Below are 72,089 nucleotides of genomic sequence, written 5' to 3'. Positions count from 1 at the left end.
GTAAGGTGGGGGCTCTGTGGACAGTGGACTCTGGTGTAAGGGAGCTCTGCAAACTCTGATGTAACGGGGCTCGGCGGATTATGATGTAAAAGGGCTCTATGGACTCTGATGTAAAAGGGGTTTTGTGGACTCTGATGTAATGGGGCTCTGTGGAGTCTGATGTAAGGAGAGCTCTGTGGACTCTGGGGCTCTGGTTACCAGAGATCACCTTATATCACAGTTCTCCTTTACGCCAGAGTCTGCAGCGTTCCTTCTAACATCAGTGCTCCTGCCCTATATCAGAGTTCTCCCTTACATCAGAGACTGCAGAGTCACCTCTTACAGTGTAAGGGAACTCTGTAAGTTCAGATATAAGGGGAAATTCTGCAGATTCAGTTGTAAAGGGGAACTCTGCGGATTCAGATGTATGAGGAAAGTCTGTGGATTTCAGATGTAAAGGTGAACTCTCTGGATTCAGATGTACGGGGAAGGTTGGTGGATTCAGATTGTCATGCCTTCAGCCTATAAAGAAAATATAATATCTTCTAGACTTGCAATATCAACATTGCCCACTAGATAATATGCAAACACAGGGAAAATGGCGCTGTTCACAACAAATACACCTACACTCCATACACTCAGTACACACAAAAAATTTAACCAGCCCACAACTATGCATAAAGATAATATCTCTAAAACGAAAGTGCTATTGCGTAATCAAAAAGCAGATTAAGTGCAAAAAAGGACAACTTGTTCTCTTTTTATAAGTGGTTAAAGAGATGCGCTGCAAACGCATGTTACCTTTTGCTGCATGGTGAACATCGCAGAATGTGCAATGAAAAAAATGTGCCACTCTCTGGTAAAGAAAAAAAGTTGGAGCTTCTTTGGGGCATTTGTTCACTTGAATGGGCTGTCCTATGCGTGACAACGAGTGAAAACGCTCCAAAACGGCAAAAAAAAGTGCAGGAACGCTGCGCTCATATGTGAACGGGGCTTAAGGCCCCTTTGGCACTGGGGCAGGAGGTGCGTCGGCGGTAAAACACTGCTATTTTTAGCAGCGGTATCTTTAGCGGCTCTTTACTGTCGGATTAGCGGCATTATTCAGCCGCTAGTGGGGCGGTTTTAGCCCTGCTAGTGGCCAAGAAAGGGTTAAAAACCACAACAAAGCGCCTCTGCAGAGGCGCTTTGCCGGCGGTATAGCCACGGTGCCCCATTGATTTCAATGGATAAGAGCGGAGTATATACCACTCCAAAAATGGAGTCGCGCCGGCATCTGTAAATGACGTTCGCCGCAAATGTTAGAGCAAGAGAAATAATTGTAGAACAAGACCTCCTCTGTAACTCTAAATGGGTAACCTGTAAAAAAAATCTTATAGCTTAGTCTATGGGGATTTTTAAGTACCGAAGTTTGGCGCCATTCCACAACTGTGCACCATTTTAAAGTGTGAGAATAGGCAGCGCCAATCTAAGTGCAGCAGTATTTAAACACGTTTAATCAAATGGTAATGCACTTACTCAAAGTAAGATAAAAGCAGGCACATCTTGTAATATCAAATGGACGACAGGGATCCTGTTTTTATCTTACTTTGAGTAAGTGCATTACAATTTGATTAAATGTGTTTAAATGCTGCTGTACTTGGATTGGCGCAACTTGTTCTCTTTTTTATAAGTGGTTAAAGAGATGCGCTGCAAACGCATGTTAGGTTTTGCTGCATGGTGAACATCGCAGAACGTGCAATGAAAAAATGTGCCACTCTCTGGTACAGAAAAAAAGTTGGAGCTTCTTTGGGGCATTTGTTCACTTGAATGGGTTGTCCTATGCGTGACGACGAGTGGAAACGCTCCAAAACGCAAAAGAAAACAGTGCAGGAATGCTGCACTCAGATGTGAACGGGGCTTAAGGCCCCTTTCACGCCAGGGCGGGAGGTGCGTCGGCGGTAAAACGCCACTATTTATAGCGGCTCTTTACTGTCGGATTTGCGGCTCAGTTTTACCCCCGCTAGCGGCCGAGAAAGGGTTAAAAACCACTGCAAAGTGCCTCTGCAGAGGCGCTTTGCCGGCAGTATAGATTTCAGTGAGCAGGAGCAATGGAGGAGCGGTGTATAGATGCTTTTTCTACCTTCCTGCCAGCACACCGCTCCAGTGTGAAAGCCCTCAGGACTTTGACATTGGAGACAAAGCAGCGGTTGTTTCAGGGCACTTTGCACATGCTATTTTTAGTGCTGTAGTGCCTGCAAAGCGCCCCAGTTTGAAAGGGGTCTAAGTGGTTGACCATAAAAGCACCAATAATCTGCCAGTATTCAGCTGCTCAAACCAATATTAATTGTACTCATTGCTAAAATGGAAAGTGCTGTGATTGGACGTTCCTTTTTCTTCAATTTGGAATTTTTTTTTTCTTTTACTGTCTGTGTACCCAGACTCTGAATGAGTCCTTCTGAGTTCTTTGTACTCATTTAATACATGTAGATTACAAACACAGTTTGACACAAAAAAAAGTGTATGTGCAATAAATATTGTATCATCAGGTACAACCTGGCTCAACAAAACTTTTTGCCATAATAGCTCTTGTCAACTGACTAATATAGTGATACATTTTAAATATGTGCGGTGATTTTGTTTACACATTGCACTTAGATGGAGGTAATTAATGTAATATATACTTTAGTTTATTTTAACAACCCCCCACTTTCATCAGCGTGAGAAGACTGCTACAGGGTGGAGCCTACGTACAATAGGGCTGCATTAGTCTGCAAACAGGCACTGTGTATTCACATTGTGATTATTCGACATCGTGGGAACCTGAATAGTGCAGCATTACACCCACAACCTCACAAAATCTCTGAGTCCAGAGACGATAATGCTTTCACACACTCTGATAACCAGGCTCATTTCATTTATACTAATATTAGTAAGTAAATAAACCTTGTTAACTTTGCAATGGAGTAAAAGTATATTGTGTAAGAAAAAGTGTTCCTGGAGATTAGATATGGCATGAATGACAGAAATTTACAGAAAGCCATTTAATTCGTGAGACCATATACCATGCAACTTTCACAAGGGATATGAAAGTCTGGAGCAATTACTGGATAGTGTCTTTAAAGGAGACTTTTGGGGTATATAAAAAAAAAAAAAAACCTACAAGCTCACCCCTATGCTGCAGCTGTCCCGCATTGGCTCTAGGACGGGGAACTGAGTGATCCTTTGACGTCGGATCACTCTGCTCTCGCTCTGCTCATAACGGAGAGCAGTGACTGTCGGTGGACCGCTCTGTCCCTCCAGCGCTCACTGGAGCCCCAGGCTGGAGAGGAGGTGGCCACAGCTGGCTTCTGCTCTCAGGCGCACGATGATGGCTATAGCGAAGGCTCTGCCATGTCAGCTGATGGCAGGCAGTAGCCCACTGTTGGCCGATTCTAGGTCACAGGAGAGCAAAAGTAAAACCCCATACACACTATCGGATTTTCTGCAGATTTTTGTCTTTAGATTTACCAAAACCATGTAGTGCAAGGGCCTGCCTGATTACATACAAATTGAAACTCTTAAGGTTTGACTTCATATTATATGGTTTTGTTAAATCTGCAGAAAATTGAATAGTTTGTATGGGGTCTAAGCCTACTTCTTTGACTCACAAGAGAGGTATGGCCAAAAAAACCTTGGCCATACTTCTCTTTTAAAAAAATATTGTGATTTAGGCTGGATTCACACCTATGCGTTTTTAGTGCATTTTGCAGTATTGCACTACAGAACGTGTTCCATAGGAAACCATGTTAAATGGACTGTAGTGCAAAGCTACAAAATGCAAAAAGCACTAAAATTGCAAAGTTGTGAATCAGGCCCCATACATATTATTAAAAATCTGCAGAAAATCTGTCTTCAGATTTACCAAAACCATATAATATGAGTTCAAACCTTAGGGCTGGATTCACACCTATGCATTTTTTGTGCTTTTTGCATTTTGTAGATTTGCACTACCGTCCATTTAACATGGTTTCCTATGGAACACATTCTGTAGTACAAAACTGCAAATTGTAAAAATCACAAAAAATGCATAGGTGTGAATCAGGCCTAAGATCCCTTTCACACTGGAGCGTCGGGGGTAAGGCGGCTCTATTGTCTTTTTGCAGGGGTTTTCAGCCACTAGTAGGGCGGTTTTAATCCCCACTAGCGGCCACAAAAAGGTTAAAATGACCCACAAAGCGGCGCTTTGCTGGCGGTTTTGCAGCGGTGCCCATTTAGTTCAATGGGTAGGAGCGGTGTATACACCGCTCCTTCACCGCTCCAAAGATGCTGCTTGCAGTATTTTTTTTAGTGTCCTGCCAGCGCACTGCTCGAGTATTCACACTTGAGAGACATGAGAGGCGCTATTTTGTGTGAAAGGGGTCTGTTTCAATTTGTATGCAATCAGGCAGGCCCTTGCACTTCATGGTTTTGGTAAATCTAAAGAAAAAAATCTGCAGAAAATCTAATAGTGTGTATGGGGCCCAAAGGATGTGCAGACTATAACATTTTTGTCGGATGCGACTTCCACATCTGATTTTCATTTCATTAGTACGGTTTTCGCGCGAAAAAAAATTGTAAGAGCAAGACTACGCATGCTCAGAAATGAAAGAATACATACCAAACTATTAAACACGTTATGTCACTTCTGACATTGTATTCTGTCAAACGAAAATTCTCGTACCCCTCCAAGTTCAGCCTCTCCTGGAGTTGGAAGACCCAAAATAGTCTTCCCTTTCGACATGAGACTAGCATACCACAAAAATCAGATGTTCTGTTGTCCAAAAATCAAATCGTGTGTACGAGCCTTTAGGCCTGATTCACACCTATGCATTTTTAGTGCTTTTTGCATTTTGTAGATTTGCACTAAAGTCCAGTTAACATGGTTTCCTATGGAACACTTTCTGTAAGGCACTAAAAATGCATAGGTGTGAATCACACTATTCGATTTTCTTCAGATTTACTAAAAACATATAATATGAGGTCAAAGCTTTAGAGGGATTGTAAAGGTTTGTGTTTTTTCACCTTAATGCATCCTATGCATTAAGGTGAAAAAACACCTGTCAGTGACTGGCACCCAGCCTCCCCCCCCAGTTTACTTACCTGAACCCTCAAGCTTGTCCCACGGGGGCATGCCTTCTCTCTGCTAGGGGGTTCCTGGCTGTTGATTGGATAGATTTATAGCAGCGCAGCCATTGGCTACCACTGCTATCAATCAAATCAAATGAAGCGGGGGGCCACCTATGGGCGCCGAATGCTGAAGAACTCGGGAGCATGCTTGCAAGGTAACCCCCCCATGGGGTTATCTGATGCAGGGAGAAGCAGAGACAGCTGCCGAGGGACCCCAAAAGACCAGGATTGGGGCCACTCTGTGCAAAACTACCTTTAGTGTCACTTTAAGCCCTTGTACACACGGTCGGAGATTCCGACAACCAAATCCGTCGGAGTAATTCCGTCAGATTAATTCCGGAAGAGGTCCGGAAGTGATGTTGCATACACATGGTCGAACTAAGTTGTCGGAAAATCTGATTGTACATAACGTGATGACGTTATTTCGTTACGACGGGACTACGTTCAGGCTAGTAGCCAATAGCTTTGGTCTAGGAATTTGATCTGAGCATGCGTGGCACTTTGTCTGTCGGAGTAGGCTACACATGATTGGAGTATCGACAGTAATTTTACCTGCAAGTTGGAAAACTTGGTTCGTCGGATATTCCGACGGAAACAGTCCGATGCAGACCACACACAGTCGGAATATCCGACAAAACGATCCGATAGGAAACATTCCGTCTGAATCTCCGACCGTGTGTACAAGGTCTAAGAGTTTCAATTTGTATGCCATCAGGCAGGCCCTTGCACTACATGGTTTTGCTAAATCTGAAGACAAAAATCTGCAGAAAATCTAATACTGTGTATGGGGCCATAGACTGTGCATTGAAAAGTGATGAGAATCCCTAGTATTGGTCTAAGTTGTTAAGGGATAACATTAAAGCTAAATATACTGTATGTGTGCAAAGACAGGATCGATGGATTTATGTAGAATTTCAGTCCAGTCACGGCACCAGTGGCCACTGGAATTGGTTGCTGACTTTAAATATAAAAAGTTAAACAAACTTAGGTAATGGTTGTACTTGCTTGGGGTACCCATATGCAAAGCTTCTGATTGTTCCATAAGGAGCATCGTGACCCTTGAAGAATTATTGTTCTGGCTAACATGCTTGTAATCGGGACAGTGCACATGGGACAAACTCTTCTTAGGGATACATGCACAACACCAGTTTATTTGTGCTTTGCAATCAGAGAAACTGCTGTCAGTAGTCATGTATTGGGATCATCTTCTTGGTATTTTTCTAAATTTCAAAAGACATTAAGATTCATTTAATAGGTGAACTATTATGCATTTATTAAACATTAATTTTGCATCATGTTTAAAATATACTCCTTTTTTTGGAGATTACCAACAAATTTAGTTTTTTAGCTTACAGTTTTTATTTGGGTGGCAGCTACTTCTGAAGAAATGAAGGTCATTCACAAAACTTGTTGAGTTTATGATGCACTCCTTTGTTTAGCAATGTGACTGTGGAAATATATGTACTCTAGGCTGCTGTATATTGAATATAATTACCAGCTTGTTGCTTTAATCTGTGAGCTGTGTATGTAATGTTCAAAAAAATGTATGTTTTACATATAATCTTGTTTTTGTTTTGGTGGAGAATGCGGGCAACGACATATAATCTTTTCAATGTTATGACTCATTTAACCACTTCAGCTCCGGACCAATAAACACCTTAAGGACCAGAGGTCTTTTTGCAATTTCGCACTGCGCTGCTTTAACTGGTAATTGCGCGATCATGCAATATTGCACCCAAACGAAATTTGCGTCCTTTTCTTCCCACAAATAGAGCTTTCTTTTGATGGTATTTGATTGCCTCTGCGATTTTTTTTTTTTGCGATATAAATGGAAAAAGAGCGAAAATTTTGAAAAAAAAAGATATTTTCTTCTTTTTGTTATAAGAAAAATCGAATAAACTAAATTTTAGTCATACATTGAGGGCAAAATTTAGTTAGCCACATGTCTTTAGTAAAAAAAATGTCAATAAGCGTATATTTTTTGGTTTGCGCAAAAGTTATAGCGTCTACAAACTAGAGTACATTTTCTGGAATTTACACAGCTTTTAATTTATGACTGCCGATCTCATTTCTTGAGGTGCTAAAATGGCAGGGCAGTACAAATCCCCCCCAAATGACCCCATTTTGGAAAGTAGACACCCCAAGGAAATTGCTGATGGGTATGTTGAGCCCATTGAATATTTATTTTTTTTGTCCTAAGGGATTGAATAATGACAAAAAAAAAAAAAAAAAATTTTTTTTACAAAAAGTTGTCACTAAATGATATATTGCTCACACATGCCATGGTTATATGTGGAATTGCACCCCAAAATATATTCCGCTACTTCTCCCGAGTATGGCGATACCACGTGTGTGGGACTTTTTGGGAGTCTAGTCGCGCACGGCACCCCGAAAACCAATCACCACCTTCAGGATTTCTAAGGGTGCAAATTTTTGATTTAACTCCTCACTACCTATCACAGTTTCGAAGGCCATAAAATGCCAAAATAGCACAAAACCCCCCAAAATGACCCCATTTTGGAAAGTAGACACCCCAAGCTATTTACTGAGAGGCATGTTGAGTCCATGGAATATTTTATATTTTGCCACAAGTTGCGGGAATATTACAAACTTTTTTTTTTTTGCACCAAGTTGTCACTAAATGATATATTGCTCACACATGCTATGGGCATATGTGAAATGACACCCCAAAATACATTCTGCTGCTTCTCCCGAGTACGGGGATACCACATGTGTGGGACTTTTTGGGAGTCTAGTCGCGCACGGCACCCCGAAAACCAATCACCACCTTCAGGATTTCTAAGGGTGCAAATTTTTGATTTAACTCCTCACTACCTATCACAGTTTCGAAGGCCATAAAATGCCAAAATAGCACAAAACCCCCCCAAATGACCCCATTTTGGAAAGTAGACACCCCAAGCTATTTACTGAGAGGCATGTTGAGTCCATGGAATATTTTATATTTTGCCAAAAGTTGCGGGAATATTACAAACTTTTTTTTTTTTTGCACAAAGTTGTCACTAAATGATATATTGCTCACACATGCTATGTGCAGAAGTCAAATTACACCCCAAAATAAATTCTGCTGCTTCTCCCGAGTACGGGGATACCACATGTGGGGGACTTTTTGGGAGCCTAGCCACGTACGGGACCCCGAAAACCAAGCACTGCCTTCCGGATTTGAATATAAAATGCTATAAAAAACAAACTAACCAGAGTCACCCGTAACACTTATACGGTGATCAGTGGTGAAAGGGTTAACTAGGGGCAATCAGGGGGTTCAAATTTTTATTAGGTAGTATATGGGGGTCCCTGGCGCTATATAAAAACCTGACGGGGAACCTAAATAACTAACTGGCTAACCAGCGTCACCAGTGACACTTATACTGTGATCGCTGGTGAAAGGGGGTGAAAGGGTTAACTAGCAGCAATCAGGGGGTTAAAACCATTATTGGGTAGTATATCGGGGTACCTAGCGCTATAAAAACCTGGCGGTGAACCTAAAAAAATAACTAGCTACCTAGCGACACTAGCGACACTGATGCAGCGTTCAGAAAAATTATCGCTTAGTGACACTGGCAAAAGGGGGTGAAAGGGTTAACTAGCGGAAATCAGGGGGTTAAAACCATTATTGGGTAGTATATCGGGGTACCTAGCGCTATAAAAACCTGGCGGTGAACCTAAAAAAATAACTAGCTACCTAGCGACTGTAGCGACACTAATGCAGCGATCAGAAAAACGATCGCTTAGTGACACTGGCAAAAGGGGGTGAAAGGGTTAACTAGCGGCAATCAGGGGGTTAAAACCATTATTGGGTAGTATATCGGGGTACCTAGCGATATAAAAACCTGGCGGTGAACCTAAAAAAATAACTAGCTACCTAGCGACACATGCAGCGATCAGAAAAATGATCGCTTAGTGACACTGGCAAAAGGGGGTGAAAGGGTTAACTAGCGGCAATCAGGGGGTTAAAAACATTATTGGGTAGTATATCGGGGTACCTAGCGCTATAAAAACCTGGCGGTGAACCTAAAAAAATAACTAGCTACCTAGCGACTGTAGCGACACTAATGCAGCGATCAGAAAAACGATCGCTTAGTGACACTGGCAAAAGGGGGTGAAAGGGTTAACTAGCGGCAATCAGGGGGTTAAAAACATTATTGGGTAGTATATCGGGGTACCTAGCGCTATAAAAACCTGGCGGTGAACCTAAAAAAATAACTAGCGACACTAGCGACACATGCAGCGATCAGAAAAATGATCGCTTAGTGACACTGGCAAAAGGGGGTGAAAGGGTTAACTCTAGGGGCAATCAGGGGGTTAAATCTTTATTGGGGGGTGATAGGGGGCTACCCTGGACCTAACACTAACTGTCCTGACAGTTTTTACTGTCACAACTGACACTGAATGCATTGATCAGTAAAGAAATGATCAATGCAATCAGTGACACTGTGACTGGGGGGGGGGGGGATCGGGGGGGGGATCGGGGGGGGTTTGTGTGCCTGTGTGTACCTACATGTCAGTGTAGTGTTGGTGCACACTTACTTTTACTGTTCTCCTCGTAGTCCGGTCAAAAAGACCGCCCCGAGGAGAATGACATCACTTCCTCCTTCCTGTGTAAACAATACACAGGGGAGGAAGCTTCTCATTGGCCAGGAGCGATCCAGAGGGGGTGGCCGAAAACCAACGGCCATCCCCTCATCACGGAGCGCTCCTGGACCGAATCGGACCGCCGTAACCAGCGGGAGGGGGTCCGATCGGACCCCCCACCCGCTGGAAGGCAATCACGTGGATGTACGTGATTATGCCTGCCTGTGCCATTGTGCTGACGTACAATGGCAATACGGCGGTCCTCAAGTGGTTAAAGTTCCATGGGCATTTCACTTGGCTCATGTGTACAGATATAAGGGATGGAGGCTTAGCATTTTGGGCATCGGATCACAACCTTTTACTACACAAACTTTTTCTGGCCCTACATTATGTCAGCACACTATGGGTTAATGCCTCCTCTGGAACCAACAGGACCACCTCTTCCTAGCTAAATAAGACAGTCCCTCCCCAACTAAAGTGTTCTTGTTTTGGTCATGCTCCAGGCCACTTGTTGATTGCAGATGCTAAGTACTTTGGTTGCTGCAATTATATCTTCCCCCCCCCTCGCCACGATTACCCCTCCAGGTTCAGAATCTCCTGGAGTTGGAAGACCCAAAATGTTGAATGTAAACCCTCCGGAAACTGGGTACGGGTGTGGTATTAATTAGCAGGGCTTTTTTTTCTCAGAGAATAGGTGCAGGAACTCAACCATGCCCTACACACACACACACACACACACACACACACCTGCCAAATGGCATCAAATAGTACCTTGTTCCTTTGCATACAACCCCCTCCCTCCACTGCCCTCATCTTTCCCCCCCTCCTTAAAAGCTCCACCATCTGTCATATGTCTTACCTTTGTTGCAATATTAAGCTGAAACACCTATCCGACTGTAGTACCTCCCAGTATACTATACTAGGGTCACTTGCAAGGGAGATCATGCAGTAGGAGCAACAACTGGTCACCAGGGAAAAAAATGGAGACCACAGAGGGTGCAGCCTACCATGCACCCTATCCTGCCCGTGACTGCACTGAACCCTGGGCACCTGTTCTGTATCTCCCTTGTCCCTGTCCGACACTCAGTGGGATCGGCGCAGGGTTCTGACTTGTGGGAGATAAGCTATCACTTGTAAATGCAGAAGCTGGACTTCAGTGTTATCAAGTGATAGTGGTGAGCAGGGAGCAGAAGACCTGAGCCAGAGTTGGTGAAATGGAGTTCCCCCTAGTTCCTGCTGAAAAAAAGCCCTGGATATTAGTGAGCTTTGTAATGTCACCATTTGCCACTCCCTTGGGAAAGATATATATATATATGTGTGTGTGTGTGTGTGTGTGTGTGTGTGTGTGTGTGTGTGTGTGTGTGTGTGTGTGTGTGTATGTATGTATATATATATATATATATATATATATATATATATATGACAGCTAGCTTAAGTTCTTGTGCAGCCTTCATTCGACAAGCTAGACATGTGGTCAGCAAGTTCTGCAAAGTTTGGGACAAGAGATATCAATTCTTTGTCCTTAGCAGCTTTTCTTTGATTGTCAGTGTTTCTTTTCATCCTTTTTTTCAGCTAGTTATATCCCATTGTGTGCTGATGTGAGGTAGGGCCAGGAAAACTGATAATTGCTGATACTTACCGTAATTTTCCTTTCCAGGCCTATCTTCACATCAGCACAGGATTCCCCCCCTAATGCCCTGTCGCAGGCTAGATTATCGAACACTTCAGTTGGGGAGGGGCTGTCTTTTATTTACCTAGGAGGTGGTCCTGTGGGTTCCAGAGGAGGCGTTAAAACATTGTGTGCTGACGAGAGGATAGGCCTGGAAAAGAAAATTATAGTAAGTATCTCATTTCCATTTTAAAATGGAAGGTGCACCATATTTCCCTTTTTTTTTTTAACACAAGTGTTTTTTGTATCTGCTGACTTTAAAGTGGTTCTTCAGTTACCTGTTGAAAAATTTAGAGTAAAGATGTGCAGGGTAAGGGAGGTATATTGATCTCATAGAGAAAGCCAGGCTGGAAACCAGTAGTATAAGAGAGGAAGAGGGAGCCAAAAGAGTTAAACTTTATTTGAGGCTGCTACTGCTGTGATGACTGACCTCTATGACTAAGTCCCAGTGGGCGGGGCGAAATACATCAGAGAGGTGTGACTTAGGCCCCTTTCATACTTGTGCGACTTGGGACTGCAAAGTTGCATGACGAGTCTTTCCCCATGATTTACAGTGATAACCATTCATACATGTGCGACTTCAAGTCATGCCGTCTTCAAAGTAGTCCTTGTACTACTAAATCGCTTCAAAATCGCGCAACTTCTAAGTCGTAGTAGTGTGAAAGGGGCCTTAGGAGGAGTTTAAAGGTGGTGACCCATTCACATTCCTCACCAACTGTTGAGCTAGTGGTGAGAGGTGTCTCTCATTCCCACTACGCTGTCATTGGTCCCACAGTGATCCCAATGTACAGAGCCACTTGCACTGGAATATGTTTAAAAAAAAAAAGTCTTGGTTCTAGATATGCTTGAAAAGTGCTGGTAGTTTGTGGTATAGGACTAGGATGCTGTGTTGGAGTGCGCAAACTGTACAGGTAATCTTGGATCAAATGCTTGTAAGCTCCTTGGGGGCAGGGACTGATGTGAATGTACAATGTATATGTAAAAGTGCTGTGTAAGTTGACGGTGCTATATAAGTACCTGAAATAAAATAAATATATATATATATATACACACACTCTATTGTCAAAAGTATTGTGACACCTGCCTTAACAATTTCACATGAACTTTAATGCAAACCCAGTCTTAGCCCCTGTACACACGGTCGGAGATTTCCACAACCAAATCCGTCGGATTTTGTCCGTCGGATCTTGTCCGAAACTGTTGCATACACACGGTCGGACAAAGTTGGCGAAAAATCCAATCTTTCAGAACGTGATGACGTAATTTTGTTACGATGGGACTTTTTTCAGGCTAGTAGCCAATAGCTTTGATGTAGGAATTTGATCTGAGCATGCGTGGCACTTGGTCCGATCAAAATTCTCTACACATGATCGGAGTATGTCCGATCGGCCTAGTTGGTCGGGAAATATTTCCAACATGTTGAAAAATTGGGTCCGACGGAATCAGTCCGATGCATACCACACACAGTCGGATTATCCAACAACACGGTCCGATAGGACACATTCCGACGGATTCTCCGACCGTGTGTACAAGGGCTTAGTCCATAGGGTTCAAGATTGAAGCTCACCCTTTGCAGCCATAACAGCCTCAGCTCTTCTGAGAAGGCTGCCCACAGGGTTTAGGAGTGTGTCTATGGGAATGTTTGACCATTCTTACAGAAGTGCATTTGTGAGGTCAGGCATTGATGTTGGATGTGAAGGCCTGGCTCACAGTCTGTTCTTTATTTCATCCCAAAGGTGTTCTATCAGATTGAAGTCAAGATTGTGTAGGCCAGTCAAGTTCCTCCACCCCAAACTCACTCATCCATGTCTTTATGGACCTTGCATTGTGCACTGGTCCAAATAATTTGGTGGAGGGGGGATTATGTTGTGGGGTTATCTTTCAGGGGTTGGGTTTGGCCCCTTAGTTCTAGTGAAGGGAACTCTTAAGGGTTCAGCATACCAAGATATTTTGAACAATTTCATGCTCCCAACTTTGCGGGAATGGTTTGGGGATGGTCCCTTCATGTTCCAACATGGCTGAGCACCAGTGCACAAAACAAGGTCCATATAACACGGATGAGCGAGTTTGGGGTGGAGGAATTGGACTGGCCTGCATGGAGTCCTGACCTCAACCCGATAGAATAACTTTGGGATGAATTAGAGCAGGGATTGGAAGCCAGGCCTTCTTCTCCAACATCAGTGCCTGACCTCACAAATGCACTTCTGGAAGAATGGTAAAACACTCCCATAGACATATTCCTAAACCTTGTGGACAGCCTTCCCAGAAAAGCTGATATAGTGCATAGGGTGGACCAACTCAATATTGAACCCTATGGGAACTAAGACTGGGATGCCATTAAAGTTTGTGTGCGTGTAAAGGCAGGCATCCCAATACTTTTGACCATATTGTGTGTGTGTATATATGTGTATATGTGTATTTATATATATATATATATATATATATATATATATATATATATATATATATATATATATATATATATATATATATATATATAAAATATAGTGTGCAGTAGTAAAATTGGCCAGTATGTCAAATTATGTTTTTGCCTAATAGTGACAACATGGTGGCAAAGGAAACAAATCAGTCCACCCTGAGTAGATGTTTAATTTAATGGTAGGTACTAGTCATCACTAGTTTCTTTAATCTCTTGTGAACATTGTCAGATTACCTACCTAAACCATTGTGAGGGGCCTCACTCTCCCTTTTGGATTTTTTATTTAGTGTATATTATGAAAAATACAACGGGAACAGGAGAAGCTATAAAGATTCCCTGACTATAACTAACTGTAACTAAACTCTACCAGTTATCTCCTGCGAAGTTGGTTGGCAGTCAGCTCAAGGAAAACAGTATGGTTTTTGGTAATTCTACAGAGTTTAAAAGCACATCACAGGTACCATGGATCTTGATATTATCCCACTGTTCCACACACCAACCTTACAATAACTTAAAAAAAATTCTTATGCTAAAGGATGAAGGGCTGTAGAAATTATAAATTAATTAATTTTTTGCAGTTCATCTCATCTCTCCTTAGTGCCTAATTTGCTTAACATATATGTTGCAAAGTGGTGGTTATGGCACAATTCTGTTGTTTTAAGGAACGGCTTGATATCAGCTGCAATTATTCCTAAACTGTAATGTTATTCATTGGAGTTATTAGACAAAAAGTCAAGTATAATAAAAAAATAACATACCTCAGGGTAATCTAAAGGGTAATGGGTAATTATGGGTAAGCACACTGATGGCATCTTCACAGGCAAAACGTTAATTAGCCAACAAGCTTCAGCAGATGGTCTTGTCCCCAGGATCACCCCTTAACATGTTTCGCCCAATGGGCTTAAAGAGGAACTGCAGTCTGAAGCTTCCCTCCAACTACTTTGCATATTATTATAATATAATAATATATATATATATATATACTGTGATTCTGTACTTGCCAAATATGCTGCAGAAATCTCCCTGCGCTAGTCTGGCTGCATCCATTTTAATTGTGGGAAGCTAAAGCTGCTGCCTGTTCACTTCCTGGATTTACACAGAGGCACGCCTCCAGCTCTGCAGCTCTCGTTGGCCCTTTTATGATTCATCTCCTCTCCCTTCCTTGCAAACTGTCAAGAGAGTGAGAGAGAGCTATGCATGATGTCATAAGTCTAGGCTAATGACCAGACAAGAAAGAGGAAGTGTAAGCTGTATAAGGTGTTTACTGGCAGCATTTTTTTTTTTTTTTTTTTTTACTATCCAGGCAGAAGAAATAATAGATGGAAAGTTGAAAAAAAATTACTGAAGGTCCACTTTAATCATAGAAGATCCTCACTCTGGATAACAAGGCCCTTGTAAATAAACCTAAACATTATGCTTTTTAAATTCTGCTTTTCAGTATCTGGAGTGAGAAATTGGAAGGTTTCCGCTCCACATATTTTTTTATTTTAATGTTTCATAAATGATGACTGCTGTGCTGCAATGCACACATGTAACCATTGGAGATTACAAACTGCTAGAAGCAGGAAGTCTTTTCAGAAGTTTAGTAATGACAAAGAAAGCACATCTTTAGAGTAAAGTACTGTGTGCTTGTCTGGAATTTGGTCTGGTCTTAGCTAAACTCAAGCAGGCACTGTCTGCGTCTAGTATTTTGTTACCACTAAATACAAGTGCATTGCACAATAGAAATCTACATTTATGACCCCTCACAGTAAAGATAATTCCTTTTTTAAAACCAATTGGAGGCTCAGCAGTAATGACCTTTTAGGCCTTTGACTAATGTGCAATATGTACTAACATTAGCATGCTGCGTGATGACCTTGTACTTTTATGTGATGATATTGTGCTCTGTCACATCACAGGTGATTCCCATAGGATTCGCACCACATTCCTGTGCAAATCACATGCAATTCTGTGCAATGCGAATTGAACCCACCATTTTGTATGGATTGAATCACACTGCTACGGAGCGCATGAACAAAGTGCAATTGCTTTCCGGTGAGATACGATGCGGGAAACAGCGATTCCTGTGTGTTTTCCACATCGCATCGGTGTTAACCGGGGCTAAGCCTCTCTGTAACAATCCTTTCTGCATGTGCTGTAGATAGAGCTAGCCACAACATACAAGGCATTTTATCCAGCAAATATTGCTCACAAAAATATTAACAGCAAATAATCAGAAATGTTATATATTGGCCGTCTGTTTTATGATCATTACTCAAATTTATTTTGCCATATAGAAGAGGGGCCTGCTTGTCAAACAGGCTAGGTATACCACTGGGCACAAGGCCACTGATAACGAGGTGAACACTATGGGGGTTATTTACGTTATTTACGAAAGGCAAATCCACTTTGCACTTGAAATTGCACTGAAAGTGCACTTGGAAGTAAAGTCGCTGTAGATCTGAGGGGGACATGCAAGGAAAATAAAAAACAGCATTTTAGCTTGCAGATGATTGGATGATAAAATCAGCAGAGGTTCCCCTCATTTCAGATCTCCCCCTCAGATTTACAGCGACTGCACTTCCAAGTGCACTTTCAGTGCAATTTCAAGTGCACTTTGCAATTGTAGTGCAAAGTGGATTTGCCTTTTGTAAATAAGCCCCTAATATTGCACTTTGACATACTGTGAGCTTTAGCTGTAATCATTTATATAATGCCCTGTATGCAATTTATGAGATGCCGTAATCACTACATCTGGCACTTTGTTGTAATAAGTATTCCATAAAAAGTGGCCACTGAGTTTGCATTTACTGGTAATACTTTACATATCCAGTATTTATTTCACAGGTAATAGAAATGTATCTGGCAAAAATACAGCTCCAACTTCCACCATACCAGTGCAGCTTTGAAATTGTGCACAATTTCAAAGCTGCAAATCGGAGAAATTTGGACCTCTGATTTCATTTAACAGAACTTAGTTACATAGTAGGTGAGGTTGAAAAAAGACACGAGTCCATCAAGTCCAACCTATGTGTGTGATTAGATGTCAGTATTAAATTGTATATTCCTGTATGTTGCGGTCAAGTTACATAGTAGGTGAGGTTGAAAAAAGACACAACTCAATGCAAGTTGCAATGAAATCGCAAAAAAGTAGCGCAGGAACCTTTTCCAAAGTTGCTGCAACTTGAGTCGCAATAATTTGAACATCTCTATTGCCGGTGTCCTATCACATTGTGTCCCCCATCGGATAGTGTCCGCTGTGTACTGCGCATGTGCAGTACACAGGACACACAGATTCCGAAAATAGCCAAAGATGAACGGTGCCTGCGCCGTGAGTCCAGGTTCTAGCCCCACCATCTAACTGGACATAGAGTTGGAATAAAAAGAGCCGAGCACAGCGAGGCCATGCCCGAAGAATGGCAAGCCCGCAAGGGGCCCTCTAATATTGGCAGCCCTATGTCCTCTTGGATGGTGGGGCTAGCACCTCGACTCATGGCGCAGGCGCCGTTCATCCTCTGAGATTTTCCGAATCTCCTTCTGCTCCGTACTGCGCAAGCACTGTGCCTGAGCAGTATGGGGTGGACACTATCCGATGGACGGACGCTATATGCCAGAACACCAGCAATGGGGTGCGACGTGTCATTCGATTTTGAACTGTCAAGTTGCATGACGAATCACACTGGCGTGAACCAGGGCTAAAAAAAACATTCTCAACAACAGAAGAAGCACATAACGTAATTTTTTCACCAGTTAAATACAAATATTATTTAATGTGTCACTTGTAAATAAACTGTGGAAGGCACAAAAAAAAAAGCACTAAAAGAAAGCAAAAAGAAAAATGTGTACAAATATACATTTTTCTATGAATGGTAAAATTTATCTATAAAAAATCGGTTTATTTGGCAGTATTGTGCGCTAGGCTGAAATGTAAAATAAAAAGTGATCACGTGAATAATCCAGCAAAACAGTCTATCAACATATAACTAAGTTTTACCTAACAGTGATGTATACATACAATGTATATTCACGTACTTTTACACCCATAATGGCACTATGAGTTCCGAGTTTCATTCAGTATGTTGTACAATTTATGCGTTATGCTGCTACAATAAATAATTAATCTAAAAAAAAATTACCACTTCATGTAGTAGAGATTCAAAGCATACATTCATGTCATGTTTTGCTCTAATGTATTTGATATTGTATTATTTTTACAGTGCTTTGTGGTCACTCTGTCCTACTCTACCCACCTCCTATTGTCCTATAAGGTCACTGAGTCCAGCAGGTCTCACATCAGTGAGTATCTCTAAGAAAGCACGCAGTGATGATAACTGAGTAAATGGAAAATGTACTGGATTCTACGTCTCTTGTGCTGGTTTAAGTCTCTTGGAGCATAACATTCAGCAAATATTGAGTTTTTACTGATCTAAAAGCCTTGATCAGCTTGTTAGAGAAATTTATTCTGTAATAAATATAAAACTGAAACAATGGGACTGCTGTATTCCAGTGAGTGGATCATCCAGTGTTTTGGGCCTCATTTCCTCTTTCTGTTTTTTTCACTTGCAACACTTTCGTTTGTTTTGGATCCATGTAGATTGACATCTTCTATAATGGCTGCACAAATTGGTAGACAAGACGCTGTGATACATCTGGCTTACGGATAATTCCCTTTTTGTAATATTGTCGAATTGAGCGACTCAGTTTATCATAGTTCATTGCTGGGCGGTTTTTGCGAATACCCCAGAGGCGTGCAACTTGAGCAGAGTCTTCAATCTTAAATATACCTGTAAAAATAGTACACAATATGGGTAAAGTAGCATAAAAATTAACATAGGAGGATCAATGATTACTAAGCATAAAATTATAGATTTATTTTGTGTAAAAGCCGCCAGTAACATTCACAAATGTGTAAAGCCCCATACACACTATCAGATTTTCTGCTGATTTTTTCCTTCAGATTTACCAAAACCATATAATATGAGGTCAAACCTTAGGAGTTTCAATATGTATGTAATCAGGCAGGCCCTTCCACTACATGGTTTTGGTAAATCTGAAGACAAAAATCAGCAGAAAATCTGATAGTGTGTATGGGGCTTAAGTCTCTACAACCTGCACAGGAACAGAGATAATTGAAAGCAGATCTTAACCCTATTACTAAAGTCTCAAATAATTTTAAGAATTTTTATTTTATTTTTTTAAACAATCATACTTACCTAGGTGGATGCAGCATCAGTCCAAAGCTGCATCTGTCCTCTGCCAGCTCTAAGACTGAGAAGGGAGCGATCAAACACCACTGACCGCTTGGCTCTCAGAGCTCCATAAGAAGAGAGTTGGTAACTGACACCGCTGTCTGCTCTGCCACCCCTCTGGACTGTGAAGGGGGCGGAGCAGTTGGCCAAGTCTCTCAGCGGTTGTTCACTGATAAACTAAGCCAGGTGCCGGTCCAGGGTTCCGGGCTGATCCGGACCAGCTGATGCTCAGGGCATCAGCCAAAAGCAATCTTCAGCCCGCTGTCTGCTGAAAACGAGTAATAATAGTGCAGAACAAACTGCACTCCTGTGATCCTCAGGAGAAGTGCAGCCACACAAGCTTTGGATGTACTTCCCCTTTAAAGCAGACGTTTTGGTATAATTTGTAAAGCATAGTTGCATTGGTCCAGCTTGGACCAAATGAGGTATGCATATCTCATACCTAACCCTAATCCCTGTGTATGCTGCAAATCACTGCAGTAGTCACCTAACATGATTTGCAGCACCTAGAGTTGCTACTACAGTGAAAGCAGCAGTCTCCTGGGTCCATTTGGAGAAAGCCTTGTATTTTTTCAGTTAATACAAGTTGTGACATCACCATCCCCTCTCCACCTCGTCTAATTAGAAAACTGCTTTTATTCATTAAATAATATCCAAAGCTTTCTCCAAATGGGGTTAGTGCCGAGTGCTGGATCGGTAAGGCTGCTATAAAATCGTGCCTAAACTTCCATTTTAAATATGTTAATGCAATTTCAAATGTTGTTTTTAGTCTTTTTAAATCTGCAGTTTTTATTATAATAATACATAGTGATCCTATCATGAAGGTTCTTATTCTGGCACTTTCTGTAATGATTTGACAAATGTCTCCCAATTGTGTCACATTGTTACATGTGCCACTAATGGAGACTACATGTAGGCATGCTAACGCGCATTGCATAGGCAAGTTCCACCATTTTCAAAGTGGTACAGAGACAATACCTTGAAAATTCACACTGCATGCCTGCCATCTCCCCCACCAACTGATCGCCAATGCCCCTGTATGACCTGTAATATTTCCAGCTACCCGGGACCCGTTATTTCAAGTTACACAATTTCATTTCACCAAAATTGCTCACCTGGGACATGGTTTTATTTCATATAATTGAAAACTAAACTTATTTTAACAGGATCTTCTCATTTTATAGTTGCTAGTTTAGAACTGACACTTTACCATATTGTAGGAGCTCTCTTTGGATACTGGCAGTTAGTTTGCATTCTGTATTAAACATTTAGTAGCCCAACGGGTTTGTGTTCTATATTGCCTATTAAATTGTTACCCCTTTACCTCACAACCTAATTAATCTTTTTACTGTCATCCTCAAACTAAGTTATTTTTTCGCTTTGTGTTTCTTTTTAATTCTAGCAAGATTTGCATATGTTAAGCTGCAGAATAAAACTGGTATTTCCACTGTACTCTAACCACATATTTTTCTGTTGCAGAGCACTTTGTTTTGACGTAACAGTCAAATTTGCTATTAGCTATCAAGAATTCTGGTTCTGTTATACCATGATAAAAAGCCATTAGAAAGCCAAGCCACTAATTTCAATGGCACCGGTTATTTCTCAATATATTCCTACAGAGAATCCACTAGAGCAGTGGTTCCCAACTTCGGTCCCCAAGTACCCCAACAGCCTATGTTTTAGGATTTTCCCAAAATAAAATAGCTGTCATAAATACTAAGTGGTTGACATTAATTAAAAACATCTGAAAAAGATGAAGGAAATCCTGAAAACATAACCTGATGGGGGTTCTTGAGGACCAAGGTTGAGAACCACTGCACTAGAGAATGCAGGGCACCTAAATTCTTTATCATGCCCCACAGGAATACACTAAATCTCACAGGCTAGTGACCCAAACAGCTTTTGCCACAAAGCTGAATTCTCACTATGCTATGATCATAATAGGGTTGGGGTAGATTTTTACCACTGGGGCTCTGCATAGCAGGGGAGGGAGGTTCAATTCTACTACATTTGAATAACACAGATAATTCAACTTTGAAAGAATTGTATTTGAAGATTATTTCTATGATGATGATGGATCTTGGGAATAAAACACGCACTAAGGGCACAGCTTTTCTCAGGAGTAAAGCCAATGCTGGCAAGTGCCTCTGAATGCAAAGTTTAATAAATACTCCAACACTTACATAAAGGTAAGGAATGATGTTCTCACATGGAACAAGTTCATCCAGGATTGTCTCCAGTATCTCCTTGTGAGCAGAAAACCGAACCGTGGGGACTGCGGTAACCCAGGAAGGAAGCCAGCTAATCCTGTAGGTCAGTGGCCATCAACCCTGTCCTCAAGGCCCACTAACAAGATAGGTTTTATGTATTACCTTGGTGAGATGCAGACTAGAATACTGCAATCACTGAGCAGCAAATTATATCACCTGGGATGTATTTCAGTAATCTTGCAAACCTGGCCTGTTAGCGGGCCCTGAGGACAGGGTTGATGACCACAGCTGTTGGTGGCTAGGTAAGGCTGGTGTGATTGGCTCAGAGAACAACACCTCTTGGTGTGTGACGCCACCGGGATATGGGAAAACCACAACGAGTTTCAGAGCATGCGTGAAGCTCGTACGGAGCATGCACGCTCCTTTCTCATATGAGCACAACATTCCTTACCTTTTATGTAAGTGTTGGAATATTTATGCTACTGTACATTAAACTTTGCACTCAGAGGCATTTTTCTGTTTTTTTCTTATGTTTCTTTATTTTTTTAGGTCACTTATCCATACAGTTCATTCGCTAAATTTGCCCTTAAATGTACAGATGTGTCCATAATGGTAATTCAATCCCTGTCTATTGGGACTTCTTGCAGACACTGGTAAAACGAATGTGCATGAAATTACTTATTTCCTTGAAACATCGAAGGCAACAAGATGTCTTACCCTTTTCTTTGTTAAGCCAGCGTATAGAACTTCCATAGCTGTGTGGCTTTAGCAAAAGCTCTTTCAAAAATTGCCATAAATGAATGGGCTGTCCAGAGCTGGAGGAATCTACTTCTGTGTCTGGCCAGCATTCACCAACAGATCCATTTCCGCCTGAGAAGATACAAAACACACAGTTATTGGGTTTGCAGCAACAAAGTTGTTCAAGAAGTATACATAATACTTGATGTTATTTAGTATAATAAAAAAACAGCAGGTGATTGGGTGTTCGAATGTGATAACAGTATAATAACTGGATTGTTTTAACATACATTGGCAAAAAAAAAAAAAGCCATACACTTGGTATTTTAAAGTAGGGATACAGTTAAATAACATGAAATATGATAGCTGCAATAATATATGAGGCTTTGCAAAGCTTAGTTACAGTTGCAGGGGCAGCTTCATCAGGCAGACTGGTATATCTAGAATGATATATGACAAGCTTTTGTTGTGTACCCCCTTCTTCAAGTTCCAAGCAGTTGCACCCTTGGAGAAGGGGGTACCCCTCGAAAGCTTGTCTTAAAAATGTGATGTTAGTGCAAATATAAGTATCATGGACAGTACTCAATTGTGTTTTTTTTTTTATTGCAATCACCTATAGAATCATTAGCACTTGCTTGCAAAAGATGCTGCAGGCATTAAATGACATTCAACAAAATGCGTTCCTCCATTTTTAGATGTGATTCACTACTGAATTTTCCAGATCCTATGGTCCAGGCAAACTTAATGTGACCATATAGTATTTTACCATATGTATGTAAAACTGAGCAGCTACAGAAAAGCAAAGACCTTCTTTTCTAAATATATTTTCTTTGTACTTGATTGGCAGTGGAAACATGTAAAATAGTTCTTTGTTTAGTTTACCTATCTTGTGGACTTTTCCACAGGCACAAAGCAAGTCAAATGTGCATGAAGACTGTCCCATGGGCTGATGCACTTTCTGTGTAATCAAATCAGTCAGCACTTTTTCAATGCAATGATTCTTGGGGTTTACCGTATTTACCAAGGCTGGAGATGGCAAAATCAGGCTCACTTCATGCATAGAAACCAATCAGCTTCTAACCTCAGCTTGTTCAATTAAAGTGTTTGTTAACCCCCTCCCCAAAAAATAGATATCCTGGTCCCTTAAAGCAGATTAAAAAGCACTGTGCTTGTGCTGTGTAATCTGCCCCCCCTCTAAACTAAAAAAAACCTGCCTGAACCTGTCACTTCCTGTATCCCCCCCTCTCTGTGCTGATAATCACCACGATGGTCAGTGTATGTCCCTCCGTAATCCGCAGCCTGCTCTCAGCTCTCCTCTCTCCCCCCTCCTCTCTGCCTGTCAGCTCCTTGTTCTGTGTCTCTGTCTCCGCCCCCCACCCCCCGTCGCTATTAGTAAAAATCCAAAACTTTTAAATGGTCACTGCCAGTCCCTCTATTATACCCATGCCTACCACACTGTATATGTCTTTTCTAAAAACGAGGCTTGTAAATAACTATTTAAAGCTATCTTCAGGCCAGTCATGTGACTCGTGGAAGCTTTACAGCTCCGAGACACAGCTTCTGCAGGAGGAGCTGACGTCAGAGGGAGATCTCGACTCCTCCTGCAGAAGCCATGTATCAGAGCTGAAAAGCAGCCACGAGTCACGTGACTGGCCTGAAGATAGCTCTAAATAGGTATTTACATGTCTCATTTTTAGAAAAGACATATACAGTATGGTATGCCTGAGTATAATAGAGGGGCTGCCAGTGATTTCTATGTGTGCCTTAACAAACAATTTAAGCTTTGGCAATAAAACCCGGAAGCAAATTGGTTTCTATGCAGAAGTGAGCCTGATTTTGCACTTAGTGTCAAGCACAATGTGTCCAAACAAAAGAGAATCTGTCACAATGCAAATTACTTATTTTCTTGAATTATAAAATAATGAAAATTCCTTAGCATTACCTAAATTGTCCTTGTATCTCTTACTGTTTTATGAAATATCAAGTATATTCAAAACCCATTTTATTTATAAAAAAGTCTTATGGGGCAATTCCCTGTGGGATAGCAGTGATAGCAGTACAACCCAACAGCAGATGACTTCCAGTGTCTCTCAACAGACCAGAAAGAAATGTATTTCCATGTGTCACTTCTATCACAGATTCAGGAAAAAAAAGGGATCCAATTCTCATTTTAGGATTGTGGATGGAGCTCATTAAGAACTGTTGATATACAGTATAGTGCAAATATGGTAAAAAATTATAGACCCTTTTATTACAAACTGCATACAATTGTTTCAGGCTAGTTAGCTGTATGTAGTTTGTAATAAATGACTCTATGATATTATAACATTAGATATAAAAGTAGGATTATAATATTGAAGATATGTTCGTAATTCATCTAAGAGAACAAATGTTCTTAGTTTGGTACCTGAATAAGTCTGCAGACCTGAATTAAAGCGGAACTTAAGTTATGACAACAGTCATGCACCAACATATTCTGAGTGCCAATTTCAGGGCCTCTTCATTGGCAGGAGGCTGTCAACCTGGCACTTGAGAGAACAACCCAACACTGTAAGCTGAGCTGCTCCTGCGCATGTGCAGCTTAGTTTACATTATTTCAGACGAGCAGTGCATGTCACTTCTGCAATGAAAGCCTGCCTTCTCACAGATTTTTACAGGAGGAGTTTAGTTCCACTTTAACACCTAGGTGTTTACCTGTCTCTAACAGGAACCCTCCCTCAGGCTCCCTGACAAGATTGTATAGGCTTGTGCCACAAGGCAACTGTCACCTTGCTAGGGGGAGGACAAACCATCAAAGAATACACACAGTTTTTGCCACATGGAGATATGAAAATTATTCTTTCTGATATTATAAGCTATGAGCTGCATGCTTATACAAAATGGCATGTCCTGGTCTTGTAGAACCTCCAAAACAATTACATGGACCCTGCTCTCACTGGCCATGTGATGATTGAACTTGTTGTGATTGGGACGCTGCACCCTTTTCAGACATTCTAACTCAGACCCAGCCATCAGAACCAGCTGGTTCATATACTGTAACCCAGTGGCGGAATTACCAGGGTCGCACCAGTCGCATTGGCGACTGGGCCCTCTGGTTCCACCACTGTAGGGGGGCCCGCCGCCGCCTGGGACAAAGTACAGTCATTCACGGGGACACTGCATTCACGGGGAGCTCCGCCCATCCTCTCCTGCCGATCCGCCCATCCTTACTGATCGCATTCACGGGCACACTGCAAGGCTCCGCCCATCCTCTCCAGCCATCCTCTCATCCCACACTTAGGGGCAAAGTCCCCGCCCACTTCGCCCATCCTCTCCACCCATACTCGCTGCCTGAACTCACAGGCACAGTCTCCGCCCATCTTCTTTGGCCCTGCCTGCACTCACAGGCCCCGCCCATCCCCTCTGCTCAGTGCTACTGCTCATCCAAGCAAGACCCAGCAAGGAAGGAGAACAGAGTGATCTGCAAGTGAGTGGCACCCATCCCTCAATATCAACACTGCCACTGATCCCCACACCACCACCATTGCCACTGATACCCCCATACCACCACCACTACTGCACTGATCCCCCCACACCACCGCCACTACTGCACTGATACCCCCACACCACCGCCACTACTGCACTGATACCCCCACACCACCGCCACTACTGCACTGATACCCCCACACCAACGCCACTACTGCACTGATACCCCCACACCACCACCACTACTGCACTGATACCCCCACACCACCGCCACTACTGCACTGATACCCCCACACCACCGCCACTACTGCACTGATACCCCCACACCACCGCCACTACTGCACTGATACCCCCACACCACCGCCACTACTGCACTGATACCCCCACACCACCGCCACTACTGCACTGATACCCCCACACCACCGCCACTACTGCACTGATCACACCACCGCCACTACTGCACTGATACCCCCACTACTGCCACTGATACCCCCCACACCACCCCCACTACTGCCACTGATACCCCCCACACCACCCCCACTACTGCCACTGATCCCCCCCCGCACCACCACTACTGCCACGGATACCACCACCACTACTGTCGCCACTACTGCCACTGATCCACCATGACCACTACTGCCACTGACCCCATCCTTGCCACTGATACCATTCCCCTCCCCACCGCCCCCAACCACCATCCTTGCCATGGATTCCATCCTCCCACCACCGCTGCCACTCATCCCATCCAATCCCCCCCTTCCACTACCACCCATCCCACCCTCCCCCAACCATCACCCTTGGCACTGATCCCATTCCCCCACCACCTCTGCCACTCATCCCATTCAATCCCCCCCACCACAACCCTTGCCACGGATCCCATCCCCCTCACCGCTGCCACTTATCCCATCCCCCCACCACCACCGTTGTCACTGATCCCATCCCTACCCAACCACCACTGATCCCATCCCCCCCACCGCTGCCACTCATCCCATCTCTCCCTCGCCGCTGCCACGCATCCCACCCCCCACCACCGATGACACTGATCCTATCCCTCCCCAACCGCCACTGATCCCATCCCCCACCAACACCGCTGCCACCCACTCATCCCAGGGGCGCAACTACAGGGGTTACAATTGCAATAGCACACATGTTGCCCCTGACCACCTGGATGGGGGGGGGGGGCATTTAGAGAAACAAATCCCCCTCCATTTTTCTCCTGCAGCCACTAAATTTCTGCTTCTCCTCCTCTCCCTCTGATAGGCATTCAGTGGCTGCATGAGGAAAATGGAGGGGATTTGTTCCCCCTTCTATCCAGGTCCTGCTGCCCCTGAGATCAGTGGGAAGGGCCCTGGCCCGGAGGTCAGGGGGGCCCTCCATCATTTTTTGCACCGGGGCCCTGAAGGTTCTAGTTACGCCACTGCTGTAACCTATGGCCACTTCAGAGGCAAAAAGCTTTCCTGACTCACCTCATGTCAGCAACAGTGGGGTTGCGGCATCATGGGCAGCTCATGCAAAGGTTTTGGCATTTGATATCTGCAAGGCAGGCAGCTGGAGTTCTGAGTCCAGCATTGTGCAACACTACAAACTGAATGTAGCCTCAGCTAGTTTATATAATTTTGGTTCCTCTGTTGTATCTGGGGCCCTAAAAAGAAATTAAAACTCTTTTTGGCAAGCACGGGGGGGGGGGGGTTAAGTTGTCTCTTGTTTTTTTATTCCCACCCTAGATTGGCTAGTTAAGTCCCACTGTTGCTGACATGACATGAGCCAAGAGTACGGAAAATTGTTACCTGATATTTACCGTAATTTTCCTTTCTTGGCTTATCCTAATGTCAGACTCAGAAGCATCTTATGACAATAAAACAGCATAAATTTAGACAAAATTTGGATAACTTTGAAAAAGGTGAGGTCAATGATCTCACAGTACCCAGGGAACGGAGCCAGAGTAGGCATAATAGACATAGATCTACCACCCGCTCCAGAAATAAACAGCATTCCTCAGCTAGTGAAAACGGTGACAATATCTAAACTGTTAGTTTTGAACATGTGGAGGAGGCTGAAGTCACGGACCTGGGCCCTTTGAGGGATTTTCTCAAAGATGAGGGAAGATAATATTTTCCAAAACTCAAAAGCACATAAGGACACACAGTATAAAGCATTAGAGGGGTGTGAAACCCTGGCTCCATTAGTGGCCCCTACAAACGATATGAGGGTTATTAATCTATCAAACTTCCCACTCGACGAAAGACACATTAACCTTTTAAGCAAGGGGCTGTCCTTCTCTCCATCAGGGTCTATGGATGAGTTCACAGTATATAAAGATATCAACCTATTTTTGGGCAAGGCGATTTTTCGCATCTGTCATACTGGCCACAAGGACAGTACTCAAACGGGTGATTCGTTACCTGTGACCCTTGAAGATAAGGAAGAAAGAGCTGCCTTTGAGAAATTGGTAGCTCTCCTGGATGAACAGATTTGTTCCTCAGATGAACAGGTTCTGAGGACGAATCTTACTCTAATAAAATTAGGAGACCCAGTAGCCTTTATATTAAATCCACTAAAATGCCTCCTTTGTACAAACATCACTGAATGAAGGTCTTTCTTGAGCCTGTTAAAAATGATCTTAATAAAATTGACTGGTCATGACATGGCCTTAACAATTTGTCCGGTGAAGTGAAGAAAGGAAGGCAATGTATGAGCTGGAGCCAGCAATGTGGTCTTAATGTCTAGTGACCTATATGAAAGGGAAATTTTCAGGCAGCTGGGCGATACCTCCATCTACTTGAAACCGATGTCCAACCTCTTCCCTACTCTAGTTGAAAACCTTAATCAGCAACTATTTTTGGCCCATGAGGCTAATCTCTTGACCAACAAGGAGTGGGACTACCTGAGGGTGGGGGAATATAATAACCCCACCTTCTATGTAATCCCGAAACTACACAAATCTCTCACCAATCAACCTGGTAGGCATATCGTCTGGGCAATAGGGGGGCCCGATGGAGAGAGTAGACAGATATTTAGATGGATTCATTACAAATCATGGTGATGTCACTACCTTCCTATGTCCAGGACAGTTGTGATGTCCTGGCCAAGTTGCAGGACCTGGAGATTCCCCCTGGGGCCCTGCTGGTGGGGATCGATGTGGAGTCGCTTTACACATCGATACCCCATGAGTGGGGCCTCAGGGCGGTCTCCTTTTTCCTGGAGATGACCCATCATGAGTTTGGTGCTCAAAACGAGTTTATTCTGGAGCTTCTAGAACTCGCTTTGTTTAATAATTACTTCCAATTTCTCGATGGATACTATGAACAGACCAGGGGGACAGCTATGGGAGCACCTTGGGCTCCATCATATGCCTGCCTCCAGCCTCTGGGAGCTGGAGAAGGTCTGCTAGATGTTAATGTATCTCAGCGGGGTACTTACCTGGCTGAGATACAGTGATGATGTCTTTATGGTATTGATTGGTAATGAAGAGCAAATCCATGAGTTTCTATTGGCTCTAAATAATCATGAGAGAAACATCAGGTTAACCCATATAGTAGACCCCAGTACAATTTCCTTTCTTGACTTACAAATCTCCATAGCTGGCAACAGAATAACTACTTGTACCTTCAAAAAGCTGACCAGAGCAAACACGCTTTTGCAGGCTTCCAGCCATCACCCAAATAATCTGGTTAAGGGAATCCCTGTGGGTCAGTTCCTGCGGTTTCGCAGGAACTGCTCCAGGGATGTTGATTTTCAGAGGGTAGCAGGAGAGATGTTTGGTAGATTTAGAGACAGGGATTACTCTCATAAAGTCCTCAAAAAGGAGTGGAGAAAGACCTGGACAAAAGACAGGAGCGACCTCCATGTCAAAAAGCAGGAAACCCAAAAGACACCATGTAAGGATCTGAGGATAATCACTACCTATGGGGCACAATGGAAACACGTGAGAAATGTACTCCAAAAACATTGGGGAATTCTCACAATTCTCCTGCTTTAATTGACATTGTAGGTCCCCGTACCTGACTAGTCACCAGAAGGACCCGCAACCTTAAGGATACCTTACTTCATTCTGAATACACTAGGGGAAGGACCACAAACTGGCTGACTGATCTACCTTCTCTCAAAGGAATGTATGCATGTGGGCACTGTCAAATGTGTAGATCTGTTGAAAAAACTGCACGTTTCACCGATGCGAATTTCAGATTAAAAATGTCATCAACTGTGTGACCTCTAGAGTGATTTACATGTTGGAGTGTCCATGTAAAAAGATATATATAGGAAAAACCAAGAGACAACTCCAAATTTGCAAGTATCAAAAATTCAAACAAGGAGGAGAACAAAAAGAAAAGAGAAGACGTCCCCACTAGCATTACATTTTGCAGATTTCCATGGAGGCAGCACGGATGGTATCAGTATTAAGGGAATTTATACCCTGAATTTGCCATCACATAGAGGATTTTGATACCATCCTGCTGCAAAAAGAAAAAAATGTGGATATTCAGTTTTAAAATGCTTGCGCCACTGGGCCTGAATACAGAATGCAGTTCCCAGCCTTTTCTTGAACGCTAATTAGAGCTTTAACTTACTATCTGTGTAAGAGACATAAATTCCAGTTTGGTGGACAAATTTGTCCTCTCTGATCGTAGCTAGGGAATACCCGTAGAGCAGTCAGTCATAGACAGGTATATTATGTCACCTTATCGCCTCTACAGTATTTCCAACTGTCCCATTACCCTGGGAACCCTTGTACTCTGGCTCTGTTTTTCTGTCTGTGCCCTGATTCCCTTAGCACTGTCAAAGCTACTTTCTTGCTATGATATGCCTTATGTGAGCCCATCTGCCTAGCAGCGGAATGAATATGTGGTGTGTAATTGGTGTTTGTGGGCATTGCAGCCTTCAATTAACTTTGTGCTGTGTGAAAAAGTGTATAAATAGACTACTGCTTCTGATCCCTTCCATCCTTGATAAAACCCACGTGATGGATGAAACATGTCGGCAAAGACACCACGGCAGTGACGTGATATACGCCACGGATGACGCACCGCGTCAGTGCAAGCACACCACACACTATGCCCATAGTGGGAGCTATCTCCAGCTGCAATATCAGGACGGCGTGCCTAGATGGCTTCACAACCCTACAGCAGTATCAGCAGAAGTAACCTGTGGAACTTCCTGGACTTCAGTGTGGCAATGGAGCACCCTGCATTACAGGATCTGTGCAGTGCGAGATCCCCTTATAGACGGCATCCTATGGAGATACCTGGGACACCTGCCAGCTATTAGAGACTCTTGTCCACAATGGTCGGGTGAACAGAGCAGTGGTCCTATGATTGTCTATATCGTTGCACAATACTTCTGTCCTGACCTGCAGATGAGCTTTACCCACTATCCTAGTTAAATAAACTTTACGCTGGGTTACCCTTGCTTATACGGCTTGGCCCGAAGCTGAAAACCTAAACGAATTACTGACTACTTGTGGCTATATGCCATCCTTTATACAGTGTTTATCATCAGTGGAATAAGAGTCAACTAAGTTAACCCAGTGGTATCACTCTTTATAGGGTCTACTTTTCAAGTGTGTGAATTCCCAATAAATTACTCCCTTATCCCCTAGCTGGGTGCTTGATGGTAAATAGTGATGGGATATGCACGTTTAGTGATGGTGCTAGTCACCATGACTTACGTGCCTATCTAATCGCATATTTACTTGGGTGTATATGGGGTGTGTGTGTGCCTGATGTATATGTGACGCAGCTGCTTTTATATAGACAACATTGTCTTATTTAATATTAGTCTAGGTGTTGGCAGTGGGTATCTAGTTTTTGTATTTTTTTTCATTAATTGTGCAATAATAAAGTTCCCTTGATAAGCAGCCTGGCCCGCCCGTGACTTCCTTTCTCGGGGGGGGGTGGGGGGGTCTTCTTTGCCCCTGCTCTATTTTTTCTTATCCTAATGTCAGCAAACTTTTTTCCCTCTCATGTCCTGTTGAAGTCCAGTTATGGAATACCCGAGGGTAGGGTTCTCTGTCTTTTATTCTGAGGTAGAAGGTGGTCCTCAGGCATCAAGTGGGCAGAGTTGTTTAAGGCTGCAGATACAACAGCAGAGTTGAAATTAGATAAACTAGCTAAGGCTACATCCAGTTTGTAGTGTCGCCCAAAGGTAGACTCAGAACTCCAGCTGGCTGCCTTGCAGAAATCAAATGCCAAAACCTTTCCGTGGGTTACCCATGATGCCGCAACCCCACTGTTGCTGACATGAGGATAAGCCAGGAAGGGGAAATTATGGTAAATATCAGGTAACAATTTCCTTATTACTTACACCTAGCAGGGCACTACCTTCAAATGTGATTGACCAAGGGGAAAGTGTCTGTCCCCCCGTGCTACCACTATAAATTAGATAGCAACAAAATCAACAGTATTATTCACCTAGAGCTTGTTTTTAACAAGCTGGGTGCTGAATTTATAGCTTTGTCCCGCCAATGGGCTAAAACGATACTGCCTAAACAATAAAGTTTTTTTCTGTTTTCTCCCTTTCTATTTTTTTAGCAAATAGCCAAACCTTTTGTATGCCATTTTATTTCTTGTTTTTTTTTTTTGTAATTACTTTTGCATATATCTCTATGTACTGCCTACCTAGGGATATTGCATAAACAAATTACTAATTTGGCCTTTTGTGTGCTAAGCAAAGAATTCATCACTCCTAAAGAGACAGTATTATTGCATTACCAAGTACCTGTATGCTCTGTTGTGAATTCACTGCTAATTTGTGTGAGATTGAATCTTATGGCTGCACCCTCATGCTCTCTGTAATTGCAACAATTGGCTAACAGGAGATGGAAAATCTGATTGCATGCTGATTAGTGTATTTCTGTGGATGTTATCATTTCTGCCAAAGGCAAGAAGAGGTCTTTTTACCAGCAATAGGAATCTGTATCTATGTGAGTCTCCCTCTAGTGGTGGCTGATGAGAATGCAGGGTATGACAACCAGTGCCTGGGTGTGCTTGCTGTAGTTTTCAATCACTACATATTCTGGATCAGGGAACTGTGTGTTCTCATAATAATTTGCCAGGATGCTGGTTGATTTCCAAGACTGTGGGGAGCATGGTGAAACCATGTGCATCGTCTGACTTTCCTAATTTCTGTGCCCTGATTTATGAAAATTAAAAGGCTTTATCTGTACTATAAAGCAGGGCTTCTGGGTGTACATTTGGCCACCAGGGCATAAAAGGAATATTTGCATGACTCTGCCCACTAGCCTGAAAAGGGAATAAACTATTTTTTGGGGTTCTGCCATGGAAGTGAAACACTCACATACCTTCTGTTTTAGGAAGGTTCTACTATGTTTCTCATTAGTTAAAGCTTTTTTGGCTGTACTTCTCCTATGGATCACAGGAATGCAGTTTGTTCCTGTGACCTGTTTCCAGCCAACAACGTGCTAAAGCCCATTGTCGGCTGCTGTCACAAAGCCAGTCCAGCCTCTGAAACGATCCCGACCAACCAAAAGCCCGGCCCAGCACCTGGCTCAGCCTCTCCGTGATCCGAGAGCCCGAGCTAGCCCCTCCCACCCCCTCCACAGCCCATCACTCCAGTGAGTGCTGGAGGGGCAGAGAAGAGAGCCAAAGACTGACAGCCCCAGCTCCATGCTCGGCAGAGGGGTAGAACTGAGAAATCAAGGTGTTTGATCGCTCAGTTCTCTCTGCAGAGCCGGTAGCAGACAGATGCAGCATTGTTCCGATTCCATCTAGGTGAGTATAAGGTTTTGTATTTTTTTTTTTTCGGCAAAGCCCATACTTCTCTTTTAAATGTGTGTGTGAGGGTAGGCTTTTTGGTCTCTTTAGCCTACCTCACCATAACCAGTATGGTTGTTTAATTGCTTAAAAGAAAGAGACATTGCGCAGTATAGAATCACAAGACAAGTCTTTGGTCCAATCCATAATCACTTTGAAAACCCTGCTAAATCTCACTGTACTGTATTACATATACGCTAATTAATGAGAAAGGTAAATCAATTTACAAATTATCCTAACGGACACAGATGGTCAGATCTCTAGACATACATTTTCGGGTATGCACACCCGTCTGAGCAATTATGGTGGAATCACAAGCTCTCTGTTGAATTTTGAATGTATGTTATATTATGGGGAATGCAGTTAAGATGGGATGTACTGGAACCAAGAAAAATTAAGGAGAGCTCTCATCACTACTGAATTCAAAAAGACATGTAAGATGCTAGTAGGCTCAGCCCACTAGTTTTTTGACCTTGTAAACATCAGTGCTGCACATTAATGAATTATATTAGATGTGTCCACAACCCAAAAGGGTATAGAGAATTACTCAAAACAGTAATATCTGTTGCCATATGTGCAACATAGGTGGTATACTTTATCTCTTACCACAGTATCTCATATCACTAGATCCTGTCTTCTCTTTCATCCAAGCTGCTGCAGAGACAAAAGCAACATTAAAGCATAAGTCAGGACAAAGTAATTAAAATATATGCTGTATTTCTCTACAATATATGCGCATGCCCATATTTTATCCCTTTAAAGTGCATAAAATCTGTCGATCTTACAGAAATGCACTCAGCTCCTAATTCCTGTTGTAGGATAACAACACACAGAATTTTGAGTACCTAGTGGTATCAGCCCTGCCCAATTTTGGTTTGCTTAAAGTGATATCAGACCCTCATTTTTAAGCTCTTGCAACAGCTGATATAATCATTTATTTAGTGGGCTGCTTCTTTATCTTTCATTCCTTAAATACTTTCCTGTTTAAGCTGGTGCCATGACTGCTGCCCCATGTTTCCTATTTCAGGGTGGATTCTTTCTTTTGGAGTATCTTATGGAGCCTCCCTACATTTTGTGTATCAATAGAAACACACAGCCACATATGCTAGGATAGCAAATCACTCCTCCCCACCTCCTTCTCCAAGCTAACAAACAGCAGACTTGAGACTGTACTGTCCACTGTTAACTCTTTCCTTTGAAGACCAGAGGTTCAGGGAAGCAGCATTGAGAGAGAGCCAGCAGCATTGAAAAGCATCGTAAACTTCAAGTGCTAGGATAAGAATCTCAAAAAACCGTTTATTGAGAAATGTTTATTTTATTGTGCTCAATATGTTAAAATAAAAACTGTTGAGGGTATAATACCTTAACTACTCAACACTGCCACAGTCCTATCTCCACATAGACAATGAATATTCTGTAGAAGTTCTATGAGGGCTGCATCGTCTCTTTGCGATAACTAGCTTTAAATATCTGAAGTGACCAGCAAAATTCTTTAAATGGTATATTTAACCATTAGTTGGTGTTATAAATGGGCCATGATGAAGGCCAGTAGGAAGGGTGCACAGTTTTGAAATTATTGTGACCCAATCCTACCCTATCATTGGTAGTTCACCGTGAGCTGCCATTGAAAGGTTGGTCACAGTTCTGGAGGTGCCAATGGAGCTCCCAGGCTCCAACCACGCATATGCCCTCCATATTGCTGTCAAAAAGAGGTTAACAGCCCAAAAGTTAGAAATTAGGAGAAGTTTGTTGTTGGGATTTACATGCACTTTACATGCACTTTAAGATAGGTGAAAAGAATTCTAGCGTCAATCGTGTAACATATGGTTTCCAATGTTATTGATTTACCTGACTTCCATATGTCCAGGTGAGCATACAAGACATCCCCACACAGTGGAGACCTGTCTCGGAAACCATCTTCATTTACGGCACACAAGTCTCTTCCAGTCAGATCCTGAAAGCTACGACCCACTTGTGGAAGGCGGTACTGGTGCTCTGTCCATAGAATCCACTTCTGAACATTACCTGAGGACCATTCCATGGGATCTGATCAAACAAAAGAAAGCACTACGTTTAGGACAATAACCTTTTAGAACAACCCCATGAGTTATATTTAAAATAGGATTTCCATTTTATTGCCTGTAGCAAATTACTAAATACACAATTATTTGCATATATATATATATATATATATATATATATATATATATATATATATATATATATATAAAAACACAGCTCACAGGCACTGATACATAAATATTTTTTTAACTAGCTTGCGTTAAAATATTAAGTGGTTAAGCTTATGCAAAATCAAAACTATGAATGCAGGGCTGTTTATTTTAAGATCATGATACCCTAAGCACACGTAAGTGAAGGTTTCCTTTCATGCTTTTTTGTTTTGCAATTATGTTAAATGTTCTGAAAATGTAAATTAAATGCTTTTTTGAAAACGCCTTAAATTCTTATTTACATGTAGTGCTGCAATTGTACTATACAGTCCCATAATCAACATTTTTTTAAAGAATAGATGGCAGTAGAATAATCGTTTATTTTAGCTATTGCAAAGAATTAACGCTCAAACGCTAAACACACCTAGCATTACACATTTACACACATCAAGTGTTTTTTTCTGTCAAAAGCAGAAAAAGTATTTGCATTGGCTGTGAGGATTTTATTTCTGCCTCTTAACTCCTCTAAATGTCTATGTGTGAGTGGACACATAGGCCAACATGCAGGGGCATTTAGAGGCAGCAAAAAAAAAAAACAGACACCCCTAACAGCTAGGATAAAAATGTTGATTTCATTCCATCTCCGCCTTATCGGTGCATCAGGAGGAAGAACATTGATCCCCACACAAATTGTTGTTGACTTTATTATTTTGAGATTGGTATCGTGGGTATAACTTTTTCATGTATCTAATTTGTTTTGTTTATTTGTTCTGCTGACTGCAGTACGTTTGCATTGATGCTTAAAGGGATTGTAGAGGCAGAAGATTTTTTTTTATCTTAATGCATTCTATGCAAAAAAAAAAATGTATGTGTGCAGCAGTCCGCTTCAGCCCCCTAATACGTGGCGCTTCTGTCTTTTAAAATTGGTCAGCCAATCAGGAGAGAGGGGGCAGGACCAGGCCACGGCTCCATGTCTGAATTGACACAGGGAGCTGTGACACGGCTTATGTGCCCCATAGCAAGCTGCTTGCTGTGGGGGCACTGAACAGGAGGGAGGGGCCAGGAGCACTGAAGAGGAACCCAAGAAGAGGAGGATACAGGCTGCTCTGAGCAAAAACAACTGCATAGAGCAGGTACCTATAACATTTGTTATTTTTTTTTAAAACAAGACTTTACAATCACTTTAATCTATTCTTTGTAAAAGCTTCCAATAATATTTTGAAAGTTAAAAAAACATCCATCATTTTTCACTACTCATGTTTCTAGACTAGGTCCAGCAACTAGGACAAGTGCTAGGTTTCCTCCCCGGTGCCCTGGGCTAAAGACATATAAACTTTACCACTATGTGCTCCTGTCCCTGGACAGCTATGGGTTGTGTTATTTGCAGCTATACAGGAACACCTGCAGAGCAGCACAAAGCTGACAAACCCCACAAAAAAAAGGCTCCTGTTTGGCTCTGATGTGTCACATGACAAAGATGACAGGAAGACTGTGAAGTCTCCCTCTCACTTCACTCTGAATGCTGTTTCTCTTATATAATCTGGTAGCATTACTTGGTTGCAGTAATCTCCTTGCCTGTCTGCTGTGGCTTGCAGACAGCCATGAGAGATATGCTGGAGGGGGAGAATTTTGTTTAAAAGGTGGCTGAATGGGTGCTGAATGAGTACTTTGTGCATGGGGCCATATGTTAGATATGCCTGAATTTTGCACTCTGTAATGTGTTAAGCTGGCCATATCTGAATCAAATTTAATCCATGTAGGGGCAGGCAGATCGTACCCAAGTTATTGGTGACACACCAAGAAGAGGAGCCAGGAGCGCCAGCAGGGCGTCTGAGAAGAGGAAGCTCAGGGCTGCTTTGTTATAACATATTTGTTATTTAATAAAAAAAAGTTTACAATTTACACTTTAAACACTCATGCACTCTGTATACCAGGTTGCAATTACATACTCCTGACCCCTGCACTCTGTATGTTACAAATTCCTGGTCTTTGCCCTCTTTACATTACAAACTCCTGACCCCTACTATGTATGCTATATTGTACATTACAAACTCCTGTCTCCAACTATGTATGCTATATTGTACATTACAAACTCCTGACCCCTACTATGTATGTTATATTGTACATTACAAACTCCTGACCCCTACTATGTATGTTATATTGTACATTACAAACTCCTGACCCCTACTATGTATGCTATATTGTACAATACAAACTCCTGACCCCTACTATGTATGTTATATTGTACATTACAAACTCCTGACCCCTACTATGTATGCTATATTGTACATTACAAACTCCTGACCCCTACTATGTATGCTATATTGTACATTACAAACTCCTGACCCCTACTATGTGTGCAATATTGTACATTGCATACTCCTGACCCCTACTATCTATGCTATATTGTACATTACATACTCCTGACATTGGTGTTCATTGTCTCAAAATCTGCTGTTTTCTGATCTTCAGGGGGGACCCATCCAAGCCAGACCAATGTAACTATGCAATAAAATTCATCCATAAACTTAAAGAATATGTATATATTTATCAAATGAAAACAATGGCTAACCTGTGTGCAAACACTGATCTGAGCTAAAACGCATAGGTGCCAATGAGTTTCTGGTTGCCCTTAATATAAACCGGTGCTTTGTTCATGCAGGGTAAGGTAACAGGTTCACTTTTTAAATGTCTTTTTCCCAGCAGTATTACTCTTTCTTTGCCCCCTATCACTCCTTTTAACTGCAAGTAGCTGGCATAGCTTTTCGTGTAAACGACGTGTCACTTAATACTCAATAGGCATGTGACAGCACTGGTGATTGGTGATCAATTTTTGGAAGTATTGGGCATTTATCAAACAGAGCGGCAGGGAAGTAAAGAAACTAAGTACTGTATGTGTTGCTGAGGAGAGGCAGGCAATTCAAAAAATTCTGTTTTGCCCTCCATGGAAGCAGGTTGATCAAAACCACATACTGTAAATGAGTAAATACAACCTTGATCTACCACAACCTTATGACTCTACTTTTGCATTATAGATGGCCTGATCTTTGGCAGGTTAGTTTTAAACAATTTTGTTCAAGAAGATGCCTATGAAGGGCTTCATAATTGAACGGTCTTTGTAAATTTTTCTAAAGGCAGTTTTTCTCTACTTTGTGTGGCCCTCTGACAACTTTTTCCCTTTACTAAAATAGGCCTAGCTTCCCAATTGCAAATATTACACACATGAAATTCCTCCCAAAAGGGCTATATGAGCTCTATGTTGTTGTTGATATATGTTCAATTACATGCTGGCCTCTTTAATCCCCCAGTTTTATCATACATTTACCAGGTTTTCTCAGTTCTGTCAAACTCAGTTATGCATTCTGAGTACATTCAAGAGGTTTGAATGTAAGATTTTTTTTTTTATTGCATTGCTAAGTGCTTTGAATGTATGGTCTGAAAATGTCATAACTAAAAATCATAAAACCGTTTAAAACTAACTTGATTAATTGTGTTAACACCTAGGTCTCATAGGCTTCCCCTAGTTTTAATCACTAACTTAGTTGAAATTTTCGGCAATTATTTTTTATAAATTAAGACTTGTTAACAATGTACCAGTGCATTGTTATTATTAATATCATTCACAGTAAATAGTGATATTGTGTGATATTATACAAAAATTGTATACAAAATGTAAGTATCTATTAGGTTCATGTAAACGGCCATTGTTGTCATATGTAACATGCAGCAAAAGGCTGTATTTTACTCGCAATGTAAACATACCTTAAAGAGGAAGTAAACTTCCTCTGCTGAGATTTACCTATAGGTAAGCCTATAATAAGGCTTTCCTATAGGTAGTGCAAATACAGTGCCTTGAAAAAAGGATTTATACCTCTTACATTTTTTCCACATTTTGCCATGTTACAACCAAAAACGTGAATGTATTTTATTGAGCTTTTATGTGATAGACCAACACACAATGTGACACGATTGTAAAGTGGAAGGAAAATGATAAATGGTGTTTAAATTTTTTACAAATACATTTCTGAAAAGTGTGGAGTGCATTTGTATTCAGGCCCCCCCCCCCCCCCCCGAGTCAATACTTTGTAAAACCGCCTTTCACTGCAATTACAGCTGCAAGCTTTTTTGGGTATGTCTCTACTAGTTTTACACATCTAGAAAGTGAGATTTTTGCCCCTTTTTCTTTGCAAAATAGCTCATGCTCTGTCAGATTGGATGGAGAGTGTCTGTGAACAGCAATTTTCAAGTCTTGCCACGGATTCTCAATTGGATTTAGGTCTGGCCTTTGACTGGGCCATTCTAGCACATGAATATGCTTTGGTCTAAACCATTGCATTGTAGCTCTGGCTCCATGTTTAGGGTCATCGTCCTGCTGGAAGGTGAACCTCCACCCCAGTCTCAAGTGTTTTGCAGACTCTAACAGGTTTTCTTCTAAGATTGCCCTATATTTGTCTCCATCCATCTTCCCATCCACTCTGAGCAGCTTCCCTGTCCCTGCTGAAGAAAAGCATCCACCCAACCTGATGCTGCCACCACCATGTTTCACGGTGGGGATGGTGTGTTCAGGGTGTTGTGCAGTGTTAGCTTTCTGCCATATATAGTGTTTTGCTTTAAGGCAAAAAAGTTCAATTTTGGTCTCATTTGACCAGAGCACCTTCTTCCACGTTTGCTGTTTCCCCCACATGACTTCTCAAACAGGACTTCTTATGGTTTTCTTTCCACAATGGCTTTCTTCTTGCCACTCTTCCATAAATACCAGATTTGTGGAGTGCAGGACTAATAGTTGTCTTGTGGACAGATTCTCCCACCTGAGCTGTGGATCTCTGCAGCTCCTCCAAAGTTATCATGGGCCTCTTGGCTACTTCTCTAACTAATGCTTTCCTTGCCCGGCCTGTCAGTTTAGGTGGAAGGCAATGTCTTGGTAGGTTTGCAGTTGTGCCATACTCTCCATTTTCAGATGATGGATTGAACAGTGCTTCATAAGATGTTCAAAGCTCGGGATATTTTTTTTAAACTTCCCCACAACGTCATCCCTGACCTGTCTGGTGTGTTCCTTGGCCTTCGTGATGCTGTTTGTTCACTAACGTTCTCTAACAAACCTCAGAGGGCTTCACAGAACAGTTGTATTTATACTGAGGTAAAATACACACAGGTGGACACTATTTACTAATTAGTTGACTTCTTAAGGCAATTGATTCAATTAGATTTTAGTTAGGGGTATCAGAGTAAAACGGGCTGAATACAAATACATGCCACACTTTTCAGATATTTATTTGTAAAAAAATGTGAAAACCATTTATCATTTTCCTTCCATTTCACAATTATGTGCCACTTTGTGTTGGTCTATTACATAAAATGTCAATAAAATAAATTTACGTTTTTGGTTGTAACATGAAAAAATTTGGAAAATTTCAAGGGGTATGAGTACTTTTTCAAGGCACTGTATCTCCTTAATGTGTACTGTTTAGGAGATATTTACATTATATGCAGCCTGTTACATCACTGGTGCATGTACGCTGAAGGAATGTCCATCCGTGCCGTTCCTTATGAGCCCTGTGTCGTGTATGGTGGCTCCCTGAAGCAAGGTGGGTGAAAATGAAAGTGGCTGCAGCACTGACATCGCAACGCTCGTACAGCTTCGTTTTAAGGTATGTTTCACATAATGTGCTAGTATGTGATGCATACTAACACATTATGAAAAATTAAAAACTTATGGTATGCAACCGCTTTAATAGGAAATGGGGGACAGCATGGGGTTAGCACTTTGCCCTGGCAGCACCAGGGTCGTCAGTTCAAGGTTAATTGACTCCTGTCCATATTGGCCCTAGTATATGTATGAATGTGGGTTAGGGACCTTAGATTGTAAGCTCTTGAGGGCAAGGATTGATATGAATGCACAATATATACAAATATATGTATAGTGCGGCATAAATTGCTGGTGCTATATAAATACTTATAATAATAGGATCTGCTAATGCAAAGTGGGTCAAATCTAGCCCCAGAAGCTTTCACTCACACTCCACTGTTAATAGTTGAACTGAACTGTTTGTCCTCAAAAAAAATTTGTAATTGTTAATTGTGCCTAAAAAGTACCCTCAAAAATGTACCAATTCCTTGGAATTCCTCATGAAGTGCAATTCCTGATATTTGAGGGTGCTTAGGACCTCCTGTGCCTGAAGCCTCATCATCAGCTTACGTTCATTTATGTAAAACCTTTATCCCAAAAGAGAGAAAAAACTGTTGCAGTGGCTGCTTAAAAGAAGTGTTATCTGGAGTTTGGCTTTAGTTAGTCAAGTCCATATAAATCTGTTGGTGTATCTAAAGCCTCGTACACATGCTTAGATTTTTGGACGCCCGAGCGCCCGTTTTTTGTGGCACGCTAGTCTCATGTCGAAAGTGAAGAGGTTACTCACAATACGAAAATTTTCGTACGACAGAATACAACGTAAGTGACGTCATGTGTTGAATAGTTTGAATAGTTTTTTATGTATTCTTTTGTTTCTGAGCATGCGTAGTCCTGCTCTTACGATTTCTTTTCATACGAAAACCATTCTGATAAAATAAAAATCAGATGTTGAGTTCACATCCGACAAAAATTTAATAGTTTGAAAAAGCAAAATCAGCCATCGAAAGCACCATACTAACGATCTGAAAATCGTCAGACAGCTGGTCGTACAAATTTTTTCATCCAATTTTCGTGTCGTGTGTACAGGCCTTAATACTACCCTCTCCAAAGACTGACACGGCTGCTGTCCAAAGGTGCCTCCATTACTGCTTCATCCAGAGTGTAGACTCGCTAAAGCCTTTTTCACACAAGTGGCTGGAGGGCAATAAATATAGGAGGCTTAGTCATGGTTTTACCGCCCTCTGGCCACCCACATAAAATGTAAAATACAGCCAGAGGAGGCTGTTCACTTGTCACAGCTGCAATGGTTTCTGTCAGAGTTGCAAGAAATGTAACGCATACTGAGTTGACAGGCACTACCACCTGTCAAACTCGGCCATTCAAGTCAATGGGGCCGCGCCACAACCATGAGCCTAATGCTTGGCTCCCAGTTGCGGCACATGGCCCAATTTTAATCCAGAATGCGTGTTACTGGCCAGATCACCATATAAAAATTGGTAAGCTGAGATACATTATATTTCCGTTTTTGATTAAATACAGATTTAAAGCACTACTGCCTTTGACTGTTATGCCGCGTACACATGATCGGAATTTTGGTCGGAAAACGCTCTGATGGTTTTCCCAACGGAATTCCGACGGGATTTCACTCAAGCTGTTTTGCATACACACCGTCACACCAAATTCCAATCGTCAAGAACGTGGTGACGTACAACACGTACGACGGGACTAGAAAAAGGAAGTTCAATACCCAGTAGCCAATAGCTTCCATCACGTAGTTGAATCTGAGCAGGTGTGAGTTTTTGTGCGTCAGAATTTCATACACACGATCGGAATTTCCGATATAAACTTTTTCCGTCTGAAAAATTGAGAACCTGCTCTCAATCTTTTGCTGGCGGAAATTCGGCCAGCAAAATTCCGATGGCGCATACACACGGTCGCATTTTCCGATGAAAAGCTCTCATCGGTCTTTTCCTGGCCAAAATTCCGACCACGTATACGCGGCAATAGTATTGTGCCTCTTGCTGTTGTTCTTCATAGAGGCTCTGAAATGAAGAAGCAAGACACTGCCTCGATCAAAATGTCTGCCTCTATACAGAGACACAATCGGTATTGGGGAAAATATGAGCTGCAGGGTGACCCCAGGCAATACTGGTGACTAGTTACTTGCCCAGTGCCTGCTTTTTTCCTGGCACAAGTCCTAGAGATCAGTTTCTTTTCAGGTAAATGAGAATCTGCTGACCTGTGTTTGGTACGTGTTTGAAAGACACGTCAAATGTAAGAAAGCAACGCCCATCTCCATAAGCCTTTACAGTGCAATCAGACAGGTCACAAAGGGAAGTAAAAGTCATTTTAATCCTGTATATAAATGTAAAAAAAGAATAAATAATATATCCAAACACACACAGCTGCTTAATTACATACATATTAACATTAGCCTATTACTTTCTCACCCCACCTAGAAAAACTTGCTTTCCCACTTAACTGCTTTGAATATTCTGTGTCTGGAGGCAACAAAACAGTTTCTACCCCTGAGAAATAACTGAAATGTACTCATTTACCAGCAAAGTACATTTACTGGTGAGTGCAGTTGATATATACAAAGTGTGTATAAACATACTTCTTTGTAAAAAGTGTGTGATTTCAGTGTAAACATTTTATTTTACACTAGCAGAGTCCTCCATAACTGGAATGGCTGGAGATGCACTATAATAAACAATAATAAAGAAGTGACTTTGTGGGCAGTATATGTAATTTAGAGGGTATGACAGCAGGTAGCATGTACAGGAGAGGAGTGCAGGGGATATGACAGCAGGTAACATATACAGGAGAGGAGTGCAGGGGGTATGACAGCAGGTAGCATATACAGGAGAGGAGTGCAGGGGGTATGACAGCAGGTAGCATGTACAGGAGAGGAGTGCAGGGGATATGAAAGCAGGTAGCACGTGCAGGAGAGGAGTCCAGGGGGTATGACAGCAGGTAGCATGTGCAGGAGAGGAGAGCAGGGGGTATGACAGCAGGTAGCATGTACAGGAGAGGAGTCCAGAGGGTATGAGAGCAGGTAGCATGTGCAGGAGAGGAGAGCAGGGGGTATGACAGCAGGTAGCATGTACAGGAGAGGAGAGCAGGGGGTATGACAGCAGGTAGCATGTACAGGAGAGGAGTGCAGGGGATATCACAGCAGGTAGCATATGCAGGAGAGGAGTGCAGGGGAGATCACAGCAGGTAGCATGTGCAGGAGAGCAGGGGGTATGACAGCAGGTAGTATGTGCAGGAGAGGAGAGCAGGGGGTATGACAGCAAGTAGCATGTACAGGAGGGGATATGACAGCACTTAGCATGTGCAGGGGAGGAGAGCAGGGGTATGACAGCAGGTAGCCTGTGCAGGAGAGGAGTGCAGGGGGTATGACAGCAGGTAGCATGTGCAGGAGGAAGCATGCGGTATGTATAAGGGAGCAGTGCAGGCAGTATGACAGCGGGCAGTATAGTCAGGATTGGAGGGTGTAACGGCAGGCAGTATAAACAGAAGAGGAGTGCAGAGGGTATAAAAGGGGGAAATATGTGCAGGAGAGAAGTGTGGTAAATGGGGGGAGTATGTGCAGGAGGATCTGACAGAAGACAGTGTGGCAGGAGGAGTGTGGAGGATATGACAGCAGACAGTATGTGCAGAAGAGACGTAAGCAGGAGTGGGCTGTACGTACATAAGAGGACCTGCACAAGCAGAGATGCATTGTCGGGAAGTGGAAAGAATCGTACATATTCCTAAGCTCTTGCAGTAGATTAATGTGCAGGGCAAGTGGAGGATAAGTAAATGCTTAGGGCCCCTACAGAAAAGTGAACTTGTTATTTTGGCAAGCATGGTTCACTTTGAAGAAGCTTTTAGCAGTGTTTCCTGGTATAGGGAAGCATGAGACCCATCTTTCATGTGACAGTCAAGTTCCTCCACCCCAAACTCGCTCATTCATGTCTTTATTGACCTTGCTTTGTGCACTGGTCCACATCATTTGGTGGGGGGGGGGGAATTATGGTGTGGATTTTTCTGCGCATCAGTGCACAAAGCAAGGTCCATAAAGACCTGGATGATCGAGTTTGGGGTGGAGGAACTTGACTGGCCTGCACAAAGTCCTGACCTCAACTCGATAGAGCACCTTCGGAGTGAATTAGAATTAGAGCGGAGACTCCGAGCCAGGAAACATTGTGCAACCCCAGTGCCTGACCTCATAAATGCGCTTCTGGAAGAACGGTCAAACATCCCCATAGACACACTCCTAAACCTCGTGGACAGCCTTCCCAGAGGAGTTGAAACTGTTATAGCTGCAAAGGGTGGGCCAACTCAGTATTGAACTCTGTGGACTAAGACACCATTAAGGTTCATGTAAAGGCAGGTGTCACAATACTTTTGACAATATAGTGTAAGTATCAATGGATCTGAAGGATTTACTCAGAAATGGTCAAAATGCCTCTTTACCGTTACAGTCAACTCCCATTAACCCACATACTCAGCCCTTTTGCACAAAAGCTAAATCATAATTTAAAGGGAATGCTTAGTTTATTATATTTATTGCTAAACAATCAGCTCCTACCTTGTCCGCCTCTAGACGATCCCTGAAAACTCACTTATTGAGGAAAGCCTACCCCACCTCCACCTAAGAACTGTCCCCGAGTCACCTCCATCAGATCATCCCCCGCAGCTATAACCTTTTGTACCAATTCCCCCTCCCTTTAGATTGTAAGGCTCCAGGAGCAAGGCTCTCCTATTACTTCTGTATTGAACTGTATTGTAATTGTACTGCCCCCCCTCCTATATTGTACAGCTATGCATAAACTGTTGGCGCTATATAAATCCTGTAAAATAATAATATTAATATAAAAAAAATTGCATATTAACATTTTATTCTTTGCAGCCAAAAAGGGGAGCTATAAGCTGTTTTTACATAATTATTAGGTTAAGCTTTACTGCTTTGCTGAAAAAACCCAAAAACATGTATAGGGTTCAATAGCTCAAGCTTAAATTTCACACATGAATGAGTGAATGAGTCAGTAGAGTTACTTTTGCCCCCCCCCCCCCTTTAGAGTTGCTGTCTTGCCAGTATTTGTACTGGCCTTGCTGGTAAAAATTGGATTTGTTACCAATGATATTAATAGGAAAGAGATTATAAGGCCATTTTTTTCCAAAGAGAAGGAGGTAACCTTCTCCATCCCTTCCCATCTCTTTTCAATCTGTACCGAATTTCAGATTGAAAGAGCTAGTCTGCACATGAACAGCATTTGCTGTGCGCGTTCAAAAACGGAATGCTCTATCACGGTGGTCTCCTAGGCCATTGAATCTGATCATACCGCCCTTTTGAACTGCATGCAGGTGCCAATGTATTGTTCATGGCACTCCAAGTGCAGATTGCAAACGCAGTGTGTTTGTGGGCACCAAGGTGCATAGTATGGTAGTACCATGTGGTTTCATGGTTTCTAAGGTTGAATAAAGACAGTCCATTCAGTTCAACCTGAGTGAATGTCTACAATTGCCCCTGTACATCGCACACTCACATCGGTCCCTACCCTCTAGGAGCCCACAATCTAAGGTCCCCATTTATGTACTAGGACCAATTTTGGACAGAGGTCAATTAACCTACCTGCATATCTTTGGATTGTGGGGGAAAACCGGAGTACCCGGAGGAAACCCATGCAGGCACAGGGAGAACATGCAAACTCCAGGCAGGTAGTGTCGTGGTTGGGATTCGAACCAGTGACGCTTTTTACTGCTAGGTGAGAGTGCTAACCACTACACCACTGTGCCACCCCTGGTTTGGTGCAGTACATTTCTAAAAGTAGTGCAAGCACTACTTTTCCTATGGTCCAGTGTGTTAGGCAGCCCATTCAAATGAATGAGCTGTTAAAATACACAGCGCTGGAACACGCGGGCATCGCATGGTCCTGGTGTGAATCACTCCTTCTGAATTGTTTATTTGTAAAATATTTATTAACTTGATCAACATACTTTTTTGTTTGTACAAATAAAATGTCTTATGGGTATGGTAATCCCCGATTAATTTCATTTTATTTTTGTATTAATTAAATGCAGCCCTCAACATTTTAACAGCTTTTTAATCTCATAAAGACTTATCCTAATAAGGTTGGCATCCCTCTTTACAGTGGAGGAGTGCTGTTAGGATTGGCTGAGCCCCTCTTTGTTTATATTCTGAGGGAAGGAGCCAATCAGGGTCTTGGATACCAACAGCTAGAAGGAGGAGGATGTACCTCTGAGGTGGAGAGCTCACCCTGGAGCCTGGGAGAAGGAATAGGTCTGGTGAAGGCCTAGGGCCTGAGTAGAGCAACATTAGCATAACATCACCCTTCCTGTACTTAGTGGAACAGGTTTTTTTTCAAGACATAGAAGGATGTTATACTGCACTTTACTGCCAATGTTATGGACAGCTGTATATGTTATTTGCACCAATGATATGACAAAAAGTTGATTTTCACTTTATATCACCTGTTCAAGTAAAATTGAAAGCAAATCAACGCATCGTTGTCTCAGCCGGTGAACAGAATTTCAGGGATATTGTGGGTTAACTTAGGCTACAATATGAAGAATTGTTTTCTAACTGTGCAAGCCTGGTCGGTTTGGGAGAAGGTGGTTAGGGGACAGAAATCACCCTCCTGATGGTGAGCGAGAACCCCCTCACATTATATGCGACAGGTGACCCAGGCTCCCGTGTGATATAGGCCTAAGATGTTTGCATGGATTCCCCAAGCCCTAACCTGGACCAGGACAAACTACAGGGCCCTACATGAGTGGTGATCTGGGGTATAAGGTGTTTTACAGGACTATGGGTCAGGAAGATGAGTCAGTGAGGACTTTTGCCACCACCTGTGCATGTGGACAACATGTGAGCTTGGGCACTGGAAACAATGGGTGGGTGAAGCTCTCTCTGTGAGTGAGGGCTCAGCTGCGCATGCTGGTCATGCATACTGAAAATGGGCAGCCTGCTCCCAAGTTTGTGCCATTTAGGTCCATTGTGGCTGCCTTTGGGTGCCTGTGCAATCGCCTTTAGAATTAACAACAACTTTGTAAGGCTATAGTCCATCTAAATCAGTGGTTCTCAACCCCCAACAGGCCATGTTTTGGGAATTTCTCTTAGATAAAATAGCTGTCCAAAATACCAAGCCATTGACTCTGATTTAAAGCACATGTGCAAGATAAAGGAAAACCTGAAAACATGGCCTGTTGGTACTTGAGGACTGAGGTTGAGAACCACTGATCTAAACAGTTTCATATGTTATCAGACAGGGCCTAGTGCTACATTGTTGGTAATAATACAAAAGGATATTTTAAAATCAAGCTGTCCATATATATATATATATATATATAAATCAACATGCAGAATGGGACCCAAACATGTCACATTAGATCCCTGCCATCACTTGTAAACAAAGGGCTCCATGGCTCCAACATATCAAATGAGAGCTGAAAAATAAATACAGGTGACAATAGGGAGCTACTGAGGCATATTCGATCCTGTCCTGTCTAAGTTTTGGTGCTGAATACACTGCCCACATAGCCAAGTGGTGGAATATATGAAATTCAGCAGTCTTATAGTGTTTATATATATATTATATATGGTGCTTGGAGGGCATTTTCTTTCTACAGCACATTTTTTTTTTACATTGATTGTTAACACAGGTGAATCATTATCTCCTACTAACCATGAGGCCAAGTTCACACTGGAACGACAAACGCTCCGACTTTGGGAGCTCATGTCACATGACGTGTGAAAATCAATGTTTCCCTATGAGAGCCGTCTTAACTGGTCCGACACAAGTCAGTCCGACTTTGAAAATGCTCCCTGTACTTCTTTGGTCCGACTTTGAACCTACTTCCATGTCCAAAACATCCGACATGGTGATTACAGCAGAAGTAAAATAAATTTATGTCACACTGGGATTATTTTGTCAGACTATCACAAAGTCAGATCAAAGTAGTATCCTGTTCATTCAAGTTGGGACCGATGTAGGACTGATGTCCCAGTACAAAGTAGGATGACAGTGGTGTAGTATCATTGTGAACCCAGCCTAAATGCAAGGGCATTTTTCCTCCCACTCACTCTGGGGCATTTTTTTCACCTATTGCCAGTTAAACAATGCTAATTTCTGCACTATACAAACTGTGCTGTATATAACATACTCCTTATCAGCCATGCCCCCTTACACCATGCTCAGTATTCAGCACTATGTAGTCATGTCTACTTTGGAGCACAGCGTACTACACACCATATATCCCTGTAAAATTCTGTCCCTCTTTTTTTTAATTATAAAATTAAGAGGTAAGGAAGCAACACTAGCATCAGAAAAGTTAAAAGGAGCATGCAGTATATACAGTGAAAGGGCTCGTGTTCTTTTTAACCATTCCTCTTTAGGTCATGCACACTGTTCAACTAAATGCATACCGTTCACTGCTTGCTGTAGTGGAGAAAATAAGCTGACCACCAGTGTTAGACACCATACACACTATGCAACTTTTGTTGTTTGATTTCCTTTAGATTTACTAAAACCATGTAGTGCAAGGGCCTGCCTGATTGCATACAAATTTAAACTCTTAAGGTTTGACCTCATATTATATGGTTTTGGTAAATCTGAAGGAACAATCTACAGAACACTGTATAGTGTGTATCCAGCTTTAAGGGGAAACTTGGCTATTGACCACCAACCTAAGACTGGCCATATATGGATCAGTTTTTTTTTTCAATCAGCCAACAAGCTATTTAAAAAAAACTGAGCGGATTCCCCCATCCACACAAGCAAAAGGGGTGAAGGAATCCTCCCCACTGTGTTATTGCATTCTGACAGTTTATTATGACAGTGGACTCCACCATTGTCTGAGTAAACTGATCAGCACTGCATCTGATTGATTGCAGTGCTGATCAAAGGAAAACTTTCCAACATGCCAGTTCAAAAGAAGTTGATCATTAGAATGGGAACAACCATAGATGGATTAAAATTAGGCCGGGTCTGCTGATTTGGCCGAACATCGATCAATCTATGGCCAGCTTAAGAATGCACTTCTATACTGGCTACCAAAGTAAAAGGGCACTTCATCACAGCATGGTCTGAGAGTCCTTCATGTGCCTTCTGGCAAACTCCAAGTAGGCTGTCATGTGCCTTTTACTGAGGAGCGGCTTCCATATGGCCACTCTACCATACAGGTCTGATTGGTGGAGTGCTGCAGAGATGGTTGTTCTTCTGGAAGGTTCTCCTCTCTCCACATAGAAACTCTGGAGCTCTTTCAGAGTGACAATCAAGTTAACAGTAAACTGATCGATCAGTTTGGCCAAGCAGCCCACCCTAGGAAGAGTCCTGGTGGTTCCAATCTTTTTCCATTTATGGATGATGGAGGCCACTGTGCTCATTGGGACCCTTCCCCAGATCTGTGCCTTGATACAATGCTGTCTCGGAGGTCTACAGACAATTCCTTGGACTTCATGGCTTGGTTTGTGCTCTGACATGCACTGTTAACTGTGGGACCTTATATAGAGAGGTGTGTGCCTTTCCAAATCATGTTCAATCAATTGAATTTACCACAGGTGGACTCCAATCAAGTTGTAGAAACATCTCAAGGATGATCAGTGGAAACAGGATGCACCTGAGATAAATATTGAGTGTCATGGCAAAGGCTGTGAATACTTATTTTTTCATTTTTTTTTTTTTTAATAAATGTGCAAAGATTTTAAACAAACTTCTTTCATGTTGTCATCATGGGGTATTGTTTGTAGAATTTCGAGGAAAATAATGAATTTAATCCATTTTGGAATATGGCTATAACATAACAAAATGTGGAAAAAGCGAAGCACTGTGAATACTTTCTGGATGCACTGTAGCCATGCATATCATTTGAATGTTAAACTGTTTTCTCTTATGTGCACCCAAGGGGGCTACAATATTTATTATTATTATTATTACTTTATTTCTGATTACTATGTTACATACACTTTTTTACTTTCAAGGCCCCTTTCACGCGACCAGCCGCAAAGATCTGCCTGTCAGTTTTTCAGGCGGATCTGAGCGGGCCACCCATTGACTTGTATAGGCAGGTGGATGTCAGCGGAGATGTGTCTCCTGCCTGTCATCCGATCTGACAAGATCCGCTGAAAAGAGATGGATGGCAATAATTTCGCCATCTGTCCAGCAGATCGGATGAAACATACATGTTGTCCATTTTTTTCATCCGATCTTCCCATAGAGGGGAGCGGGGCTCTGACAGGTCCATCCCTGCACAGTGAGCAGAGACGGAACTGTCATCCGCCTGCTCAGCAGAGATCAACATAGCTAGTGGAGTCCGCTGAGTGGATCCACCCCGTGTAAAAGGAGCCTTAGTGTTTCTCAGGATACTTATAATTAATTTTTTTTATAACTTAGGGGATCCCCCAACTTATATATATATATATAAAAAAAAAGCAGCCAAAAAAATAAAGAGCTGCTCCTGGAACTGAGGTTATTAGTTTGCATTTTTGTTAGGTTCCAAAACAACATGTCCCCATTAAAAGCAATAAATTGAATATTATTAGAGGTATTGAACGTAGCACCAACACTTTACTCAGCACTTTACATACTTCATTCTCATCAGACCCTGCCCTCAAGGAGCTTAAAATTAACATATTAAATATCTTGGGATCCCAAGATTTAAAGTGAAATGCAGAAACAGCACATCTCTGAACTGGTAAATGGAAAACATGAGGTGGGCCATGTGTAAGTAGGGAGAAGACAATGGGTTTCAAAGTAGAGAATAAGCTCAGTGATCCCATGTGAGATACTGTATATCTATTGCTTTGCATTGGCTTGCATTATCTGAACAACTGAGCTGTTAATTGATGTAATTTTGGCAAACAGTGGTGCAGCCTAGAATACTAATAGCATTTAGGAACTTGTTTTCTTATCCTTTGATTATCAGCATAATCATGTTAAATATTTTGTAATAATTTTGTGCTTATGCAACGGTGTACTATTTTACAGTAACATTTTAAATGCACTTTCTATTTATAGAATGTAATACTTTTGTATTTCTTCTAAGCACGCTTTAATCTTTGGGGTTTTAGAGATGATCTTCTTCAGCTTTTGTATTTTAATTAGTGGGGATAGTTGAGAAAAAAGCTGTATAATATTTGACTATTTTCTGACTGTAACCTGCAACAACCGTGCAGATCAGTAATGCCATATCTCTTAATATGATTCCCGGTTCTACGTCGTTGACTCAGAAAGCACTAAAACCGCTGGCCATAATAAAGTCAGGGAAACCACATTTTTAGAAATAGAGGCCAGCAAGGGAACCCCCATACAACCTCAGTAAAGCTTTTCTGAATTGTTCCCCTCTCCACCTAATCTTCCCTAACCTTGGAGCAGAAGTTAATTTATCTTTAGTATATCCTACTGGTTAATCTAATGCCGCGTACACAGGGTCGGAATTTCCAACAACAAATGTTTAATGTGAGCTCGTTGTCGGAAAATCTGACCGTGTGTATGCTCCATCGGACATTTGCTGTCGGAATTTCTGACAACAAATGTTTGAGAGCTGGGTCTCAAATTTTCCGACAACAAAACTTGTTGTTCGGAATTTCCGACAACATTTGTGTGACTGTGTGTATGCAAGACAAGTTTGAGGCAACATCCATCGGAAAAAAATTCTACGGTTTTGTTGTCGGAATGTCCGATCGTGTGTACGCGGCATTTGATTTGACTGTGGTTTGTGCCTTGCATACATTGATAGGGCACATCGGATTCAAATTGTCTGCATGGTTTTTGTTTATAAATGAACTTTTTAATCAAGCTGTATAGCAATCCACTTGCGACTGTGCACAAAAGAGATGTTCCACTCACCTGCGGATATATTGAGTAGTTTACATGCTGTCTCAATATCTTTTAAAACTTCCCCTACAACCATAGTCTGCATTTGTTCCAAAGAATGTTCCTCTAGGTGTAGTGATGTTTGGTATTCCAGCTCATGATGAAGTCCTTGACTGTCTATAACAGGGCATTGCTCAGGTTCCTTTTGAACTTCTCTTTGTGAACTTGGCAAGAGACTTTTGGGAGCCCAGTTTCCTCCATCACCACTGTACAGCATGTCACAAAATGGCAGGTAGTACCCAGGTGCACCCTCTTCAGAAGGCTTATCCAAGCTAGTCAGTGAGGAATCCTGCAGCTCCAAGTGCGTTGCAGTAGGAAGGTTTGTTCCACTGCTCCCCATGCCGTAAGACTGTAAGCAGGAATACCTGGAAATAAAATTGTAAACATTCTCATTTTTACTGAAACATTCCATATTCATCTTATAGTTATACTTTTTTCTACTTTTTGTCCTGATTTTAACACATTTTTAGAAGTGAAATAGGTCAAACTTTAATAAATTTGGTGCATCATACTGTAATTCAGAATACGTATTTTCATAGCAAAGCTGGATACTGTAAGAGATGTTTCTTTTTGAAGCCACGTACAGTATTGTGTTCCAGACACATTTGTGTATTTCACATGTAACTTCGATTTTTCTTATAACCTATAGAAGCCATAAGCTATTGGGTTCTTCAATATATCAACTCAAGTGTGTCTGAAAGCAAAGCCCAGAACTCAGTAAATATGTTTATAATATCAAATGTCTCCTGCACTCAGCCCCAATTCCTACCTGTGTGACTAGTGTTATTTCAATTCAGGTGTCATTTTTCTTTTCAAGGGGAGCCTAGAAATGGTAGGACAGGCTCCCGATCATGTAATCAACTTGGTTGGATGTCACAGTTATCACGTGAAAGGGAGCTCATCTTACCGGCTTGATCTTCACTGTGTGACCAGGAGCTGTTAGTGACAGTGCAGTCACAGTGATAATAGCATATTTTGTGCTAAGCATGCTGCTTGCACAAAATATATTCCAGCCATATGCATTTGTGGGGCAGCATAGCACAAGGCCCAACCCTGTGCCACTACATGCGGGAAGGGGTTAAAGTAAATCTGTGCCCAGACTATGGTAATTAAACTTTACACATATTCTTAATAAGTTGCAAAAAGTTTTAAACCAAGCCATCCATGACTTACAGTATCTAGCTGCTTTCAATGTGAATTTACTCCTTCTCAAGGATCAAGGCAAAGACTCTGAAGTTGGGTTTTAGTCTGTTTCTAACAGCTTTAAAAAGATCTACTGGGTGTTTACATTAGAGGGCTAACATCTTGCCAAGTTCTGTTCTCATTAAAAACGAACTGCCTGTATTATGAACTTTGAAAATTAGTTTCTTCACAGCCGTACTGCAAACACAGAAAATATCATATGTACACTGCCATTATAAACCTCCTGAAAATCACAGTTGCCTTGGCAAAATAATGTCCTGTTTTTAGTACTTTCAAAGACACTGGCTTGAAACAAGTATGCAACTTAGAACTTCTGGCTGTAGCCACTGGGATTGTTTGTAAAAAACTGACAGGCAGACTCCTGGCCTGGCTGCACTGCCATCCAATTGCTTCCACACCACCCCCCCCCCCCCCAGTACTGGTGCCCCCCCACTGGTGCCCCCGCCTGGAACTGACATGGTGGATGCCGGCGGGAGGAGCGGGGGGAACAGCAGACACATCTCCGCTCTTCTCCTCTCCTTGTTGGCTAGCATAGCCAGGAAGGGATGTATTGCAATGCTATGTGCATTGCAATACTTTCAGTGGAGCTCAGAAGAAGCATGCAGAGTCTTTTAGACCCTGCATGTCCCATTAAAGAGAACCTGTCACCTAAAAATCATCACATTGGGGACTTTTTTGTTCTCCATGTGATGAGAATTTTTTTTTTCCAAAAATAAAGTTAGACCCAAGCACATAAAATACCCCCCCCCCCAAAAAAAATGTTTAGGCCCCCCACGCCCACACATGAACATATATACATAGGTTGGACTTGATGCACTTGTGTTTTTTTTCCGACCTTACTTATTATGTAACTATGTAACATAAATGCATGCGTCGGGGGTACCTACATGAGAATACGGTGATTACTGTACACGTTACATATCGCCACAGACGCCAAAGTAAGAGGAATAGTTCTAGCACAAGACCTCCTCCATAACGCTAAACTGATGACCTAAAGGGGGCATTTGAAGCATCACCTATATAAATGAATGACTTGTATAGCGTTGCCTATGCGAACCAAATCGCCTCAGGGCGCTTACTGCTGGTGTCCGTCTGGGTGTAGCATGGTCCTTTACCCCGTAGGGTCCCGACATGCTTACAAACACATACACGGCCCAGTTTTTTTAGACAAGATCTAATTAACCTACCAGCATGTCTTTGGAGTGTAGGCTACTGATGTATGTCGCCATTTTATGGACGCATACAAGTTAAAGGTTTGACATGTTGGGTATCTGTTTACTCGGTGCAACCTTGTCTTTTATATTTTATTTTACCAAAAATGTCAGTAGTTTATTGCATTTGTTTGCCCTAAAATTTACTTTAGTGTGATTTTTTTACTGAAATTTGTCATTTCCTAGACCTTTGCGGCAATTTATCAAGAAAAAAAGTTAGACTTACTGTCTTTTTTTTGGGGGGGGGGGGGTGCTTCAAAATTCTCTGTCTATGGGCTCCTGAGATGTAAATGCAGCCCCGGGTACCACTAATAATGTTTAGTAAGAAATTGTCATGTAGTTGGCTATAAATATTAGTAAAGCCCAGTGATAAAACAATACCAACAGCACTTTTTTGCTGCTAATTGAAGTCCAACAGCTTATTCTTGTATCCAACCCAAGAGAAGTTAGTAAAACAAAAATGGATGTTGAATTCATAATAGATACCCTCTTCTATATTCAAAGATAAGGATAATTAGCTTCTGCCCTAAATGACCCTAGTGTTTTGGTGTCTATAGAAATATGCTAGGAAAGTTCAATTGCAAGCTCCAGTAGGGACTGATGTTAATTCTGAATATTTACTCTGCAAAACATTGCAAAAGAATATCAGCACTGTCTAAATACAGGTTGAGCGGAGCGGATAAACCACCAGACATGATTAAAATGATGCCCTGCAAAGTAAGAAGGATAACTAATGTGGTTGAGCAGCATGGCAAAATGGAAAACACAGGACGCCGTCACAAGCACACATATCAAGGGACAAGTTTTTAAAGTCAGAGTGTTAAAGCTTCCTTTTCTAAATGGAAATAGGTTCTTCTTTTTCCTCTTGCTGCATTAATATGGAACTATATTTCCTACCCTTCCACCTCCTGCCCACTGGGCACAAGGAAAATGATTACTCAAAGTAACCATTCAAATTTCAGCTCTGTCAAACTTAGAATCTATAAAAATGTTTGCGCATTGGTTGCTACAAAGCTTTGCAGACTGCAAAATAAACCTGGGTGACAGATTGTTAATATATCTTGGTTATCTTACTATATCTTGGCTCTGTTTAATGACCTGCACAATAGTTATATATACACACAAATGTATTACATGACTGTGTAACTAATACATAAACCAAGAACTTACTAGGTTAAATCCGGATTTCTACAAGACAAGGAAGCATATAGTGGTGTTGGTTTTACTAAAATACTTTCTAAAAAGATGCATCCCAAAGTAACATATTTTACTGATAACTAGAATTTATTTGACATATGTCTGTACCTAAAATATTGCATTGTAAATTAAAAAGTATTGTACATTCCTCTAAACTAATAGCAGTTTATGTTTTATTCGATTATGTTCAATTCACCAGTCCAATCTCTTTTGCTAATTCTATATACGTTGCTAAGTGGTGTTTAGAACACTGAAATCCCATATATTCCAGTGGATGAACATAGATAAAGACATTTCTAAGCTTGTTAAAGGGACCGTCCCTAGCATAATAAAAGACCTCCCTTTGAAGGAATAAGACTTAAAAGATGGTGACATGAAGTGGCAGCCATGACCATACCAAGGTCAAATGGTTTAGCCTCACTGGATATTTTGTCATATTAACACTTATGTTAGTTTTAAAAGTGAATTTTGTAAATGTTTGCTGAAGTTATCCAGTCTGCAGGAAGATAATTAAAGGTAAACTAGACATGGCTTCCTTTTGAAAGCGTCAAACCGCACTATGGTCACACCTGTAGATTTTGCTTTTGCTAACAACTACGCCACTGTGCTTCCTGAGGTCAACTATTCACATCATATTGTACATAAGAGATGTAACTAGCAAACATACATGTATTCACATACAAAACATGTACATTATAGACATAAAATGCTACATTTTCTAAGCTACAAAACAACATATATATATATATATATATATATATAGATATATATATATATCTATATATAGATATAGATATATAGATATATAGATATATATATAGATATAAATAAGACTACACCCTTAAGCTGCCTGCTTTTCAAACAACTCAGTATTATAAAAATGTTAGAATTTAAGGTGTTTGGAACAGAACATTCTATAAACAATGGCAAAAAAAATAAAAATCATGGGATCCAAACAGTGACATATAATCCTACAGCATACAGAGTCACCTGTTTGTGTCATCTTAAACTCTTTCAATATGGCTCATTCTTACCTGTTTAAAACAGAAGAGATTTCCATGTGGTATTCAGAAACGATAAACTGCTTTTGGTTGAAGTCATAGAAATATATGCTTGGGTGTCTTAAGAGTAAGTGCTTGTGAATAATTGGATGATAGGATATAGGATCTGTGGGTACCAAACTAAAAACTAAGTAACAGTATGGTACAAACCCTAAATATAGCGGCACTGTTCATAGCTAATGGTCTTACAGTTAGTATTTTGTTTGAATACAGAAAAATAAAAAATAAAACATCAAAGTCCAAAAAAAAAAATGCAATATGGAAAAATAATGGCGGTGAGAGAAACTGCCAAAAATGTTAAGAAGATCATAAAATATCTAAAACGTTATATCTAAGTAACGGGATTTAAGTTCTAATGCGTAAAATGAAGCATTGTTCTTTTCTCCATTTTTAAGTTAAAATGTAGAACTTTACCTGTCCAGAAAGTGAAGTGCCACCTTGGGATATCACAGTGTCATTTGTATCAAGTCACAGACAACTCTCTTTCACTTCTGTTTCACGTTCTCTCTCCCAATCTCTATTGCCTTCTATCTCTCTCTTTCCCTCCTCTTTTTCTTTAAGGCCCTCTCTCCTCCCTCTGTCTCTCGCTGACGATGCTTTAAATCCTGGAAGAGACACGTGTCCCTGGTGCAAAGGATGTCTCTATTTCTTCTATTTCTTCCTCCTTTCTTTGCTTGCCTGTTTAAATACCTTGCATCTCCCAACTTTTTCCTTCAGTTTTTTTCTTCCTATTCGTTATCTTTAAGATAACAAAGATTTCTTTGTTTTTTGTTTCCTTTTTTTTTTTCTTCTTCTATCCTTTTCTAGTTATTTCACTGTTTCTATGATTTTTGTCTTCTTTTATCTCATTTCCTTTCTATAAATGCCTTTAGCTCTATCCCTTCTTTTCTGATTCCCCCTCTGAAGTCTCCCTGTGTTCACCTTCTGTCCTTTTCTTTCTTGTTTCTTATTCTCTTTCTCTCTTCTCTCTAGAGGAATCATCTTAGTTTATATAGTGCTATCCCGTACCTGAGTAAACACACCCTGTATGCTCACATTTAACAGGTGCAGGACCTGCCCGCTTAACTCTTCAGTGACACTATTGTGACATGTACCTAAAAACTGATAACAACTAAGTCAAGAGCTGGAAATTCCTGTAACCTGCATTTGCTAAGAAATGATAATATCTATAATCACTGTGACATATACACAGGTATATGTGAATTAACGTACTACTGCACAGAATATTTACGCTACAGTCACACCTCTGCATTTGTCATGGTATGTTAAATCTTGCTTTCTGCATCTTATGTTTGGCTTTGGGCAAATTTTCTTTAGAGATAATGAACGTCTAAAATGCTCTGCATAAAAATCTGAGGGAAATGAATAAAGCCTTAACATGACACTAAACCTTGGTTGAACAAATATATTCTATTCAAGTGTGTATTTTTAACTCTAAAAAGTGCCTTCTGTTGTGCTCAGCCTCCTCCAAGTCTCCAAATTCCTTTTTTTGCTGCTGTGATCCAACTTTCTGTTTTAGGATGGCTACATTCATCCATACTCATCCATCGTACCATACCATCAGGGAGGCATGTGATTGGCCCCAAATGTATTCTGTAGAAGGACAACAACCCCAAACATACAGCCAATGTCATTAAGAACTATCTTCAGTGTAAAGAAGAACAAGGAGTCCTGAAAACGATGCGTTGGCCCCCACAGAGCCCTGATCCCAACATCATCGAGTCTGTCTGGGATTACATGAAGAGACAGAAGGATTTGAGACAGCCTACATCCACAGAAGATCTGTGCTTAGTTACATAGTTAGTCAGGTTGAAGAAAGACACAAGTCCATCCAGTTCAAACACAAAAAAAAAAAGAAGATGTTTGGAACAACCTACCTACCGAGTTCCTTCCTGTCCAATCCACAGGCTAATCACACCAAATATTGATTTGATTTTGATTTTTCTTCTGTTCGCTCACTTTGCATTTTGTAAATGTATCAAAATAAACAATTAAAATATATATATTTTTTAAAGCATTCTTACTTTACAGGGTTTCTTCACACCTGCCTAAAACTTTTGCACAGTACAGTACATCCACAATCTAGTTGCATGACCTTCTTTAGGCATCACAGAGTGCCATCTGCTCATCCAGAGAGAACTGTGGAAATCCCAAAGTTTCTGTGATGATTCTGTTCCTATCCCATGCCAAGTACAATTCATGCATGATTGTGTAAAAAGTTATTTGCATGGCCAGCTGTTGTATTTTGTATTTGGTGGTGGGATCAATGAAACATAAGCAAAAAAATTTGGCAATTCTACCAAAATTAAAATTAAAAATTATTTTAATTAATTTAATCATCCCTAAGTCCACAAGAGCCCGATCCATAAGATCGTTAAAAGGGTTATGAAGGTTTTTTACCTATGCATTAAGGTGAAAAAACACCTGTCAGTGACCAGCCCCCCCCCCCCCCCATTTTACTTACCTGACCCCTTGAATTTATCTTTCTGCCCAGGGTTCTCGGCTGTTGATTGGATAAATTGATAGCAGCGCAGCCATTGGCTCCTGCTGTTGTCAATCAAATCCAATGACACGAGTGCCTGGGGGCGGGGCTGAGTCCTGCATTTGGCCTCTATGGTCCCCGAATGCTGGAATCGGGAGCACGCCCACAAGGCAACTCCACGGGAGAGCACTTCTCCCAGGGGTTATCTGATGTGGGGAGGAGCCAAGAGAGCTGCCGAGGAACCCCAGAATAGCAGGTTCGGGGCCACTCTTTGCAAAACGAGCTGCACAGTGGAGGTAACTATGATATGTTTGTTATTTAAAAAAGTTAGTGTCCCTTTAATACATTGTACACCATGCTGAAAAACTTCTGGTACTGTTCCTTCTGGGTTTTATCACTACAAAATGCATTTTCTTTCTTGTTAATTAGAACCAACAGGGAAGTGTGCTTTTATATTCAATAATTATAATATTAGTTGTCAATTACCTCAAAACAAGATATATTCATGACCTTAGCTATATCATATAGATCAGTGTTTCTCAACTCCAGTCCTCAAGGCACCCCAACAGGTCATGTTTTCAGGCTTTCCATTATTTTGCACAGGTGATTTGATCAGTTTTACTGCCTTAGTAATTACCACAGCCTTTCATCTGAGGGAAATCCTGAAAACATGTCACGTTGGGGCACCTTGAGGACTGGAGTTGAGAAACACTGATATAGATCATGAACATTAAAGCGTAGCTCCACCCAAAAATGTAACTTCTGCTTGAAGTGAAAGTGACCCCTGACATGCCACATTTGTCATGTCATTCTTTTGGGGAGGGGGGGCAGATATCCTATTTTTAGGGGCATCCAGCTCCCACTTCCTCCTGGGGCTCTGCGGAGCCAGAAGGAAGTTCACCTCTCCCCCCCCCCTCCGTGCAATCTTCTGGAACACGTCACAGGTTCCAGAAGATTGCCCAGCCAATCACAGCGCGTGAATTGCGTGCCTGGCTGTGAACCACAGCTGGGCACCTACAGTCACAATGCCGGCGCCGCAGAGAAGTGGAGGAGGAGAGGAGCGGGGCTTTGTTTGCCCGCATCGCTGGACCGTGGGACAGGTGAGTGTTGGATTAGTAAAAGTCAGCAGCTACACTTTTTGTAGCTGCTGACTTTGATATGGAAAAAGACCATGTGCTGGCCATTTATTTAACATACTGTCATTTATTTGCAGGTGATCCAGCTTCTTTCCAACCAACACACATTGCAACATACTTGCCTATACTACTTTCTATAGGGACAGCTACCTAATGGCTAAAGGCTTCCAATTACGCATTCTGTATTCTACGATCCACCATTTCTAGAAATGTACATCCTGCAGTTATCACACAGTGCTAAGGATGATGGTATATCAATAATGATAATGGTAATATGTACTCTTGATTTGGCCACAATTGGTGTTTCTAAAGAATAGGTGATGCTTGGAATAGATTTTCAGCAGAGGTAGTCAACAGTGAACAGTAAGGCCCCTTTCACACGGGACGGATCAGTAATGATCCGCCCCGTGATGATCCGCTTGCTCAGCAGGGAACGCTCCGTTGTCCCCGCTGAGCCAGCGGCGGACAGGGCGGTCTCTGCACACTGTGCCGGGACCGCCCTGTCAGCTCTCTGCTCTCCTCTATGGGGGATCGGATGAGCACGGACCGTCTGTCCGTGTTCATCCGATCCGCTCTAAAGACGGATAGAAAAATAGGATTTTCCTCCGTCTGCAGAATCGGACAATAGCGGAGGCGGGCGATAGCGGGTGTCTGCGGATGTTCATCCGCAGACACCCGCTATCCCATAGGGATGCATGTATGTCCCGTATTTCATCCGCAAACGGATGGATGAAATACAGACATAATGTCCGCATGTGTGAAAGAGGTCTAAGTAGATTCAAACATGCTTGGGACAAACATCAATCAATACTCAGACAAATAAGAAAAAAAAAAATTAAGACTTGATGAACTACTTGGTCGTTTTTTTTTTTTTTTTTGCTGTCACCCTTTTATGTTTCTTCTGTACAACTTTAAACAATTGGTTTGTGGATCAGATACATTTGAACAGGTGTGAATGTTTGTAATGCAAGTAATTGCTAAAAAGATAAATACTCCTTTGTGTTTGTGTTTCCTGCGTAATAAGGATTGAAAGAAATGATCAATGATTGCAGTTTACTCATTTGGGTACATTTTTTATTTACTGGATGATTAAAAGAAACAAACTTTCCCCTTTCCTCTGAACTTGAAAAGCATGTGGGGTCTAGCTGCCTCCTGGATTAAATGAGCCTGCTTCTACATCACAGGGGTGATTTAATAAAGGCAAATAGGTGCTTCATTTTGAAAGGGAATTTGCTTTTAGCTTGGTGAATGTGGTGAAAATTCACTTTGCAATGAATACCCAAGGAAAATAAAGAAAATTTATTTTTGCTTGCACACAAATCAGCAGAACTTACATAGTAGGTGAGGTTGAAAAAAGACACAAGTCCATCAAGTCATTTTATTTTTGGCTTTTATGTTAACAGCACACTATATTGAATAAGTGCACCACTCCCCCATCTTTTTTCTTACAGCCTGTTGTCCCACCCTAAATGGGGTAAGTCTCGATTATCCTCTCGGGTGCTGTCCTGGAAGATGTTTTGGGAAAATTCAAATGAGACTTTCCAATAGTCTTTCGGGACAGCAATAACCGGCCTTTTTTTTTTTGCTGTATATTATGATACAGTTGTGCTCATAAGTTTACATACATAGTAGGTGAGGTTGAAAAAAGACACAAGTCCATCAAGTCCAACCTATGTGTGTGATTATATGTCAGTATTACATTGTATATCCCTGTATGTTGCTGTCGTTCAGGTGATTATCTAATAGTTTCTTGAAACTATCAATGCCCCCCGCTGAGACCCCTGCCAGTGGAAGGGAATTCCATATCCTTGCCGCTCTTACAGTAAAGAACCCTCTAGTAGGTTTAAGGTTAAACCTCTTTTCTTCTAATTTTAATGAGTGGCCACGAGTCTTGTGAAATCCCTTTTGTGAAAAAGTTGGGGTCACCAGTATGGGATTTGTATATTGAAATCAACTTCGCCTCATTTACTAAGCTGAGGAAACATTCTCTTGCAAAGTGAACAGCTTATATGCCTTTAGTAAATCAATCCCATAATGTAATTGACGTACAGGTTTAATGAAGAACCCTACCCATTGGATTATAGCATATAGTGTCTAAAGATATACCGCCTTTGTTATACTGCCATTGTTAATCCTACTGCCTTAAGTTCTCCCATCAGTCATCTTTCCTTACTATTCACATTATCTACAAGAATTAAGGTAGATGTAAACCAAAACTGAATGATATTTAGTTTAACTGCTTGCCTCCCGTCATATAACGGCGCCACAGACAAGGAAGTGTCGGTAATTGGCACTCCTCGCCTCTCACTGACAGAGTGTGTGGCGAGGAGAGCCGATCACCGGCATCTCCACGCAGGGGGACATCTAGGAATGTAATCAGGGCACTGATCATCAGTGCCCTGATTACATTATAGCAATATAGTATAGCAATACAGTGTCACAATACAGTGTCCACCATTGCCCATCAATGCCAGCAATCAGTGGCCACCAGTGCCACCAATCAGTGCCCATTAGCGATGCCAGTCAGTGCTGGCAATCAGTGCTGCCCATGAATGCCCATAACTGCTGTCGATCAATGCCCATCAGTGTCGCCCATCAGTGCGACCCATCAATGCCTATCAGTGCCGTCTATCGATGCTGCCTATCCATTCTGCCTATCAGTGCCCACCAGTGCCACGTAACAGTGCCGCCTATTAGTGCCCATAAGTGCAGAATATTAGTGCCTCCTCATCAGTGCCACCTCATCAGTGCCCATAAGTGCCCCCTCACCAATGCTCACCAGTTCAGCCTATCAGTGCCCATCAGTGCTGCCTCATCAGCACACATCAGTGAAGGTGAAAAATTACTTAGTTACAAAATTTACTGACAGAAAAAAAAGTTAAAAAAAAACTTTTTTTTTTCAAAATGTTTGGTCTTTTTTTGGTAAAAAATAAAAAACCCAGCAGTGATTAAATACCACCAAAAGAAAGCTCTATTTGTGTGAAGAAAATTATAAAAAATGTGTTTGGGTACAGTGTAACACGCCCGCGCAATTATCATTCAAACTGCGACAGCGCTGAAAGCTGAAAAATGGCTTGGGCAGGAAGGGGGTGTAAGTGCCCGGTAGGCAAGTGGTTAATAGAGCACTGATTATCATACGCACCTTTTTTATTTTTAATAAAGGGCCTATTTTCTAATTTTTCCCCATTTATTGTACCTTGGTGCTGCTGATCTCCTGCAGCCTCTTTACCACCATTTCCTATCTACATCCCTGTTCTCCAGCGATGGTTGTATGGCATTTCTCTTGGCAGATTTTCTGCAATTGATAACAGAGAAATGTGCTTTCACAATGTCCAATGTTTGAAAAAGTCCAACTGGCGGCTCCTTCAGAAGCATGTGATGATTGTGGCTCCTGCGCTAAAAGCATGTCTGATGGGGTGACAACACTGGGATGCAGTTGACAGACAGTGAGAGGGCTTGTCATTCATAATAGGAAGTGCCAGAACAAGGACCTTCAGGGTAGAATCGGCAGGTATTCCTTTAATGATAGCTGCAGATTACTTTTGAAACTACATTACCTTATTAAAGCTTATATGAGATTTTTTGTGGTTGGGTTTACATACAGAATACTTTAAGTAAGGCTCCATTGACTTACATTAGCAGGCAGAGTAGCGGCACCAGTGGAGGAAACTGAAAGAGTCATAATGTCAAATTATTAAGGCACAATCCTTAAACTAACTATAACTGTACATACAGACAACATTATTTACCATGTTCATTAAATTCATGGACTTCTCATAAGACGAATATATCTAAACTTATATTCTCACATTTACCCTGGAAAGCAAAATGTCTTTCAAACTGTAGAGATGAAGACCAATACATTGTCTACAGAGTAGTGTTCACATTAATGAAAGCTTCTAGTTTGTTCAATGAAAATGTCAATATATTCTACCTGGTCCCTCCCACCGCTTCAACTGTTTTCAAGATTTTCTCAGGCTCTTCAATCTCCACCTCATTTAAAAAAAAAAAAGAAAAGAAGGAAGAAAAGATAATGTTATTGCACATAGACCAGGCTTAGACTTAACTGTAGTAACTGCTATGAATTTTCCCAGAAATGGCTGATTACTTTTTCTTTTTGTTGAAAGGTTGGATTCTTTTTTGTAAAGTCTACTTGATAGAACCTTTTTCTATAAGCAGTCCAACCAAAAACTAATGAGTGTGTACATATTAGTACAGTTTAAAAATAAATATAAATGACTGACAATCAGTTAACAATGGTGTAGAACTCATTGGAGGTCTTAGTTAATTTTACCATGGTAACTTGCCATTGGTGATGGTAGCAAAGCGTGTTTTGATTCCCATTTTTATCCTTGATATGTCAGGTCCCTCGAAATGCTAAAGTTTGCAATTTTCTGAAAGAGTACTTCCATTGATCATTTTGAGAACAGAGTTGTGAGGAAGCTTTGTGTAAGTCTTTTCCATGGAATGTGATGGACGATTAAATCACTGTATTTGTGACCATTGTGCCCATTTTGCACCTGACCCATATCCTTTAACACTCAAGCACAGACAGCATGTTTGTCACAGAAACAATATCAAGTTCAATAAGGTAGTCTTTAAAAATGCTACTGTTAAAAGGTTACATTTCAAAAACCCAAAAAGTCCTTTGGTCACGAAACGTAGCAAATCTGTTGAATATTAAGTAGTTATTGTACTGTACTTTAGGTAACTGTTTCCACATTTATGGATTTGGACAGCCTTAATATAAAGTTTGCAGTGGTCTTCATGGCTCAGGTAGGTAAAGCTTAGGAGGAATGGCTGTGGTGTTTGTGTGGGAGCGGAGCTTTAACGCTAACGTGGCCCCAGTGGGAAAAGGGTCGCAAACATATGCGTATCCAACATTTTTAACCAAACACCATTTGAAATATATTTCACATGTCCTTGGTTAGGTGTCTAATTGGTCTAGAAGTGTATCTTGTTAATCAGAAAACAGCTAATATACCTAGAAATAATCCACTTAAAGCTTGGGTCAACATATCCTCCCTGATTGCGGTCACGCCTAGTCTTCCCTGTCCATTCACTGAATTAGCATACTTGCAACACAACTGTGCCCACCCAGACTGTATTCTCCAAAGTTGCTTTGCATGATGCTTTATTGACATTGGAGGATTTAAGCCCTCAAGGCAGCAACCTTTCTGAATGATGCAGCCTGCTAAATAATCTTGCAGATTGGGTTCCAGTTTACACCATAAAAGAATAAAGGAAAGAGGAGACTAACGCAGACAAACATTGTCAGTACCAATTTTCTCAAAAGGAAACAGTAGCAACTGGGGCGGAACTTCAAAACTGACAAATTCGTGTTCTTTCATAATTTTTTTGTAATGTTATCTAATGTTTTTGGATGAAAATGGCATATCAACTCTTTTTTGAATGAGCAGCCTACCAAGTTATTAATCTGAACTGTAATTTTGGATTTCTTCATGTGGTACCTTAATCTCCCTGGCGGTATGACTATGTCAGATTTTAGGTGCTGAAAGCGGTAGAATTATTTTGCGTGGAAATTTGGCGTTTTATATTGTAGGCCTGCAATTGTTAGGAATAACTCACTTAAATCTGTCCAAATCAGAGTCTAGTAGACATCCCGGGTATGATAAAGTTTGAAAAACAAAATCATAAATTAAAATATAATAAATAACTATAAATAATTATACCAAATAATAATATAATAATAATAAAAATGATTCAATAATGTAATCAAATCAAAAACACTGAAATGTGCTCAGTTGCAGAATTGTCGCTGTCATTACGTTTCAGTATTTGATGACGGATCTCCCCACAAATCACTATCGAGCAATTCTGCGAGTGATTCAAATTTATTATCGCTGTTTTCTATCTGGTCAAAAACCACTTTCGATGTAAAGGGACAGTTTTGGTTGCTATGGACAATCTCCAGTTTCCAGGCAGAAAGAACAGTTTTTATAATATAAAACTACATGCAGGGCCAAAAGGGATGTGAAATAATTACATACAGCAATGTAATCTGTATTATACTGTATGTAATGTGTGTGTTTCACTTTTTAAATTTGCTGGCGTTCTCCGTCCCCGTGCGTCACAACGCTTGCAGGGAACGAAGCTCGGCTCCGTGATAGGTAGAGCAGAGGACGAGAGGCTCGCACTGTGGGGAGACATCGCTGGATCCAGGGGACAAGGTAAGCATACTCATCCTGGATTCAGTGATGCGATCCCGAGGGTTACCGCTAATGGTACTAAACTTTCCCCCCCGAGCCAGAATCGGGAATACCGCCAGGGGGGTTAAACTGGTACTACACTGCATCTGAGTACCACACACCAAAATGCTATTTAATTCATTTTTATTATTCAAAGCAAACTCCCTTATCCATCCATGTCTCCATGCTTTTTTGGCTGAGAAAGCACTTTGAAAAACACCCCCCAGCATTTATGGCTGTGGCCATCTTGAGTAAAGGTAGATGATTCACGTAGATGGCCCCTAGCCATGGTTCACACTACTGCAGCTGTGCGAGCGGTGTTTTTTGCGCGGGCACGGCAACCTATTCATTTGAATGGGCTGTTGTGCTCCTGAAAATGCAGGGAAAAGGTCCCTGCATCATCTCTGAAATCCCAGCCCACACAGAAAGCGCAAGCGCAATGAGGTATCTAGTATCGGAAGCAGCTGCTGCTATTACCAGTGTGCGAGGGTGCTCTTGGCATAAATAGCATGCACCTCCTGCATTTTTCTGTGCAAGTGTGAACAGTATTAGCTCAAATATGCATGCAGCACAGTGTACTTTGCTGAGAAAGCACCTGAATCTCTAGGCATGGTTCACACCAATGCTGCTTCTGATCCATTTCTACAGTGCCTTTTGCGGTGCGTTTTACTGTTTTTTTTTGCACACACGATTTTACCACTATTTTTCTGTGATTTGCGCTTTGCATTTTTTTTTTTTGGGCCAATTTGTTATAAGTGATTTTCTGCAGCTTCTCCATTAAAATCTATTGAACCAAAAAAAGCATAATTTTGCATTAGAAAAGTCTCTTAACCTTTCCAAAAATGCAGCGGCTGAAAAAAGCATTGATGTGAATGTGTCTTTAAATGGACTGAAGTGCGTTCCTGCAAAAAGCATGAAAAAACACATAAATTTGAACCAAGCCTAAAGACTCTTTGGACGTAAGATATCTTTTGTCTAGGCCTGGAAACCAGAATGTAACTGAAGATAATTTTAAAAGATTTAAAAAAAAAAAAAGTAAATATATTATACCTTCCTACTTTCTACCTATTTATTGATGCTAGCAGCATAAGGATTAGAAATAGTCCATGTTGAGGGAAAGAGTGAAGTTTCACTTTTAGTCTAGCCATACGAATTGGCAAGTGTTCCCCTTTTCTATGTGACAGCCCCAATTTGTCCTATGCCCTGCCATGTCCTTGAAAATGTCTTGCCGTATAGGGTGCAATACACCAATTGCTACCACAGACGTCACATGAAGCTCATTGCCTTTCAAACCTTTGGCAGCAAAATTAACTCCTTATTTTTCCATTCATTTTGGCCACTATGGTAACATATGGGATCTATTATAAAGGTTTAAAAAGAAATTCGTTGTCAGCCTATTGTCATCAAGTTCACTACCCATCAAAATCCTAATGACCTTTACCATAACTGTTCATATTCAGTCCTATGTATCACTTAATCTTCAGTTTTTGCTGTTTCATACAAAAAAGACCAGTTTGCTGGAAAAAGCTGACTATCCCTGGCAAGCTAAATTGAAAAACTAAGTTGCACTCCACAGAAGTCCCACTGGTATGCTTATTGTGTGTTGACAGAGTCCTCATCCTTAGGTTACACCCCTCTGACATGTTTTTCCCCTCCCAGGGCTTAACCAAAGAGGTGACCTCTTTACGCTTCATTATTTATGAAGGGAACTGCAGTCCACAATTTGACCATAGCAAGAAAAGGGGCTGCTTGATAGCACTGCTTTTTTTGATGGAATGAGTGAGCTTCAACACTTCTGTCAGGTTTTTAATTTTGTTTGTGACCACACTGCAGAGATTGTTCTCTACTTTCTGTTGCTATGATGCCCATACAAAAATTAAGAATGAAAGTTGTTGACAATACAGACAGCATTAAAACCTTTTTCAAAAATTGAACACCTTTTTGTTAAAAAATTTTGCACTTTGCTAAAAAGTTATGTTTGCTTTTGTTATTGTCCCCATTGGAAAGATTTCCACAACAAGGACATTGATGGTAGTAAAAACTTGACAGATACAAAAGAAAATACAATGTTTTAGTTTGACCTTAAAGCGTAACTAAACCCACCAATTTAACCATTCTCAAACATAGCTACACTTGAGGAATGCCTCTGGTGATAACTGTCAGGGTCTTCAGAGTGCTTACGTTTACTCTCGACCAAAATGTCAAGACATCAAATGGCTGATGTCATTGCTGATTACATGTACAGTACAATGGCAACAGCAGATGCTAAGATGGCACCCTCCTTAGCTGTAAAGGCTAGGATGGTTTGGTTCCACTTTAACCTGAAGGGACATTTTTATATGTTGCTTCCTAGTTGAGCAGCACACTCATTTTATGCTCAGGGTTGTTTCTTTCAGTCATTGTTAATATTATTGTTTACTTTTACAAACAGAAATGTATTTATTGTTATCTTAGTATATATTGTCATGAAAAAAGATATACACTATATTACCAAAGGTATTGGGACACCATCCTTTACACTCACATGAACTTTAATGGCATCCCAGTCTTAGTCTGTAGGGTTCAATATTGAGTTGGCCCAACCTTTGCAGCTATAACAGCTTCAACTCTTCTGGGAAGGCTGTCTACAAGGTTTAAGAGTGTGTTTATGGAAATGTTTGGACATTCTTCCAGAAACGCATTTGTGAGGTCAAGCACTGATGTGGTCAAGAAGGCCTGGCTCAAAGTCACCACTCTAATTCATCCTAAAGGTGTTCTGTCAGGTTGAGGTCAGGACTTTGTGGCTAGACACGTTCCTCCACCCCAAACGTGCTCATCCATATCTTTATGGACCTCGATTTGTGCATTGGTGCACAGTCATGATGGAACAGGAAGGGGCCGCCCCCAACTGTTCCCACATAGTTGGGAGCATGAAATTGTCCAAAATGTCTTGATTTGCTGATGCCTTAAGAGTTCCCTTCACTGGCACTAAGGAGCCAAGCCCAACCTCTGAAAAACAACCCCACACCATAATCCCCCCTCCACCAAATGATTTGGACCAGTTCACCAAGCAAGGTATTGCAGCTGTAAGTACAAAGTAAGTGCACTCCTGCAACTTCTAAATGCAGGTACTGGGGGATGGGAGGCAGTGGTAAATTAAGTTATATAGTGTGGAATGGTTAGAAATGTCATGATCACACAACAGAAGCAGAATCTTGCAGACAGTCTTTATTCTCTTTTACAGGTACACAAATTTATGGCACAGACTTATTTACTTTATCTGTGCTTTCTGTTGTAGATCTTCTTTAAAGTGATTCTGTCACAGTAAAACAAAAATTAAGCAGAGTCACGCTGAAGCAGGAGAGGAATATTTACTTGTTCCATGGGCAGTGACTCCAACCTCAAAAAAAAGAGGGTGGGTTTGGGACTTTGAATGAGGCATATGGTCAAACAAGCATACGCTTCCATCCCTATTGATAAATAAGAAGAGCGGGGTTGGGACTTTGAATAAGATATGTTTTTGCACAAATGAAAATTAATTACACAATATTACAAAAGTTTATTCATAAATTGCACAAGAGGCATGGTACTTACCAATATGAGGAGCTGATGTGCATAATTGACAGCAATTAAAATGTCATTAGAACACATGATGAATAAAATCCATGTATAGGATAGAATTTAAACGCATAATTGGTAAAAAAAAAATAAAAAAACAGCGTTTAAAAGCTTGACAGGTTTTGTGGATTAAGTTCCACCTCTTCAGAAACAAATGCAGAATGCATATATAGAAATATTAAAGATATTCCAAATTACTTGAATAAATAAAATGAGGATAAGGGGGAGGAAAAAAAGCCAGACACCCCAAAAAATACTTACATTTCAGCTCTAAAATTGGTCATCGAATGCTGAGAACTGGAAGTTGGGGAAAGCTGGAAAATGTCCCTGTCGGGAGCTGAGGGGACATAAATCTGTGGGAAGCCAAGGCTGACAACACCACACTCGAGGGAAAGAAAGGAGAAATGAAGGGTGTCCATAGTGAGATGCCAGATGGTGCCTGGGAGCAGCTCCAATATCTAAATAAATGGAAAAATGGAAAAGCTTTCCTTTACATCTTTTCTTCACATTGACTTCAGTATCATACTTAGTATATAGGCTGCATGCCCATTGCAAGTCACACCTCATTGACCACACACATATTTCCATTTATTTAGATATTGGTGCTGCTCCCAGGTACCATCATGCATCTCACAATGGACACCCTTCATTGCTTCTTTCCTCCCCTCGAGTGTGGTGTTGTCCAGTTCTCAGCATTCAATGACCAATTTTAGAGCTGGTATGTGAATGGTTTCACCCGTTGGCCGTTATGTCATTACTGTGACCTCTAGTGATGTAGCAGCTGATGGGCTGAACCACAGCGCTCAGCAAAAATTTTTATTCTTGCCCACTGGACAGGTGAGTTTTCTTATTCTTATACTTGGTGTCTCTACTTCAATCGTTTGCAAGGTCAGTTTAAAAGCCTGTACACACAAATGAAATTTTAAACAATTTGAAGGTGTTTTTTTCTCCTATTAAGCTGCTTTAACCATTTGCCGCCTGCCCAGTGTCAAATGATGGAGGAACGGTGCGACACTTGTTCTGGGAGGACGTCATATGACAGTGCCCCAGAACGGCCACTCTCCTAAACATTTTAGTGGGATTTAAAAGGAATATA

At 41.5% G+C, this 72,089-nt stretch overlaps 1 protein-coding gene across 2 annotated transcripts; it reads right to left on the bottom strand.

Moving 5' to 3' along the window:
- Positions 1–17,534: 17,534 nt before the first annotated feature.
- SPDEF (SAM pointed domain containing ETS transcription factor) lies at positions 17,535–58,574 on the bottom strand. Of its 2 annotated transcripts, XM_077481442.1 has the most exons (7): positions 57,984–58,574; positions 57,543–57,675; positions 52,871–53,262; positions 35,064–35,261; positions 33,822–33,869; positions 21,961–22,113; positions 17,535–18,568 (listed from the first exon to the last, which is right to left on the bottom strand). In XM_077481442.1, exons 2-7 carry the CDS (start codon positions 57,566–57,568, stop codon positions 18,390–18,392), a joined length of 996 nt encoding a protein of 331 aa, XP_077337568.1. In that variant the 5' UTR covers positions 57,569–57,675; positions 57,984–58,574; the 3' UTR covers positions 17,535–18,389. The 2 variants fall into 2 exon arrangements, with proteins under 2 accessions (XP_077337568.1, XP_077337569.1); XM_077481443.1 differs by lacking the exon at positions 57,543–57,675 and having other exon boundaries at positions 57,984–58,572.
- Between the last annotated feature and the right edge of the window lie 13,515 nt (positions 58,575–72,089).

This window comes from Lithobates pipiens, unplaced genomic scaffold (assembly GCF_037356315.1).
Source record: "Lithobates pipiens isolate NorthernLeopardFrog02 unplaced genomic scaffold, aLitPip1_a1.2 Scaffold_16, whole genome shotgun sequence".
Classification (NCBI taxonomy): Eukaryota; Metazoa; Chordata; class Amphibia; order Anura; family Ranidae; genus Lithobates; species Lithobates pipiens.
This window is presented reverse-complemented; position numbering and strand designations above follow the sequence as displayed.

Excerpts from the sequence above, each read along its gene's own strand:
- SPDEF (XM_077481442.1), bottom strand. The coding sequence starts at position 57,568 with ATGGAAATCTCTTCTGTTTTAAACAG. Across the intron at positions 53,263-57,542 it reads ATCTCTTCTGTTTTAAACAG|GTATTCCTGCTTACAGTCTT; the intron begins GTAAGAATGAGC and ends TTTTATTTCCAG. Across the intron at positions 33,870-35,063 it reads CCTGGACATATGGAAGTCAG|CAGCTTGGATGAAAGAGAAG; the intron begins GTAAATCAATAA and ends TTGTCTCTGCAG.